The sequence below is a fragment of the Carettochelys insculpta genome, chromosome 12 (genome assembly GCF_033958435.1).
Source record: "Carettochelys insculpta isolate YL-2023 chromosome 12, ASM3395843v1, whole genome shotgun sequence".
In the NCBI taxonomy this organism is placed as follows: Eukaryota; Metazoa; Chordata; order Testudines; family Carettochelyidae; genus Carettochelys; species Carettochelys insculpta.
Window position 1 is genome coordinate 27,139,904 of NC_134148.1, and position 58,150 is coordinate 27,198,053.

At 42.8% G+C, this 58,150-nt stretch overlaps 2 protein-coding genes across 8 annotated transcripts; one reads left to right on the forward strand and one right to left on the reverse strand.

Annotated features, from left to right (window-relative positions):
- Nucleotides 1-3,390: 3,390 nt before the first annotated feature.
- Nucleotides 3,391-20,241, reverse strand: BTBD1 (BTB domain containing 1). 4 transcript variants are annotated; one of them, XM_075006574.1, is made up of 8 exons: nucleotides 19,757-20,241; nucleotides 14,697-14,791; nucleotides 13,000-13,105; nucleotides 8,200-8,397; nucleotides 7,725-7,917; nucleotides 7,101-7,188; nucleotides 4,756-4,902; nucleotides 3,391-4,133 (listed from the first exon to the last, which is right to left on the reverse strand). In XM_075006574.1, exons 1-8 carry the CDS (start codon nucleotides 20,214-20,216, stop codon nucleotides 3,975-3,977), a joined length of 1,446 nt encoding a protein of 481 aa, XP_074862675.1. In that variant the 5' UTR covers nucleotides 20,217-20,241; the 3' UTR covers nucleotides 3,391-3,974. The 4 variants fall into 4 exon arrangements, with proteins under 4 accessions (XP_074862675.1, XP_074862674.1, XP_074862677.1 ...); XM_075006573.1 differs by having other exon boundaries at nucleotides 14,697-14,839; XM_075006576.1 differs by having other exon boundaries at nucleotides 14,697-14,853; nucleotides 19,757-20,220.
- A 5,277-nt stretch (nucleotides 20,242-25,518) lies between these two features.
- TM6SF1 (transmembrane 6 superfamily member 1) lies at nucleotides 25,519-55,901 on the forward strand. Of its 4 annotated transcripts, none has more exons than XM_075006590.1 (11): nucleotides 25,519-25,967; nucleotides 26,497-26,517; nucleotides 28,777-28,880; nucleotides 32,564-32,661; nucleotides 33,786-33,889; nucleotides 35,484-35,566; nucleotides 38,530-38,651; nucleotides 45,196-45,300; nucleotides 47,447-47,539; nucleotides 49,666-49,785; nucleotides 55,538-55,901. In XM_075006590.1, the coding sequence occupies exons 1-11, from the start codon at nucleotides 25,876-25,878 to the stop codon at nucleotides 55,727-55,729; spliced, it is 1,134 nt and encodes a 377-aa protein (XP_074862691.1). In that variant the 5' UTR covers nucleotides 25,519-25,875; the 3' UTR covers nucleotides 55,730-55,901. The 4 variants fall into 4 exon arrangements, with proteins under 4 accessions (XP_074862691.1, XP_074862692.1, XP_074862693.1 ...); XM_075006592.1 differs by lacking the exon at nucleotides 26,497-26,517 and adding an exon at nucleotides 26,779-26,990 and having other exon boundaries at nucleotides 25,526-25,967; XM_075006591.1 differs by lacking the exon at nucleotides 26,497-26,517 and having other exon boundaries at nucleotides 25,524-25,967.
- Nucleotides 55,902-58,150: the final 2,249 nt, after the last annotated feature.

Genomic DNA, 58,150 nt, shown 5'->3' on the forward strand with positions numbered 1-58,150 from the left:
AAATGGCCATGTTAAGGGCCAAGCTGGAGAATACTACTGAGGCGCTGAAATGAATATTCAGAGCCTTATGAGCATGCTGACAGCCACAGCACTTTGAAAGCACCGAGTTGCTAAAAGATCCTGCAAACGTTGAAATCCCCTTATTCCTATCAGCACTCTCAAACTGCTGCAGCCAGCAGCATGCTAATAAGGTGCTGAATATTCATTTCAGCACCTCATTAGTATTCTCCCTTTTGGGTATTAGCATGGCCATTTTGAAGTTTTCCCCTAGCATCGAACTAACCTAAAAGAGCTAAACTTAAGCAATTTATCATTTACCAGAAAGCTCAACTATTTCCAATATATTATCAGAGAAAGTCAATGCAAAATACATTTTAAGCAGTTACTAGCAGCATGATAGAAATAAATATGATTTCTTTGCACTTCTTAGTTTACGTACATATCTCACAGAGATAAAAGGGACCTCACCAGGTCACTGAGTCCAGTTCCCTGCTCTCGTCAGAACCAAGCACCATCCCCAAGGGAATTTTTTTAAATCTATTTACCCCAGAGCCCTAAATAGACCCCTCAAAGATTGAGCTCACAACCCTAGGTTATAGAATCAGGGCTAGAAGGGACCTCAGGAGGTCATCTAGTCCAGCCCGCCCCCTGCTTCAAGCAGGATCAACCCCCACTAAGTCATCCCAGCCAGGACCTTGTCAAGCTGGGACTTACACACCTCAAAGGAAGGAGAATCTACCACCTCTCTAGGCAAGGCATTCCAGTGCTTCACCACCCTCCTGGTGAAGTAGTTTTCCCAAATATCCAACCTACAACTCTCCCTCTAACTTCAGACCATTACTCCTTGTTCTGCCATCTGACACCACTGAGAAGTTTCTCACCCTCCCCTTCAGGAAGTAGAAGGTTGCTATTAAATCACCCCTCCATCTTCTCTTTGGTAAGCTAAGCAAGCCCACATCTCCCAGCTTCTCTTCATAGATCTTGTGCTCCAGCCCCTTGATCGTTTTTGTTGCCCTCCGCTGAACCTGCTCCAGCACATCGACACCCTTTTTATACTGGAAGGCCTAAAACTGGACACAGTGTTCCAGATGTGGCCTAACCAGTGCCGAATAGAGGGGAACAACCACTTCTCTAGATCGGCTCAAAATGCTCTTCCTAATGCACCCTAATATGCTGTTAACCTTCTTGGCTACAAGGGCACACTTTTTACTCATATCTAGCCTTGAATCCACCATAACTCCTAGGTCCCCTTCTGCTGCACAGCCAGTCGGTCCCCAGCCTATAACAATGCTTGGGATTCTTTCACCCCAGGTTTAGCAGGCCAATGCTCAAACCACTGATCTCTCAGTAGCTCATTACATTTCAAGGTATGCTCCTGCTGAATTTCAACATTAGCTCGTTTCTACCACAGATTTATCTCCTGTCCTGCAGCATACATACTAATCATTTTTCTTTGAAGTAATGAATGAATAAGGCACTGTCTACACTTGCATTTCTCTTTTGAAAGAGGCACCCAAATGAAGGATATAAAAATGCAAATGAGATGCAGATTTACATATCTGGTCCCCTCATTTGCATATTCTTTTGAAAGAGCTTCTTTCTAAAGAATAAAAGCAGTGGAGATGTGGCTCTTTCGAAAATAAACCCCATCTTCAAAAGGATCCTTAGTCCTATAAAAACAGGAAAAAAGGTTCCTTCAAAGATGGGGTTTCTTTTCAAAAGAGCTGCACCTACACTTTCTTCTTTCGAAAGAAGCTCTTTTGAAAGAATATGCAAATGAGGTACCAGATATGTAAATCTGCAACTTATTTGCATTTTAGATTTTCTTTATTTGCATGCCTCTTTCAAAAGAGGAATGCTAGTGTAGACCTAACCTGCGTGTAACAAGGAGGAAAAGCAATTTCCAACCTGATTACTAGGGTTCTGTGAGTTCTTCTCCACCAATCTAGATAGTGGTAACATTTTTCCCATACAGCAGTTGGAGGAAAAAAATTTCCCTGCCTCTACACAGCAGGCTAGCTGCTTGCACATTTCCAATTATATTGCCATTTGCTAAAATTAGTAAGATTTAAAGGGCAATTAAAAGGCTATCTTCTGGACCCAGTCCTCTACACCTGACACAGGAAGTCTGGAAGAAAATTTATGTGGTCCATTCTTATCATTCAGCTCCAAACTAAAGAACTATCAGGCCAACACCAGCTCCTGGGCTCAGCAGTAAGGATAAAGGACTGACTATAATAAGTCTCAACTCAGGTGTATTTATCAGTACACCAACTATTCTTTAAAAGATAGTACAGTTCAAATTCAAGAACTGTATGATGCTCTCCCTGACTGTAGCCTTCAGACCTGAAAGTACAGATTAAACCTAAGGAAAATTCAAGAGCATAAAGGTAATCAAAACCATGGTTTACATATCTAAGGTCATATTTCTCTTTTCACCTAATATACGCTGACATAAGGCAGCAACAACTATTTATTACTATATTGTATGTCACAGGGACTTCAATGACTTAAAATATCTGTATCTAGATATATGGCCCTAACAACAGCTATCTAAAAGAAATTCTTCTTTTAACTGATACCTATTTTCACTTTAACTACCAATAAGCTTATTTAAACTAAAGAATCACAAGGTTTTTGAAAAAAATTTTTCTTACATAGTTTGACGTCTTACATTGCTATTAATGTGACTGCAACTTTAATGCTGCTCTAATTCAACCTCAGCAGTTATTATATGTATGAAAAAAATTATAACGTATGAAAGCAAAAAATAGTATGGGATTTTATTACTCATTTTGAGTTCACTTTAAAATCTAATTATTTTTCATTTATCGGCTAACATTAGTGGCATTATAGATAAAGTCAAAAGGATCTGTACACAGTGCCATATGTATGCTGGTCATGTAGAACATCAGAGAAACAGTCAGTGCTTTCAGCTATATACTAGTTTCTTATGTTATGGTTTGTAGGAGTGTACAGGATCCTGTGGGGGGTGAATGGGAATTTTCACACTTTGATTGTTCAAACAACTGCAGAGAATGCTGCAGAGTACACTGACTGATCATCTACAGACACTCTGCACCTTTCAACAAGATGCACTGCCTCATACCATTTGTAGATATTCTCTGGAACTAAATGCACAAACAGATAAAGTTAAATCACATCAATATTTTAGTGTTAATTAATGCTTGGGCATCCAGATCCTACTATTAAACAGAAGTCTTGTATTCTCATATCTTCACTTTATACATTTTTGCAGACATATTTATAAACAAATCTTCTCCATATCAATGTACACACACACACACTCCAGTGCATTACTGTAAAATACACGTGTGAATGAAACCAAGACCACTGAAGTATTGTATTCTGCAGATCTCAGCTATAAGCCTGTGCTATGTTTCTTTAATACAATTCCAGGTACTGTTTACAGTTTCAATCCTTATATTTCTTCATGGCTCATTTAAAATACATAAACCCAGTTTTGTTGCTGTAATTTGAGTCCATAATAATCACTGCAGCAGTACTAGAGTGAAATTCAATTGGGGAAAATGTAATATAGCTGTTGCATTTTTGAAGACCGCTCCCACAATCCCCGCCAAAAAAAAAAAACAGGAAGAAATCCATAACAAACCTGGAGATCAAAGGACAATTTTGCCAAATTCTGAAGACACTGTAAAAGGATCAGGAAGGTAAATAAAATGTTTACAATATAGAGTAATTCTTATTTTCAAGACTTCGTAAAGGTAAAAGGAATTATGTCTGTTAGTTGACTGGCAATAATTATGCAGAAAGAAAAATAAATTTTCCTGATACTGCCTATAAAAAATGTTCTAGTTTCATATTACACATGGAGATTAAATATTTATGTAATTTCATAGAATTTTAATAATTGCCATCCATAGAAAGTACTTTATGCCAATGTAAATTTATACATTGCTACTTTATTATCTGAGATGAACAATCCTGTGTAATTATGTATAAAATATTATTTCTGGTATTTGTCCATCCTCTATCGATGTACCATTGTTGTTACCAGGTGAAAAAGAGAAGGAAAAGCAGGTTTTGCTAGCAGTGGGAGATTCATGGATTACTTTCTTCAATCCTTTTGTACCATAATGGGAATCAGGTCCCTAAAATAAACAACAGAAGAAGTTAGCTATATTGTCTCCAATTCAGTTATTTTGTGATGAGAAAGATTTAATTTTTATAAAACTATTTCCTAAAATATCTTGCATTACATACTATGCAAAGTTCTCTAGAGGTACCACACACGATAGGAGTGCTGAAGCTTGTGATAACCTTTGAATGAGAATTCAAAACATTACTTGTCTGCTCCTCCTCCAGCAACTGATATGCCAGAATGTTTTTATTGTGTGTATTCACTAGGTAAGACTGTACTAATCTTCAAAATGTTTGAAACTTCTGATCTGACATGGATGGGATGGGAGCAGTAAAGGAGTTGCAATGCACCTGTCTATAGGCAGCTGATGACAGTTACAATGGGATTTGCTCCAGTTCCTGGAACAACTCAGCACTCAAGAGGCATAAAGCCACATCAACTACACCCATCCCCTCTATCGCCTACTCAAACAGTCATTGTGTAGCATTGCTGATGTACTTTCAAAAAAAAAAAAAAGAGAGAGAGAGAGAGACTCGGAGGATGTTTCCCTACCAGATAACAGTTTAAAGCTGTGTAAAATATTGGTTCCAAACAACTTTCCATTACATTCATTTTACACTAAGTATGCTTACTTTGAGTGTTGCACATGCTGTGTAGGAAACTGTTGGCAAGATCTCTATAGGTTCTTTGAACATAACTCTGAATGTATTAGCAGTTCCATCACAACTAAATCCAGTATCATTTTGTCCCAGTGTCTGATTTTTTTCATATTCAATTATCTGCATTAAAATAAAAAGTAAAAGTGTGTCCTTATCACTGTTAACTAGTTTACAATTTTGAAGAAGAAAATTCTAGTCACAAAAAAAACTCAGTCCAGCATCAACATATATAAGTGTCTCATTCTGGGATACAATTCAAACCAGTAAGGGGTTTTGTTGCTGCCTGCCCTGTAACCCTGGATGACACTCAGGCTGTGTCTACACTACTACCTTCCTTAGAAGGAAGGATGGTAATTAGGGTGTTGGGAGTTTACTAATGAACCGCTGTCCTGCATAGGCAGCACTTCATTGAGCAAATTCCCCCCGCGGCAACTTCGAAGTTCCGGCATGCATCTAGCCGCAGCGCACTCGCCGGTACTGCGAAGTGCTGGGGCAACTTTGAAGTCCCCTTACTCACTTGAAAGTTGCCCTGGCACTTCGAAGTACTGGCAAGTGCACCACGGCTAGACGTGTGCTGCTACTTCAAAGTTTAAAACTTCAAAGTTGCCGCGGGGTGAATTTGCTTAATGAAGTGCTGCCTATGCAGGACAACACTTCATTAGTAAACTCCCAACACCCTAATTACCATCCTTCCTTCTAAGAAAGGTAGTAGTGTAGACAAGCCCTCAAAGTTTTACTGCTGTAGCTCCCAAACTGGACTGCTCATAGCCTACCAGCATAGAGGTGTAGCCAGACAAGAGGTCAAACCCTCAGTGTCCGTGTACAGCTGCACCAATGAAAAGCAGTTCTGACCTCAGCAAGTTTTACAGAACACTAGCCAGTGTCTGACTTCCACCAGCCTTGGTTACTACTGGCAGAATGACCCTTAACATACTCCCTCAAGACCCAGATTTCCCCCAAAATATGTATTCTAAACTGTCCAGCCTTCTGGATAGCTCCAACATTAAGATTTGTTGCTCCCCTAAGGAATTAATATTCAACCATTTTTTACTTTAACTGGAGTTATCACACAGTTTATTTTCAACACAGCCTTGGAATAAAATAGATAGGATTTTAAGTGATAAAAGTTAGAAATGGTTACAAGCAAATAAAAGTGAAAACCTGTCTAGAGGCTGAAAACAATGTAGAAAATTTTGGCTTAAGGGCTTTTTTCAACATGGTTGCAAGACTGAGGGACAAAAACAAGATGGTATGTGACCCTCTCCCTGGTCAGCTTTTTCCTACAGACCCACAGGTGAAGAGGGCCTTTGCTATTTAGATTAGAACCTGGGTTCTCTTTGCCTTTCTTTTATAGGCCAGTGAACCTTGGAAGTAGATTCTTCTGAAGGTTACCATTCAGAGAAAAATTTATCCAAGCAGTAAGGAAGGCAACATGGAGTCTGATGGTAAAGAAGGATCCATATGCTTTCTTCCTCCACTTGTTTTTGCTAAAATGCAAACTGTTGTTTCTTGCCACCTCCTTCCTCTGCTGTCTTGAGGACCCTGTTTGCTACCAGATTGAAGTAAATATACATTCCTTTCTTTAGCGTAGGCCTATTTAACAACCTCTGCTTTGGCAGGGTTGTCTTTTATCATCATCATACAGGGTGAATTCATAACTTTACATATACTGTTGCTACATATATTTCATCACTTTATTGACCAGTGTGTTATTACTTTTCACATAGTACCTTACAAAACACTTTATTCCTACACAATTCTGGTTTTTGTTTTATGTTCATTTTACAGATTATATTCTGACGACATTCTATCGATCTCACACAGTTATGTTAGTTTTAAGGGGAAAAATAGGAATAGCTTGCTAAAACTAAGGAAATAACACTCCTACATGATTCTTGCTTTCCTTGTTCATGGCAATTTCTGATCCATTTTAACTGGACAGTTCTTGCAGAATTTGGCCAGCCAGCAAAATATCAAAATATGCCTACCTCATTTTTAGCATACTAACAACCATATACCCCAGTCAGCCACAGCACCCCATTAAGTTAGATATTGCACAAATGAGAAAAATGAAAGAATTGCAATGAAAAGGTTTGCACAGACTAGGTCTTAAAAAGTTTTGTTTTCTTTCTCTATCAAACCCAAGGGACAAACAATAGAATTATACTGTTGAAGTCATTGCACGCTGTGTGTGTGTCATAATCTATCTGGACTGAATAACTGCAGCCTAAATCAAATTCATAGCAGGCCTTATTTAAGTATTGTTCCTTGTACAAAATTAGTTTCTACAAAGTGAAGCAGTGAAATACATACCATACCTGTATATTGACTTGATAATCTGTGGGTCCATGAATAGATCCATACAATCCAAATCCCACTATGGAAATTCTTCTATTAACTGTGAACCTGACACAAAACAAAGGTGATTTATAAATATCATATTTCAACAATAGTCACAGGAAAGACTCTCCTAGATTTAAAAGATGCTGGATCAGTCCCAGGATATGGTACTATATACAATCTAATAGAGCGAACCAGGATTACGGGAAAATGAAGTTATATTAAAGGAATGGCATCCTAAGACCTCAGTTTTACAACTAAAGACCCCAATATTCCATAAATGTCATTCTGAAGGACTCTGTATACTGAATCACAAAAATACCTGTATTTTAACAGTTGCTATTTTAGACATAGCAATACATGTTATCATTCACAAGATATACTCTAGAATCCAACCAGCCTATTCTTCCAGAATATCCTTTTATTCTAAATACTTAATCTACGCATGTGTGCACACAGTTTACTTTTTTAAAAAAAAAAAAAAAAAAAGAAAAGACAGTGCAAATAATGCATCATGCTGAACCATTATGTTATTTGTTTTCAGTCCTTGAAAGTGGTATTTCAGTCACGTTTTCTTCTCTTGGACAGCTCAGGGGAAATACCTGATTCGATCACTTGTTCCGCTATATCCCCAACGACTCTCCACTTGCTGAAACCTGTTTATGCTGCATTCTTTTCCTCTGAGGCAGCATCTCGGTCGATCAATATAATCAACTCTAGGTTTGGGATTGACCGTAAAATGCAAAAAGAGATTTACCACCTCCCGGTCTGATAAAATGCCAGACTGAGCAGGACCTAGGAAAAGAAGAATTATGTTTCTGAGACAAGGATAGACCTTAGAAGTTTAAATTCTGATTTGCTGCATAACTTTTTTTAAACAAACAGTGCACAGACCATCATGATTGTCTCAGACCATTGTTACTTTTGCAAGATGCACCGTTTTGATAAGACGGCATGAAATGCATTTGTTACTAACATGGTAGTTGTGAATACTTTGTAAAGTTAGTCCCTTGCTAGTAGATCATATTTCTGCAAATTACATTAACATATTAGAAAGATAAAATAACCCACAATTACCTGCTGCAAACTCTTCAATAGTCATTAGTGGAAAACGGATTAGAGAGAGAGCTTTTCCAAGCACCTTCTGTTTGTTTCCTGATGTTACAGGCAGCTGTTGTCTTTGACACTCTGCTTCTGCCCAGCGAACAACAGCTCCAAAGAGTCTATTTTCTCGAATACTAAGTGTGTCTCTTTCTAGTACTGCACATAGTGTGTCTAAAGAGAAAAAGTTACCTATAAATTTAGGTCAGTTTTCTTCTCTTATAGCAATTTGGTCTTTATATGTTAAGTCATCTGAAAATAGTTTTTTAAATTATACTTTAGGTAAGAATAAGCTATTTGATTTAAGAGCCAAAAGTACTTTAATATAATAGAAAACTGAATAAATACACATGTAAGAGATTCATTTAAAGAGTAAATAAATGTATTTCAAAAAAACACCACAGATAAGACTGTTTTGTCTTACGTGTAAATCAGTCTTCTGGAACAGTGTACAGCATCCAGTCCAACAGGTTTTGTCCTGCCCGCCTCCTGCTACAAAACTGCATATGAACTTTCTTCTTGATTCCTAAGACTAGGACTATATATCTAGTGCCAGCTCTCATTGTCCCAAAGAGTATTTCCAAAGCTAGAGCAAGATCAAAAAAAGGAAGTGATCGAGCAGATTGGTGAATGTACCACTATGGGAAAGCCAAATTACTTATAGTATAATGTCCTCATTTGAGTGTCCATCTGCCAATCTGGATCAGCTATTCAGATGCAACAACCAGCAGAACACATAAAAACGGGAAAGTGACACTGTAAGGATAAAGTAAAAGTAACCTTTAAACACACAGGCAAATAACATCTGAAAAATTAAAGGCTGAACATGGTGTTGCAGCTCTTTTTATATATACAATATCAGATTTTAGTGGGACCTTTTTAAGGCATGGTTTTGCAGACCTCTCCCCGTGGAAGTCTGTTGTCCTTCATACAAGACCTATTAAAATAGGCACAAATCTAAGTGAGAAATCCTGCTGATATTTCACTAATTGCCAGCTAACATGTGACCATAAATAATTTGCCCACCCCTTTTTTTTTTTTGGTAATCTCTGTAAATGTGACCTTATACAATTTCCTAAAGAAAAATCTTCCTGTGGAAAGGGGTAAGAACTTCCGGCATCCAGAGAATGTAGATGCATCTACTTAGACTAGGAAACATCCTGATTTAGGAGGAAAGGCAATTTACTTATTATTTATATCTCAGTAACATCTCCTAGCTCTGTTTATGGCCCAGGCCCCCACTGTGCTAGGCACTGTACAAATGCAGACTAGCTCTCTAGATAATTTCAAGAAATATCTTTTTGTAGTCTTGAGATGATCTAAGGTTTATATGAATCTAAGTCCACCAAAAACAACAGCAGTAGTTGACATATTGGAACCAAAAGACGACTAGAGGTGTTTCCAACTCAGATTCTTCTGAACTAGTCTCCCAAAGTAGGGATTTCAGGGATCCAAGCAGGAAAAGAGGATTACCCAGGGAAAGACGACTCCTTGCGTTCACAGGACAAGCCACAAAGACAGATAACTGGATAATATCTACACATCAGAAAAGGCACTGACTCTTACGTATGAACAATGTAGGCTCTCCCAAACAAAGCAAGAACAATTGAAAAAATTTGGTCTAGAGAAGGCAGACATGAGAGACAATGACATGAAAGCTAGTTCCTGGGTGAGAACATGCTGTAGCAAAACATGGGAGTTTTTCTTATAAAGTACTTTACACAATGAATGTTACAATTTAAAAAAGAACTTAAACAAATTTTTCTTCCTTGTTTAGTCAGCTTGGCACTTTACAAATACGACTAGTGATTTTTTTTTCTAATAAACTATTTGAAAAATGTACCCAGGCTCTATTCTCCTATCCATTTATCAGGACACACCGGATTTGTAAAAGTGATCTTTTAAACTAGATTTACTGGAGTTGTTTCTCTATATTTGGACTAGGAAGAAACATACTCAGATTGCAGATTATGCTCCTCCTTAAGGGCTGTTATTACAATACTGTCAATCATGGAGAAAATGTTGGTACAGATGGAGAGGAACTTGTACAGGAGGCAGTCCCTGTCCATGTAGAACTGAAGAAACTTGTGAAAAGTGAAGATGAGCACAGGCCAGCAGCTAAGCAAATCCAAACACAAGAAGTTTAAGGAGCAGGTGATGTGATTTTCTTGGTTTAAAATAGGTTCAGATTATCTATCCTCAATCTGAACTTTCTTCTTTACACTCTAGTTGATTTCTAAACAAGTCTGGACATTTTCCATCCTGACTGTCTCTCAAACTGGATTCTCACTACAATGACTCATCTCTGGCCTGATCATGCCTACAACTGGGAGACTGTAAGACACTGTGACTGGATCATACCTCATGTTTCCCTGCTGAACCCACGATAGAATCACCTGTTGTTCCAAGGACCTTGATCTGGAACCTGGTGGAGCAGAGTATGCTGGGTCTGTCTCACATGTAGGACTGGGCAACTGCTAACCCCTAGACTGAAGCGCCTGAGCCATTGCCTGTTTGTTTCTCAACCTATGCCCAGAAGGCCCGAGTCCTTGTCTATTTACCACTTTAACCCTCAGGCAGGAACTCCAAGCCAGAGACTTCTTTTTGGCCCTGCCCTCACTCAAAAGGCTTGAGCTACATCATACCAACAGGCTCAAATGCAAAGCAGAATGACAGGTTGCCCACTCCAGTATGATCACCAATTCCCCACCTCTGAAGGTGGTACCCTAGAAGAGACCAAGAAATCCATCAAACTCAACTGTCCAGGGAGCACGAAGTTAGTGAGCGTGATTGTGGAATATTTTCAGCAGACTCTCAAAACCCTAGTCCAGTGGGGCTGTGTACACAATGAAATGCAACAGGGCTTGTCCCAGTTTGACTTAGGCTCACACTCTCCAACCCTGGGGATGCAAGATCTTTAGTCAGAACCCTGAGTTAAGGTGGTTTGAGTGTAAATGGATGGAGTGTTAGGTTTGACCCTGAATATGAACACTGAACATACACTGGAACGTAGATGTATCCAAAAGGTAGGACGAAGAAAGAGGCATAGTAAGAAAGGAAACACAGTAGCTGAAAGTTAGTAGTCTTCTGAAGTAGTAAGTCAAGGTGTCAAAAAGCATGCAGCTTCAGTTGCTGCAAAGGATGGACTGTATTTATAAAGAACTTAAAGGCATGCTGAGTACTTTACAGACAGAAAAGAGGAAAAGTTCCTGTCCCAGAAAGCCTGCAGGCTACACTAGGAACAGCAGGATAAAAAGATGCAAATGAGTGTGTGAAGTTCTTAGCTCTCATTGTCTTGTTTAGAATTTATCCCTTAGTTTTATAAACAACCTCAATCAACCTGAACCTCATTTATTCACTGTTTAATTCTTTTTTGAATTCCAATTCATCCTCTATGTCCCCATTCCTACCCCACGACAAAAAACTAAGTTAATCTTAATATAGAATTCCACTTGTTTTTTCCTTCCCTGGCCTCCAGCAAAATAAGCTTTTGTCCCATCTTTTTCCTTGTATACTTTATACACCATGATGACTTCCTCCCCCTTACCTCTACAGAGACACTAACTCTTTGCTGAGGTTGGCTGTCGCCTGCTTCTCCTATTCCCTCCTGGAAGTCTAGGCTCACGTCCATTCATAGGCTGGAAGTTGCTGCCAGTCTGTGCTATTTACAGTAATAAATTTAATCAAGAAGAACATACATATGCTGCTTTCATAGCTGCAAGTTGGCAGGACCAGCCCAGTAGTTGAACTGGATTGACAAATGGACACTCAAAAAAGAGAAATTTAACCATAACGTTTCAAGTAAAACTGAACATGCAGCAAAGGTATTTACAAAACCAATTTCTTCTTCTTTTTTTTTTTTTTTTGCCATACTGGGAGCAATTTCATGGTAAATCCAATGACAGATAGTATTTAAGTCACAGTAGTGAACTAACGCAAAATTAGAGGCAGCATTATAAATACAGCATCTATAGTAAACAGGACCAAACCAGACAGAAATCTGGAGTGTTTTCAAGTCAGTAAGCACTCAGATTTTTTGAATATTTCATACAGATTTAAACAGACATCACACAAAGCATTATTGTAATAGAAATGTGTAGCTAACATTCAGGAAAAAAAATCTTTGAATATTCATGTGAAAGTAGTAACAGTCAGAATAAGGTAAAACTGAATACAAAATTTAAATGCATAAAAAAAATATCAAACTTCCTAATTTATAGCAAGTTCTATAAAATTTACTCACATTAGTATCACTTAATGTTTCTTCTGCACGGATAGAAAAATAAGTACACTACAATGGCCAAAAATAATAAATAATAATAATACTAATATAACAATAAAATGTGTACGCTAATCAGACAAAATAGACTAGCATATAAAAATCTTTCAAAACGATATTAAGGTAAAATCCTTGTACTTCATTAATTTCTAACTGGTGCTAATCAATGTGAGCACATACCAAGAATCTGATCCTAAACCCATCAGGCTAAAACACAAGTTTCGAAAGTCTGTGATACCTGTAAATCCACACGATGAGAGGGATTTTAGTGGTCAAGTTAAACAAGTCAGTTAGGACTAATCTGTTTGTTTAAATGGCTAAGCCTTTTGGCAGAATTCTCTAATGTGGTGGTTTTTAATACGAGATCTTTTAGAACCTCCATACTGTATATGTTTCAGTGCAGGCTTTGAACAAAACGTATAAAGTTTAACAGTGCAAATCAGTAGAGTTCTTTTATAAAGTTTAAATAAATCTTAATATAGTAAAGAGCAACTTACCTATGTCAATATCAGTGAAACCTTCTGCACTTATTGCATCCATTGTACTTTTGTCTATAGTATCAAGACAAAGACTAGCAAGCTGAGGTTCATCAAATAATCGAGCCTACGGAGATAATATATTGTTTGCAGATAAATGGTATGCATGTGGTGTTGCAGCCAACAGATTTATGAAATAACGCAAACAACCAAGTTTTTACTCCAGAATAATGTATACATTCTATACAGACAGCCTCAGTTTACCTTTCAGGTATTCCCTGAGTTTGCATTAAACAGCTCTTGAACAAAGTATTTCATATTGGCTGTGGCCACACTTGGCCAAAACTTCAAAATGGCCATGCTGATGGCCAAATTGGAGGATACTAACGAGGCACTGAAATGAATATTCAGTGCCTCATTAGTGCGCTGCCAGCCACGGCACTTCAAAACTGCTGCATTTCGCTCGTGCACAGCTCGGCTACCCCGCGAACTTCAAAATCTTCAGACTTCAAAATCGGCTGATAGGAATAAGGGACTTTGAAGTCTGCAGGGTCCTTTTGAAAAGGACCTCCGTGTAGCCGAGCCACGTGCAAGCAAAACGTGGCACTTTTGAAGTGCCGTGGCCAGCAACACACTAATAAGGTGCTGAATATTCATTTCAGTGCCTCATTAGTATTCTCCGATTTGGCCATTAGCATGGCCATTCTGAAGTTTTGGCCACATGCAGCCACAGCCTAAGAGTTTTTGTATCAGATTTCTCGAGTTCGCCTGCCTGATTATTATTATTACACAGCCAAAGACAAATCTCTATATTTGAAATTAACAAGTCAAAACTACAATATTGGATCAAAACAGACAAGGTTCTCAGAGAGCCTCCGATTTATTCATTACACTATTAATCTTAACTAGAGACCCCGCTGCAGCGCCGGCTGAAAGCAGAAGTTGGGCTGGAAGAAAGGTTTAGACAGAAAACTGTTGTAAAACACATCCAAAGTGTAAGGGCTAGGCCCCACACTGGCAGGGGGAAGGCTCTGCTGGGGGGTGGGTTGGGGCTGCGGCTGGCATGACCCAAGTGGAGCGAGGGAACTCTGTTAGGGGACTGAGTTGGGCCCTGTGCTGGCCAGGGGGAGAGGCTGCAGCTGGCAGGGTGCAAGGGGGAGAGGGTGCTCCATTTGGGGACTGACTTGGGCCCTGTGCTGGCTAGGGGTGGGGCTGAGGCTGGCAAGGTGTGGGGGGGGGGGGAGCTCCACTGCGAGGGCAGCTGGGCTGGGCTGGCATGCTGAGAGCGGGCCATCAGGGGGCTGGACCAGGCCCTGTGCTGCCGGGGGGAGGAGCTGGGGGAGGGGTTGGAGCCTGCACAGTTCGTGGATGGGGTGTGACATGGTAGAACCTTGCCCAGACAGACGGATGGCCACAGCAAAAATAATAGATATGATAAAGTACTGAAGAGAAAACAGGCCCCATGTTTATGATTTTCCAATAACTATATACAAATAAACTTATTTACATAGTCTTTTTCCTTTGTTATTTCCTACTCAAGGAGTTGAGCAACAAAGCTACAGTAAGATGCTTGCATAAAAGACAGATGATACACTGCATAGATATTTCTATGACAGGCTACAAAACCAAGACATATAGCACTATGTAAAATATTAGCCCTTCGGTGGTGATTTATTAAACAACATTCTCATAATAAACCAAATTTTTATTCAAGTTACCTGGGTCAGAAGCATAAAGGCATTATCTGCTCTAAGGTGTTTAGTGAGAAAATCCACACAATGTGCTTCCAGGGCTGGGACTGCATACTTCTTGGCTGTATAGAGAGTAGTCATAACTGTTTCAGGACCAATCTGCACTTCATCTGAATAAAGAAACCTGGAAATAGTATACAAATACCAAAGGATAAAAAGGGATATATCTGAGGGTGTGTGCAACAGACCAACTAAGTTTAAAAAAGGACTAAAAGCCTTTTTGTACTGACAAAATAAGTTAAAGAATTGCACTAAAAATTGTACTAGTTAAAAGTGACAACATGTGAACTAATGCCATTAGAGCTGTATACACAGTGTAACACTCCCTAAAACTAATCTCGCTGTACTGGTTTATTAGATATGTGCAGCTAGCGAACAGGAGCTGAAGCAGCAGAATTACTTTTAACCTGTTAAATAGTTCTTGCTATTGAACCAAATCATCTCCAATTTGAGCTGCTAGTCCTATACAATTGCTCTCAAGTGACAGAAACTGCTTGCTATCCATTCAGCCATTAGGGAACACAAATCAAGAATTTCCACAATTCCATGTCAGCATTTTCCCTCTGCAGGAAACTAATATTTCAACTAATTATTTTGAGCAGTGGTGTCCAACACAAATTTAATGAAGAGCGCCTTACAAAAAATAACACTGACAAACTCCTGTCTCATTAGGTACATAAGAATTATTTTTGAAGTTCTTTTTTGGAAATGCTACTTGTAATTTAAATATCATATATTTCCTTCACGATAGCAACAACAACAACAACCTAACTTCAACCTTAAAGTGGTAGCCTGAAGAAGCAGAGTTTAGACTGATTTGGGAACCTTGCATGAAAATCTTCTAAAGGCCTGGTATATGCCAGCAAAACTTTCCAAGCGTATTGTATGTCAGTTAGGCATCACTTCATTGGTTGGCAGGTCAGGGGTGGGGTTGGTGAACACAGCTATTTTGACAAACTCTCTTAATACAGATGCAGTCATATTAATAAAAGGACCGATCCTGTTCAACTTGTTCATCAATGATCTAGAAAATGAGGTAAGCAGTGAGGTGGCAAAGTTTGCAGATGACACCAAGTTGTTCAGGACAGTCAAAACCAAAAGAACTACAAAAAAGATCTTTTGTGAAGAACTACAAAAAAGATCTCAGCAAACTGAGTGATTGGGCAGCAAAATGGCAAATGAAATTTAATGTGGGTAAGTGTAAGGTAATGCACATTGGAAAAAATAACCCAAATTACACGTACAACATGATGGGGTCAAATTTAGCTACGACAGATCAGGAAAGGGATCTTGGAGTTATAGTGGATAGTTCTCTGAAGACATCCACACAGTGTGCAGCGGCAGTTAGTAAAGCAAATAGGATGTTAGGAATTATTAAAAAAGGGATAGATAATAAGACAAAAGATATCATACTTCCCCTATGTAAAACTATGGTACGCCCACATCTTGAGTACTGTGTGCAGATGTGGTCTCCTCACCTCAAAAAAGATATATTGGCATTAGAAAAGGTTCAGAAAAGAGCGACTAAGATGATTAGGGGTTTGGAATGGGTCCCATATGGGGAGAGGCTAGAGAGACTGGGAATTTTCAGTCTGGAAAAGAGGCGATTGAGGGGCGATATGATAGAGGTATATAAAATCATGAATGGTGTGGAGAAAGTGAATATAGAAAAATTATTTACCTTTTCCCATAATATAAGAACTAGGGGACACCAAATGAAATTGATGGGTAGTAGGTTCAAAACTAATAAAAGGAAATTTTTCTTCACACAGCGCACAGTCAACCTGTGGAACTCCTTGCCGGAGGGAGGCTGTGAAGGCCAGGACTCTATTAGGGTTTAAAAAAGAGCTCGATAAATTTTTGCAGGTTAGGTCCATAAATGGCTATTAGCCAGGGGTAAAGTATGGTGCCCTAGCCTTCAGTACAAGGGCAGGAGATGGATGGCAGGAGATAAATCACTTGATCATTGTTTTCTGTTCTCCTTCTCTGGGGCACCTGGCATTGGCCACTGTCGGCAGACGGGATACTGGACTGGATGGACCTTTGGTCTGACCCAGTATGGCCATTCTTATGTTCTTGCTGGTAACAGGTTATTTTACTTGGGGATCTGGTATAAGCTATACCACCAAAAGGACTTTGTTGGCTGGTGTAACTGCACCTACATTAAGCTTTGACTGTATACATCTACTAGTATAGCTTAACAGAGAGATTTTCCGAGGAACAAAAGTGCAGTTAGGTGCCCCTCATCAAATAATTAGGAAATTCTCACGTAGGGTCTCAACAACCATCTCTTCCTTACTTTTCAACTCATTTGCTATACATATACACTGATGATTACTACCTGTATCATCCCCTACCACTAAAGCCTCATTTTTTCCCACTTGGACATTTATTACAATGCCCGCTTGCAAAAGAACACTAATGTTTATAAATTTGCCAAGAATGTGACATAATATATATTCCTTGCATTCTCTTCCAGTATTACCAGGAAACAGAGATCAATCCTTTTAACTTTTGTATTCTCAGTCTTACTACTGAAGTTAATTGTCAAAAAATGTATAGTATGAAGGTAAAAAGTCAAATATTTGTTTGTATTGGTGTTTTCATTAGGACAGGTTTATTTTTTTAAGTCCACTGCAACTTACATTTTGCCCTTATGTTGGCATTATATAATTCAGACGCATTCTGATGGTGTAGATGTATATTTCCAGGTCAAATGGCACCCAACATATTGTAACCTTTAAATTATCAGCAAACTTAGTCTGTCAGTACTTATAATGGCTTCTACCCCATTCTAAGGCACCTATAACAGAATCATGTATCCTTCTTCCATTTTTATAATGTTCTAACTATAACCAGTTTAAACACCTATTGTTCTTTAATTTTCAAAATTTAATTTCTTAAATTATCATCTCAAGTCTTCAATCCTAGAGGTCACATTTACATAAAAAAGTCTAAGCATGGCTGTTGCTTGTGTAAAAAACCTTGTATATACAGTTTTTCATTTTAACATGAGAAACCAACATTTTGTCTACGACACACCTTTACCTACTTACTGTACACCTGCTTCTATGCATTTTTGCCATTCCTTCATGACTGAAATCTATGGTTATATACCCATGTCATTTGCAGAGCAGGAAGGACACGTTTTACTAATGTCCTCAAGCTGATGCAGACAGTAAAGGTCTGTTGCTCTTTTCCATTGCTCCTCCCAGGAGATGGGGCTTTTAAAAGTCCATGTCGGGCAGATGGAAGGGCCTGGCTAAGTGTATGTGCAGGAGGCTCACTCTCTTTACCACTAATTGCTTGTGCCTGTTGGTCCCTAGTGTAAAAGGCAGGATGTCCCCACTCTACAACATTTGTTCCACTGGACTGAAGAAGTCTGGGGGTTGGGGGGTGGTCCTAAAACAGTAACATTCTCTCCAAAACCTTGATTGTGAAAGAGGACCTACCTCTATCCTACCATTTATTGTATTACATTACATATACATTGAAACCAGTCTCCAAATATCAGGGTGTTACAAAATAACAGTAATTGTGCTCTTCAGGGCCATGAGAAATAATGGAATTCATCTGTAGCAAAGATCTTCCTATGATCGAACCTAAAACTGTCCAAACATAAGGACTGTTAAACTCTGGCATAAGCTTCCATGAGAGGTGTGAAATTTGCATCACTGGAGATTTTTAAAAACAAATTGGACAAAACCTATAAGGGATGGCGTTGATTTACTATGTCCTGCCACAGGATAAGAATCTGGATATGGAAGTCAAGACAGTATTTCCCAGCCCTATCTTTCAATGATTCTGTGCAGTTTGGAAATTTAATGAGTTTTTATATTTTATTAAAAAAAAAAGTTTAGCATTTTGAACTGACTGAGCAGAACTTCAAGGGTTACCTGCACTTTATTCAAATTATCAATTTTCTGTAATAACCTTGAATGTACCCTTTTTCCTCTCATAAATTGCCATTGACAATTGCCAAAAACATGATATGTAGAGCTAAAACTGGCAAGATTCATGGAGATTTGAAGCTGGTTAAACGAGCATCACCCCCTCCTCCCTTTTGAAATCTCTGCAATGGCCAGACATAGCTAGCATCTGGGTGAACAATCTCTGTATTAACAACAAAGTCAGGGGGGCCGCTGTGTTTAGTCTGTAGCTTCACAAATAATAAGCAGCCCTGTAAGCACCTTAAAGACTAACTAATTAGTATAAATATAAATGTTAGTTTTTAAGATGCTACAGGACTGCATGTTATCTGTGAATAGACAAGAATAGCAATTCACTGTCACCACTAAGAAAAATGACCTGACAACAGGAATCTTTTCTTTTTTTGCTTACTTGGCCCAAGAATCATAAAATCCATGAATCTAATCAATAAACAAGGGCAAAGTACAGAAGACTCGATCCTTCTTTGATGCGTTACTTGGAAATAAATAGTTGCAACACACACAGAAGAGAGATCTATTGTTATACTACATCCCCTACCGCATCACTTCAAAGGCAAATCCCTTTCCAAGGACATATAACTGCCCCAAAGCATTTTCTTCAGGGGTGAGGAAGAGGAAGGTATAAGAATAATCTGCACAAAAGGAAATTTCAAACAAAGACGAAGGAGGGTCCAAAACCACAAAGTTTCTGTGCAGACAAGTGCCAGTTTGACCTTGATTGCCAAACCACAAGGTGGCTGGTTTCTATGTGTTTTGTGCCAGGAACACACAGAGCGGGAACACACCCAGCAAGCTGAATCTGTGCAAGAGCCACAAAAGCGTGGGAGAGCTGGGGCGGGCGAAGAAAAATGCTGGGGCAAGCAAACACAGGGGCCGGACGGGAGATGGCAAGAGAGCCAGGCACCCGCAGCCATGCGGGGCTATAATTAGGGCGCCTGAGGCCGGCTGGCTGACAAGCGCTGTCACTCACTCACTCACACACACACACACACCACCCCCGCCGCAGAAGACGAGGACCCAAGCCCAGCACATAAGCCCCCTCCCTCCCAGCTGGGCGTCTCTCCGCCCGGCCCTGACCTGAGCAGCGCCAGGAAGGCGGCGGGCTCGACGTCGGGCAGCTCGATCTCGGCCGAGGTGGTGGCCATGCCGCCGTTGAACATGGCGTCGAAGACGGCGCTGCCGGCGGCCAGCAAGAAGCGGTGGGCGGGGATGCGCTGCTGGCCGGGCCCCCCGCCGCCGCCGGGCTGCCGCGGGCCGCCCTTGCCCACCACGAAGCGCACGTCGCTGAGCAGCTCGTTGGTGAACAGGAAGGCGAAGCGCTCCTGCAGCGAGCCCTTGGTGGCCTGCCAGTTGTACACCGGCTCCCGCTGCAGCGCCGCTGGGGCCGCCTCCGGGGGGCTGCCCGAGCCCGCCGCCGCCGCCATCGCAGCCCCGCGCGCGGCTCACTCCGCCCGAGGCAGGCGCATCCCGCCGCGGGGGCCTCGGACCCTCGGTCAGGGTCCCAAACGATCTGCCGTGAACGAACGCCGCTGCGCATGCGGGTCCGGTTAGCTGCGCATGCGCCGTGCGAGCGGCTGACGACCTTGCCCTCACGTTGCCCTTCCTTGCTGTCACTCCCTGCTTCGGGAGAGGCGGGGGGCGGCGGAGGGGGTGGAACGACGGGCAGGAGAGCTAGAGGCAGAGCGGGTACCGGTGTCGGCACGTGCGGAGCGGTCGCGTCCCTCCCGGCGCGCTGCAGGACTTCAGTGCAGCCGGAGCTTGGCCCGAGCGGAGCTCCGGCAGATTGTTTTGCACGCGCCTTGGGGGCGGGGGGGGGGGGGGGTTGGTGCATGTTGCAGCGCTGACTTTTGAGCCCCAGATCTCAGCATTCCCCCCGCCCAACGCCTCCGTCCAGCCGTATGTTAGACACCCCCCACCCGTGCCCCGTGTAGTCCAAAGCGGCGTTTTTAACTTTTTTGAGACCACGGAGCACCAAACAATATATTTTCAATGAGTAACACCTACGAAAAATGTTCTTCTAAAAATTGCCAGCCCAAAATGAAATAAATAAACTAATAAAGAAGCCAAAGCAACATATATAGCAAAAACAAAATGAAGTAATTTAATCGGGTATTATAGTAATGAACATTGTATATGGTTTTAATAACAGAAGATACAGACCATGGGTGTATTTTTCCAAACGCCTGTGGCACACCTGTGATTTGTTCACGACACACCATTGTTCTGTACAGAACATAGTTTAAGGCACACTGGTCTAAAGCAACTGTGAGCAAACTTCTTATGTCAGGCCCCACTTTTTTGTCCCTGCAATTAGCTGTCCCACTGTCCTGTCTAATGTAATCCTAACCAACAGAAATTTAATTTATGTTCATTTAAAAAAAAAACTCATTTGACACATGTAGGAAAATAAGTAGAATGTAAAAACTATTAATCACTCTATAAATGTGAATACACATACATAAAAACGTGACATATTTCAACATTTTTAATGAGATGGATGAGCGTGAGACCCGGAAGCTGATTGTGCTGCACCCCACACTTACAAAATTTTATGCCCTTGAATTGGTCCCCCACAATTTGTGCACCCCCAGTCTAAAGCACATCTAAGGCTGCCCATCTCTATGTCCTGGTGTAGGGGAGATGTTGGAGGGGATGATGGTAATAGAAGGGAAAAAAGAACACAAACACAGTAAACTGATAAAATGTAAAAATGACTTTCTAGATTAAGAACAAATATCTTGATCTCTTAACGAAGATTTGGTAGATAAACTGTGTAAACTGGTGGATAAACTGGGTGATACCATGCTTGTGGTATCAGGCTTGTGGTAATACCATGGCACGAATAAATACTTCACACGCATCTGGTAGAGCCATAATGTGATTAAAGATTATAGCTCTCTAGAAAGTGAAATTCACTCCAGCCAGTGTTCAGTAAAATAATATTATTTCATAGGCAGTGTCTACACGTGTCCCAAACTTCGAAATGGCCACGCAAATGGCCATTTCGAAGTTTACTAATGAAGCTCTGAAATGCATATTCAGCGCTTCATTAGCATGCGGGCGGCCGCGGCACTTCGAAATTGACGTGCCTCGTCCAGACGGGGCTCCTTTTCGAAAGGACCCCGCCTACTTCGAAGTCCCCTTACATGGGAATAAGGGGACTTTGAAGTAGGCGGGGTCCTTTTGAAAAGGAGCCCCGTCTGGACGAGCCGCGCGGCGGCGAGGCGCGTCAATTTCGAAGTGCTGCGGCCGCCCTCATGCTAATGAAGCGCTGAATATGCATTTCAGCGCTTCATTAGTAAACTTCAAAATGGCCATTTGCGTGGCCATTTCGAAGTTTGGGACACGTGTAGACGTAGCCACACTCATATATGATTTAAGTTAAATAGTATTTTGAATAAGAAATGAAAATGACACCTTCCTACTTTTCTAAGGTAGTGTGTCGCTCCTGCAATTGGACATACATGTCCAGTCTTCCAGAACAAGACAAGCAAAATATCACCTGACATAATATGAAAAAAGTACAACTGCACTAAACTGTACAGAGTTGTGCTAGTTACAGAAATTTATATTGTAATACACATAGCACTGAACAACTCAAATTTATACTTTAACAAATTTAAAATAACTATTTTTCAGTTTCTTCAAATTCTGCCTTTGAAGTATGCATACCACATTTATATTTTAATGGATTTGTGACCAAAACCACAAAACTTTAATAATTACTTTAATTAAAATATATTGCATACATACATTTTCTAAATATTGAAATAGAAATTATTAACCACTTTTTAAACTAAAATCCAGTGGATACCTCTGAGGCTTGCAAATTTTGGCACAGACACTTCATCTGACAGGATTGGCAACAGCCTACCTGAGGGATGTGGAAAGATGAGGTGCAGGAACTACAAAGATCACATCCTTTTTAATTAAGCCTGTGAAAAGGGGAATGCGAAAAATGGTATGCTCAGTATCAATTTCTGAGGGGAAGCCATTTCTGACACATCCCGTGTTCATTGTACTCTAGTGCAGCTGCACTCCACATGAGATGCCTCAATGCAACTGTGATGGACAGGAAGACAAGGGGTAATTGTATACTGCCTACATACCATTCCTCACATAAATTTGATTAGATAAAATGTATTTTACAGCATAACCAACTGGAAAATGTATAGCAATAAGAATATAGAATAAATTGTTTGGAAGAAGCTATCTTAAATCAAGATCATACCACAATAGTCTGGCACAGATGTATCAGGTATAAATAATCTGGATCCTTTTGCCATCTGCTGGAGTTTTTCTGTAAGTACAACAGCAATCTTAAATTACTTGATGCCATGTATCATCTCTCATGGCTTGTCAGGCTTTGTGAAAGCATGTGCCTATCAGAGGAAAATAATATGTCACCACCCCATGTGCAGGTTTATAATTAGGACAAAACTAAGACAGAATAAGAATGGACTGTTCCACTGAACAGAAGACTCTGAAAGAGGCAGAGGCAATTCAGTGTGATAGAATAAAGCAGGAAAGAACACAAGGAGAAGAAACAGCATAGCCACCACTGGCCAGAAGTAACTCCAGACAGATGATGAAAATGCATTTGGTTTACTCACCTAAGAGAATGCAGCTAGAAAAATCATCACCACTCTGTTTCTCCTGCTCTGTGGTGCAGCTGGAAGGTGCATGGATCCCTGGCTTCACTCAGAGTAGCAGTAGGGCTGTAAATACAGCTTTTTAACAGCAATATGCCTAAAGTGACCATCTGTCCCATTTTGAGCAGGACAGCCCCATATTTTGGGTGTCATTTTGGCATCCGGATTTATTTTGCCAAAGGGGGCTAATTGCCCTGTATTCCACTTTTTTAGTAGCTCTTACCTGACTTCCCCTGCCTGGGGGGAGCAGTGAACTGGTCCCACATGGCGTATGGCTGCTGCCTGACTTTTCCGAGCTGTGGGGAGTTGGGAGCTTCACTGGCAGGGCAGCAGCTGAGTTCCCAGTGCCCCAAGAAATGGGGCAGCCGTGAGCAGCAGCTGCCTCCCCACCCCCAACCCCCTCCAGCAAGGTGGCAGCCTCCACAGGGCAGCCACCACTTGACTCCCAGGTAGGTTGACCATCCATCCTGTTTTGGACAGTGTGGTGTCATTCTCCTATGTCCCATAATTGGCCAGGGGAGATATTGATCACCCTAAGTATGCCCCCAAAGATCCTGAGGGTAAGGATCCACCCTACCCCACTCCTTCTCACCATAACCAATCCAGTGGACCTGAAAAGGTACCAACAGTAGCAGTGGTAAGCCTCTTCCATTCCTAGGTCGTGGAGCATAGGCTATTGACAAACAATACTGTGCCCTTATTTGTGGGAGTCTAGAGACAGATTTAGAGGGGAAAGGAAAGACAGTTGCCGTGAAGAAATAGGACAAACCATGGAGAGAAAGAAGGAAGACGTAAATTAGAGAACTATGAGGATATGCAGGAGACCATCCTTCACTTGGTAGAGATGCTTTTTCAAATCAACAGGTGATCTCAGCATCACTGTGGGGAGGGGTTAGAATACTCCTTTTATCAGTTTTAAATGTGCTGCCTTTCAATATAATTGTCCAGTACCTAGCACTCTGTGTGCTTCACTTAACTTGCTGGAATCAAATAAGCAAGTGGTTTTCACTTTGGTTTCTAGTGCAGAGAGCTTCCTTGTAAATTTCATGTCCTGCAAGAACACTGCAAAAGGCCAGGTCAGAGTGTGGTTTTACCCACATTTTTGTCTGAAAAAAAAAATTGAAAAAATTTTCTCTACTGTTAAATAAGGCACATTGTTAAAACGGCCACATCTACATTAGAAGTTCTTTTGAAATATCACGCAGAACATCTACACACAAAAAGCATTCTTTTGAAATTAAATTGAAAGAACTCAGCGCTCCTTTTGAAAGCACTCGTCCATTCCTGTTTCAGGAAGAATACCTTCTTTCAAAAGCTTCTTTCAAGAGAAACAATGTGTAGATACCCCATAGGCCCTTTTTCCAAAATAGCAGTCCTCAGGGCACCTGATTATTTTGATCCCTGTCCTGTTCTTTTGAAAAAGCAGGGGCTGTGTGGATGCTCTTTTTCCAAAGAGCAGATTGCTCTTTTGATCTCTATTTTTGTGTGACTAGGTCTACACTTGCATTTCTCTTTCAAAAGAGGAATGCAAATAAGGGAAATAAAAATGCAAATGAGGCACTGAATTACATATCTCATGTTTCATTTGTATAATCTCTTTTCAGAAGAGATTCTCTCCAAAGAAAAAAGCAGTGTAGACAGGGCTCTTTCAGAAATAATCCTCATCTTCGAAAGACCCCTTCTGCCTATTTTGTTTCAGGAAGAAGTGTTCTGTGAAGATGGGGTTTATTTACAAAAGAGCCCCCATCTACACTGCTTTCTTTCTTTCAAAAGACTCTTTTCCGAAAAGAGATTATGCAAATGAAGCATAAAGTATGTAAATCAGTGCCTCATTTGCATTTTCAATTTCCCTCATTTGCATTCCTCTTCGGAAAGAGGAAGGCAAGCCTAGACTGGCCTGTGCGGACACACTTTTTGAAAAGACGTTTCCTTTCTTTCTGCGGGATAGAGCCTAACAGGGCTACCCCGCCCCCATGCCTGCCCTACACGTAGCCAGCGCAGCTGTGTAACCACCACAGCGGGACCATCCGCCTTGCACACTCACCACCCCCAGGGGTCTCCTGGCTCCAGGCCACTGAGCTGTTCGCCCCCTGCAGGAGCTCCGGGGTTCCCAGCCAGCTGCCAGCTTGCCTGGGACAATGCAACCCCCCTCCCCCCCGCCCGGCCTCCCGCCCGCGGGCGCCTGTGCAGCGGGGGGGTGAAAGGCTTTTGGCTCGCTCGGGCCGGCCAGGTCACAATAGACCCCGCGCCGCTGGCCCCGGCCGCAGGGCGCGCCCCGGGCGGGGAATGCCGCGAGGCCGCCGCAGTTGTCAGTCCCGTCAGCGCCGCTGGCCGAACAACGGGGGCTCCGGTTTCTGCCGCCGCGGCGGCAACCTCTGGGGCTCGCCCGCCCCCAGGCAGCCCGCCATGAGCGGGGCCGCGGCGGCCGCGGGGGGCAGGTCTCAGGGCGGCGCCGCGCTCGGGCGGGGACCGCGGGGCGGCCGGGCAGAGCCATTGGCCCCGGCCATGCGGAGCGCCCCGTGAGCCGCTGCGGCCGCCGCGGGGATGAGCGCCTCGGCCGCCACCGGCGTCTTCGTCCTGTCCCTCACCGCCATCCCCGCCACCTACCTCGCCAACTGCTTCGCCGCCAGCGGCAGGTGGGCCGGGCCGGGCCGGGCCGGACTGGACGCGGGGGGCCGGGGAGGGGCAGGTCCTGGGCCGGGGAGGGGCAGGTCCCGAGCTGGACACGGGGAGCCTGCAGGGGGTTGATCCCGGGCCGGGCACAGGGAGCTGGGGAGGGGCTGAGCCCGGGTTGGAGCCCGGGCCGGGGCGGACACAGGGAGCCGAGGTGGGGGTCGATCCCGGGCCGGGCACAGGGAGCCGAGGTGGGGGTCGATCCCGGGCTGGGCGCGCTCCCAGGGTACTCGCTGGCGGAGTATTTTTAGCAGGCGGACAAACGAGGACCTGCGGAGGTACAACAATAGCCGGCGGGCGGGAAGGGGCGGGCAGCCCCAGGGGCTCGGGCGGGGCAGGGACAGGGGCTGGGGGAGTCAGGCTGGGAGCAGGACAAGTGGCTTGGGCAGGACGGGGCTGCAGAAGCCGGGTTGAGCTGAGCGCTGGGTCCCGGGGCTGCCCGGGGCTGGGGCTGGGGCTGGAGCTGGAGCAAGAGGCTGCCCCTCGTTGCAGCAAAACAACCACGCCAAATCGGTGAGTTTAACCAGTGGCACGAAAGGGGAGAGCGCCGGTATCTCACCTGCGGCGGCGCCGCCTCGGGCTGCTGCTGTGCAAGCCGGCTGGGCAGAGCTCTTCGGTGGCTTTCCCTTGGAAACTGCAGCGCCCAACGCCAGCCCCCAGACGGTACCTGGGCCCTGCTACAGACATCCCTGAGGGGCTCCTGTCTCAGTCCTCTGGAAGTCACCGCCCCCCTCCCTCAGCTCCAGAGTCATCAGAGCTTACGGTCATCCTCAGGCTGCCCTGGACGTCAGTTAAAGGGTTTCCTGCTGGCCTCAGTGGGTGAAGAATCAGATGCTAATTCTTATTGAACTGGAGTAGTTTCAGTTTTTCTGCCTGCCACCATCCAAGGGAGAGTTTCCTCAACTGTGCTCATGAAAGGACCCTGAAGACTTCCCAGAGTTGTACAAAGTTCCACAAACGCTTGAGATAAACGTTTGACTTCAAAGGTAGAAAAGAAAAAAAATCTCAAGAGCCTGTCTCCCAAGACACTGCAGGATTAGAGAAGCACAGGGACCCAGTTAACATCAGACAAGGCAGTATACCCCACTGCCAAAAAGTTTTTCAAAAAGTTAGTGCTTGTAAATAGACTGTGTAGTTGGTTTGGGGTAGAAAGGTGGGGTTATGTCAGCAATTTTTTGTAAAATTGCGCAGATTTCTAAAAGTTTGGAAATGTTTGATTAATTGCCAATATTTCTTCCTGGTAGGCACACACCACCACACTTTTTATACAGCTGAAGTACTCAGACCTTCAAGCTTTACTCAATAGACAGATCAAATGCAAAATCCACAAAGGCTAACTAGCAGGATTAAGAGTGAGGGGTCAAGTCTGAAATGTAAAACTGAATTCTTAACTTCTTGTCAGTTTTTATATTATTTAAATGTAAAAATCTAATTTCTTTTCCTTGAGGAGAATAATGATGCTCGTAACCAGTACGTCTTCTGAAACCATATCGTGATGTTTCTAAAATTCTAAATACATTTTTGAAAAATCTTATGGTTTAGCTAATTCTTGCTATATTATTTTGTATATAAGCAGAGAGGGAATGGTTTGATCTCCAGAATCTGTCCCAAAGAGGATTTAGTGCAATTTGCTGCTCTAGGTTTTAAAAGAATTCCGTTGCTTTTTTTGCTCACCAGAAAACTGTTTTCCTTTTTTCTCTCTCTGTGCCTCAAAGATTTCCCACCAACACTTTACACACACCCCCGACATGGAATCTCCAGCCTTTATATTATGTCCTTCATCCTTATGGAAAAGGAGGTCCTCCCATGCAGAACCCATCAGTTCTATTTGCAAAGCATTCACCATGAGTCACACGTACCATGCCTCATTAGCGCCTGAGAATACTTCTGTCACATTTGCTTCCCCTTGGCACTCTAGGGCCTAGGAGAGTGACTCCAGAAATTGAACCCAGAGTTATTGTAGGGTACTGCACTAGTTCACCAGGCTGACCAATTTGTTTTTTTGGAATTATTAATTATTACTTATTATTATTTTGCAAACTTGTTCTTTCACAGATAGGTACTTTACTGTAGCAGTTCACTCAGTGTTCATAATACAGGTTGAACCTCTCTAGTCCAGCACCCTCAGGACCTGATTGGTGCCGAAGAAGAGAATTTGTCAAGGCACAGGAGATCAATAGTGTCTAGCAGCATTACCAACACTTCCACTACTTACTGGGCTCATAAAACACTTTGAGGGGTAAATTACAGCTAAATGGCAGCACAGAACACTGAAAGCCAAGACTGGTGGCTGTAAACAAACTTTCTGGGACCACGGGAAACTTGGCCATGCCCATCCTCTGGCTAACTAAAATTATGCCAGATTACGGATGTTGCCGGCCGAGAGAGTGCCAGACTAAAGAGGTTCAGCCTGTAGCCGTTTATGACCTCAAAATCTATGCATATAACTTTTATGGCCTATTTTTTCCAATGTCAGCATGGAAGCTGAATTTAGTCAGGCAATCTAGCTTTCTGGCGTAGTTATTTGTCAAGCTGTTTTAGTATTTTCTTTTTATAGATGATTATTAAGCAGGCATGGAAGTTCTTCAAAACAGTAACAATTTTCCAGTAATTCCTGATTTCATTAGTAATTGCATTTAATTTAAGGAAGAGTGTACACTGTTGCTTTTGAAAAGTGATTTTTTTTTGAGCTTAGCTGATAAGAAAAATTGAAGAATTGAAGGTGTCATGTGGGCGCATGTTTTTAATTCTGTTTTTTTAAAATAATTTCAGTTCCTGGGCAATTGTAGCAGTTGGATCCCTGATTCTGATTTTTGTTGCTCTAGTAGCTCGTACTCTGGTCAAAAGAAAAACTCCAAAAGACCCACTGTTTTATGGTATGTATTAGTATAATAAAATGTAATTAAGATTTGTTGTTTGGTTTGAAAGCTACGTCTCACATGGACATCGTTTATGGCTATTACCATTTATGTCTGTAGGGTAACATGCCTTTTGCCTGATTGCAACCTTTTCATAATTTAGGGCCCAATGCTGTAGGATAAGTGGGCCTCAACTTCCAGTGGAAGTTGAAGGAACTCCACAGGGGTTGAAATATGAAGGGAAAATGGGCTGCTTTGCGATTTGTGTCCATGCAGCTCCACGCCATTGGGTTCCACAGGATTGGCTGCCCCGAATGTACAGCTTGCCATAGAATCATAGAATACTAGGACTGGAAGGGACCTTGAGAGGTCATCGAATCCAGCCCCCTGCCCTCATGGTAGGACCAAGTACTGTCTAGACCATCCCTGATAGACATTTATCTAACTTGTTCTTAAATATCTCCAGAGATGGAAATTCCACAACCTCCCTAGGCAATTTATTCCAGGGTTTGACCACCCTGACAGTTAGGAACTTTTTCCTGATGCCTAATCTAAACCTTCCTTGCTGCAGTTTAAGCCCATTGCTCCTTGTCCTATCCTCAGAGGCCAAGAAGAACAAGTTTTCACTCTCCTCCTTATGACACCCTTTTAGATACCTGAAAACCGCTATCATGTTCCCCCCCGCCCCCCACACCTGCAATCTTCTTTTTTCCAAACTAAACAAGCCCAATTCTTTCAGCCTTTTTTCATAGGTCATGTTCTCCAGACCTTTGATCATTCTTGTTGCTCTTTTCTGGACCCTTTCCAGTTTCTCCACATCTTTCTTGAAATGCGGTGTCCAGAACTGGACACAATACTCCAACTGAGGCCTAACCAGCACAGCCATAATCTGATCATCTCTCTTCATTCTTACACAAGAAATATTCCACTAACAATATCTACTGGCCATTGTTAGGCTTCAGTGTTAACACCAAAGTGTGGTGAATGGTGTCTTTCTCACCTCTCAGTGCTACCATTTTAGGTTCCCCAGAGACTCAGGCAAAGATCTTGGCCTCAAAGCACTCTTTCCATAATTGAAGGTTATTGTCACAACCATAAGGCTGGGGAGATGTAATTGTTTCTTAAGTGAAAGCTTAGATTCTGGGGCAACGTTTGGAAATGCACAAGAAAAATTACGGGCTCATTTAGCTGCCGCAAACTCCACCCCTTGACTCCTTTGCACCTTGCAGGACAGAGCCCAGAGCCCACAGGCCATACATGCAGTGTTGAATGAATTCCTGTAAATGGTTAAATCCAGAGGTAAGGTGTATGTGTCTCTGTGGGGGACAGCCAGGTAAGCTAATGGGAGAAGAGAGGGATTTTTGAATTGAAGCAGTGACCTGCCAAGAGAAAGTGTCTTTCGTGTGTATGCTGGGCTGGAGTTGAAAGACCCAGACAAGCTGCTTAAACATTAAGCTTTTTCACTTTGTGGTGGTGGTGGCACTACCTTCCACGGTCAGGGAATCTGTGACATTGGGAAACCTTTTTTTTTATAATAGCAGCGCCTATGGAGGCAAGGTATTTTTAAAGGTTTTGCAGGCCCCCATTTTCTGCACTCAGAGGCTATGTCTACACTACACAGATCTTTCAAAAGAAGCCCTTCTGGAAGATCTCTTCCAAAGCAACTTTTTTGAAAGACTTCATCCACACACAAAAAAGTGGATCAAAAGAATGATCTGCTCTTTTGAAAGAGAGTATCCACACAGTTGCCGCTCCTTCTAAAGAATGGGCCAAGGATCAAAAAATTAGGTGCCACGAGGCCTGCTCTTTTGAAAGAAGGGCCCTGAGGAGCATCTGAACACATTTTCTTTTGAAAGAAGCTTTCAAAAGAAGGCATTCTTCCTGAAATGGGAGTGGAAGAGCGATTTTGAAAGGAGTGACATATTGGCTGTGTCTACACTAGCCCCAAACTTCGAAATGGCCATGCAAATGGCCATTTTGAAGTTTACTAATGAAGCGCTGAAATGCATATTCAGCGCCTCATTAGCATGCGGGCGGCCGCGGCACTTCGAAATTGACGCGGCTCGCCGCCGCGCGGCTCATTCAGACGGGGCTCCTTTTCGAAAGGACCCCGCCTACTTCGAAGTCCCCTTATTCCATAGGAATATTCCATAGGAATATTCCATAGGAATAAGGGGACTTCAAAGTAGGCAGGGTCCTTTCGAAAAGGAGCCCCGTCTGAATGAGCCGCGCGGCGGCGAGCCGCGTCAATTTCGAAGTGCCGCGGCCGCCCGCATGCTAATGAGGCGCTGAATATGCATTTCAGCGCTTCATTAGTAAACTTCAAAATGGCCATTTGCATGGCCATTTCGAAGTTTGGGGCTAGGTAGACATGGCCATTGTTTCAATTTACTTTGGAAAGAACACTTTTTGTTTATAGACACTCTGCAGGATATTTTGAAAAAGCCGCCCAACCCCCATCTTTGAAAAATCTTTCCAAAGAACTTGGTAGTATAGACACAGCCAGAGTCATTCAGCATCATGGGCAGCGGGAATAAGAGGCAAAAGGAGGCAATGCCTCCACTGAGTCTTAGCACTCAATTTCTCCCCTCTTCCTGTCCCTATTCTAACAGTTCCTGAGGCTCCCCCAGCAGGCTGTTGAAGCTTGCAAACTGGTGACTCTTCCCCCAAAGTGTCTCTGTTAATTTAAAAGTAAAAAGTCTTTCAGCTTGCCAGACCTATTAGCATAAGACCGAGCCTGTGAAAGACCCATTTTACTCAGGTCATGTGCTGACCCTATTTACTGACAAAACCAGATGTGCGTTACTATGTCTATAGAACCGTTGTTTAAAATTTGCTTTCAAATATTTCATTAGTTTGTGGCTGGAGATTATAAAATCACATCTCTAAAAAAAAATCTTTGCATAGATACTTAGATGCACAATCTGAGTATTCAACTTTATGCCTATATGCTTGAATCTTCAGCCATAGTTTTTTAATATAAATTCTTCGAAAGCAGGCAGAAATGGGAGACATTGGAAAGGGTGTGGGATAGCCGGGCGATCTGGGAGAAGCAGGGGTGGAGCATGTGTGTGGCTACAGGCTGGGGTGCTTGCCTTCCCAAGCAGCAGCTTCACCCTCTGCCCATGCTCAGCACCTTGCAGAATAGGTCTTCTACATGGTCATGGCTCATATTGGTAAAGCAAGTTCACCCGGCTCCACTACAGAGTGGGCAAGTCACATTTTCCTTCTGTTTTGTGCCAGCCCTCCCACTCCCATTTTTTCTCAGGTATATCTGGAATGTTCAGTTTACCCGCAAGAAGATTAGATGTTTGCAGCTGAGGCTGGCTATGTTCTATGATAGTTTCTGAGGGCTACCCAGTCCTCATCCTGTGATGCCAGTCACCCACTGAGGTCACTGGAAGCTGGGCATGTGGCTATACAGAGGTACATATCATTAAGTGTAGCTGTTTTGAAAGGTATACACTCTCTGGCAAAATATTGCTATCTTAAAATATTTAAAGTATGTACTGGTAGGTAGCAAGTTACACTGTCCATTAGATATGTGTCTGGATGTTTTGGTGGCAAAACTTAAATCTCCCCTCCCCAGTTAGATGCTAATTCCTTAACAGTTTAATATTTCAGACTATATATTGACAGCCTGGGATTTGAAAGCCTTTTAAAATAAAGTAATTTCTCCTTTTCTTTTTGTATTACTACAGTTTATGCTGTATTTGCTTTTACCAGTGTAGTGAATCTTATAATTGGACTTGAACAGGATGGAATTATTGATGGATTTATGACATACTACTTGAAAGAGGTAAACAATACTTTAGCTTATGAATTTAAATAAAAGCTTGAGGACAATGATTGGATAAAATCTTTCTTACAAAAAAGCCCATGGCAGAAAAAAGCCATAGAAGGTTAACATTATATAAAGTTCAGTGTAATTTATTTCATGTTTTGGACCTTGAAGATGATACTGTAATTTATTTGTTTTCATATCGGCTTTGAAATATATTACGACTGCAATTTGGCTCTTCTCCTAACAAAATAAGTAACAGTATTTATGTGTCCAAAACAATCTTCTTTGGTTTGGCTCTATTTTCATTAAAGTCACTGACAAAAATTTCATTGACTAAAACTCCAGCATTATTATGTCATGTAGATGCAATAATAGTGTTCATAGTGGATGTCTATGGCATTGAGTGTAATTGATGCATGCGTTTCTGCATAACTCAATAAAAATTCAGCAGTCATTAATGAAGAGTTAAAGTGAAGTATTACAAAATCTATAAGCTTCACCTAGAAGAAAAATGATGTTTGTGTTTTTGTTAATCCCTTTAGTAAAAGAAACCAAAGTGGAGTGAAAAACATGAGGATGCCAGATATCAAGTTAGCAGAATCTGTCTTCTGCTGAATCTCTACGGTGTCCACCAAAAATTGCACAAGAGCCCCATGAGCTTAAACATTGCTGTTGTTAATGTGCTCAGCAATAGTGATGGGTCTCTGGATCGTTAAATATATCATTGCTGAATTAAGTCAATCAGTCTTTAAATTTCATCACAGATATATGTGTCATTTTAAGATTTTTGAATTTTTATTTCAGAAACAAAATTTCCCATAATGTTGCAGGCCAGCGTTTCAGTAGCTTGCTCCCAAATAGTGAGGAGCACGGCAGAACCCCCTCCTAACCAGAGTGCACCCAGTTTCGCAATACAATAGTCTAAAGGGTGTGTCTGTTTGGAATTTATTTTGTGCTAGCTCTTAGATGATAGGGATGCCTGGAAACATGAGAGTTGGCAGCCAGGAAAAAATGGGTCCCTAGACTGAGTGAACACTTCTCACTTTACTCCAGCTTGTTGACCTGCTATTCTTAATACATGTTCAAGGTTCATTGAATCTCCTTTGCCATTGCACTGTTTTAAAATCCTTTTTCTTTAGGGGGAGCCTCATCTGAACACTGCACATGGCCACGTGATCTGCTATTGGGATGGCTCTGTGCATTATCTGATGTATCTCTTAATGGTGGCAGCTATTGCATGGGAGTAAGTCAGTCTGATGTTTATGTACGATTGGTTTAGCTTTGAACATCCCTGTAGAAGTTGCAAAGGAAATTCGTGTCCTGTAGCTATGCAATGTTTAAATTTTTGAGGGTTTTTTAAAATATTTTTTTGGTGCTGTGTAAATTCCTTGGGCGAAAATAAGCCCTACTGAAATTTCATGGCTCTGCAGAGTTAGATCACTCTTTTGGTGGCCTCTTGTTTCAGTTGCATAAGAGAGAGCAAATAAATCAACTTGTGTTCTCCTGCCTTTGCAGAATAATTCAAAATGCATGCAGTTAATTAGATTGGTTAGTGAATGTTTTGATGGTAGTGCTGGTTTTATTATTCTTGTTGAAAAAATTGAAGAAATAATTATTTAAATGCACACTGGAAGGGAAAATATTTCAAAATATCCTGTTTTGAAACAGGAACCTTTTGGGAACACAAAATGCAAAGCAATTTATTTTCTAGCCTATGCAACAGGTACCCAGTCATCTTTTGTGTGAGTAAACCTCCGACAAAACAGGCAATTAAACATATGATCCCATATTGCTTATATAATTATCTGGTTTATACACAAAAATGCAAAGTGTCCCCCCAACCCCGTAGGTTTGTTTCTACCACTCCCCTGTGTCCACCATTCACAACCGCATTAGGCCCAGATGGTCAAATGGTGCTAGAAGCTTAACTACCTTTGAGGCTCTCTCTTCTTCTCTCTGAGGCTATGGTTACACTACAGTGATCTGTCAACAGAAGTCACTGTCGGAAGAGATTTCCCGACAAAACTTCTGTTGACAGAGTGTGGCCACACACAAAAGCCAACTGGAAGATTGCTCCACTCTGTCGACAGAGTGCCTGGACTGCCCAGCCCCTCTCACAACAAAACAGGCACCTGGAAGCACAGCAGACAGGGCCGCCCATGGTTCTGGATGCCCTGTCTGTCAAGAGAAGACCCCCCCCCGGGTCCCTTAGAGCACCCACACAGCATTTTTGTCCACAGAATCTACTGACTTCAAAAGCCCCTTCTTCCTATTTGGTTTTGGAAAGAAGGGACTTTCAAAGACTGGGAGGTCCTTTCGAAAGGCCCCTGTCTACATGGGCAGCATGTGTTTCAAAAGCAGTACTTTCGAATTGTGCACGGCCACCATTATGCTACTGAGGCACTGCATATTCATGCTAGCACCTCATTAGCATCTGATGAAATCCCTCATTACCATGCCCCTTCCAAAAGGAGGGGGCTAGTGTAGACATGGCCACAGCTAATAGCACCTATTTTGAAATAAGCCACAGTGCATCCAATGGCTCTATTTTGAAGTGGGCTCTATGTGTGTAGACACTTTATTTCGAAAGAGCTAAGCACCATTTTGAAATGCATTTTGTGTGTAGCAGCAATATTTCAAAATAAACTCTTCTGGAATAATTTATTTTGGAATAATGCCACTGTGTAAACATACTTTAGAGACCCTTTTCTCTAGAGGTCTCTTAAGAGACCTTCTCTCTTACGATGCATCCAGCAGAAATCAGTATAACCTCTGAGAACAGTTTTTGATGGTAACATTCTTTTGATGGCTCATTAAACAAATTATTTCTGTTTCAGAGAAAGTTACAGAAACATTGGCCTGTACTGGTTGGGATCCATTGGCATGAGCATTATTGTCTTTCTGCCTGGAACTATTGTGGGTAAGGTGATAACTCTGATAACCAACTTTTCCATTTGAAGCATGAAAATGGTTTTGATTTCTCTTGCCTATATTGGCTTAATAAAAAAATCAGGCTACATAATCTCATAACCAAAATACAGTTAAGTTGCAACAGTTGTGAGGGTTCGATGTTCAGAACCCTCGCGAATGTTGATTTTCACAAATGGTGGGGGCTTGGAGCCCCAGGGAAGTGGTGGCTACCAGCACTCCTCCTCCCCACCCCCCCGCAAGCCTTGAGGAAGCTGCGGTAGCCGCCGGTGCTCCCAGCCCTGGAGCCTCAGGGAAGCCACAGCATCTCCAGTGCTCCCAACCATGGAGCCTCCGGGAAGCCATGGCAGCCTCCGGCGCTCCCAGCCGCAAAGCCCCGGGAAGCAGCAGCTGTCAGCGCTCCTGCCTGGGGCCCCAGGTAAGCAGCGGCTACTGGCACTCCTGCCCGGGGCCCTGGGAAGCGGCACGGGTGCTCCCCACCCTGGAGCCACTCACGAATAATTGAGTTCACAAACATTAAGTTCACGAATGTGGGGACCTTACAGTATACCGTATTGCTCTTTAATATAACATTGGAGGGACTTTAGGAATATGAACAGAACAGTTAACAAGGATGTTTTTTTACTTTGGGAAGTATGTGGATTTACTGTGCCATGCTGCCAAAAAAAAAAAAAAGTGTATTGTCTTATCTTGCCATTGGCAATAAGGCCCTGATCCAAAGCACACAAGTCAATAGAAAGATTCTCATTGACTTAATGGCCGTGTCGACACTAGCCTAAATGGCCATTTCCAAGATTACTCATGAGGTGTTGAAATACATATTCGGTGCCTCATTAGTATGCCGGTGGCCGCGGCTCTTCGAAATTACTGCTTTTTGCTGCCGCGCAGCTCATCCGCACCGGGGTCCTTTTCGAAAGGGCCCCTCAAACTTCAAAATCCCCTTAACCCTATCTGCTCATAGGAATAAAGGGATTTCGAAGTTGGAGGGCTCCTTTCAAAAAGGACTCCCTTCTGGACGAGACGTGCGGCAGTGAATAGCGGCAATTTTGAAGAGCCATAGCCGCCAGCATGCTAATGAGGCACTGAATATGTATTTCAACGCCTCATTAGTAATCTTTGAAATGGCCATTTCCATGGCCATCTTGAAGATTTGGGCTAGTGTAGACGTAGCCAACGTGTTTTAGTTTGGAACAGGAGAACATAATTGTGTCTGTTATTAGTATTTAAAAATTGTTTCATCAATAGATTAGCATACAAAAGCACTTGCTGGTTTAAAGTTAGGTAGCAGGGCAAAAGGGCCCCCAAAGGGCACTTTTATAGATGTGTTCTGGAATGTATTCACTGCTCAAAAGAAACTTTGATTTCCTGGAACTTTGGACGGACAAGTTCACAGCTGTTGGGCCTTGAGAAGCTGTTCTTAAATTATGTTTGAAGCTTACAAATATTGACTTGAAATGCTTTAAACTTTTTACATAAATTATTTCCCTCTTGCAAAAAACCTAAAATTAAGATTTTTTTAAAGACGACTGAGCGGAGAGGTAGGTTAGACACACTACTGTCCAAAATGAATGTTAATGTGTTTACAGCCACTGGCTGGCTTTGAAAATCTCAGCCCAGGTATTGATAGCTGGGATGGAGCACTTGCGGTTCAGCCCGATCAGTCAGTCCTCTCTCTCTCACTCACACTTACACATGGACATTTTAGATTTTTACTATGCTCCACATGCTCTTCACCTCTCAAGATTTCTGATTTTCAGGGAGTCCTCTCTGTCACAGATTTTGACATAGGCTACATCTACAGGAAAAACCACACATCTACATGCAAAATGCACATCTACCGGCAGCATTATACCTCTCCCCATTCAGGTATAACACCTCTCTTGACAGTGTTCTGTCGACAAAACAGCCGTGTAGATGCTCCAGGGCCCTTTTGTTGACAGACAGGGCTTCCAGTTTACCGGGCAGCACTGTTTGCAGAGCTTCTGGTCAGCTGGGCTGCTCTCTGTCAACAGAATGGATTGTGTAGACTCAATTTGTCTACAGAAGTTTTGTCAGGAAATCCCTTCCAACAGTGACTTCTGTTGACAGCGACTTCTCACGTAGACGTAGCCATACAGATTGATTTACAGCCGCTGGGGATCTGGCCCAGAATTTTTGTTTTTAGTGACCCTTCTCCCAACCATTGTCACTGTTCCACCTCAGAAACCAAGATGTAACAAACAGAATAACAACAGACTTAAAGGTGTCAGCTTTTTGTTTGTTTTGTGTTTTTGGGGTAAAGATGACTTTATCTAGAGCAGACTGTGTAACAACTTTTTGATTTCTGATACTTCTGAGAATATGTACAAAACAAGTCAGTGGCTGAGGCAGTTGGCTGTCACAAAGAAAATCTCATCTTTGCAACAACATAGTGTATTTAGTTGCTACTGGTTGAACCTCTCTAGTCTGGCACTCTCTGATCTGGCAACATCCATGGTCTGGCATGATTTAAGTTAGCCTGATGTCCACTTATCACGAGCGTGGCCGAGTTTCCCATGTTCCCGTAAAGTTTGTTCACAGCCACTAGTCCTGGCTGTCAGGGTTCTGTGCTCTTATTTAGCTCTAATTTACCCCTAAATGTCTTGTAAGAGCCCAGCAAGCAGTGGAAGTGTTGATAATGCTGATAGACAATATTGACCTCTGGTGGGCTGGCAAATTCTCTGGTTTGACAATGGTCGGGTCTCCCGGGTGCTGGACAGAGAGGTTCAACATATACTTGCTTGCATGTAGCTTTTCCATTTGCCAGTACAGGCTTTTCCCACCAGATTTGTATGCTGGGTGGCAAACATTTAAATAGCTTTTCACATCCAGTATTTTCATAGCTGTTTGATGTGGATGCTCCATGTGATATACTATAATTTTCTCCCTTCACAATTATACAACTTCTTCATGTTTCATGATTGTTTCTTTTAATAGGTAAATATGGAGCAAGATTGTGTCCTGCTTCTTTCTTAAATGTACCATACATTTGTCTTCCTATATGGGCTGGGCTCAGAATCTATAATCATCCTTCAGTGACTTACAATCTTCCTATAAAGGTACTCTTACTGTATTAAATGTAAACTACAGTACTAATAGTACTAAGAAACCCACAGAACTTGCTCATTACTCCTGCAGTCTTTGAGTGTAATTCTTGTGTTTGTACAGGTTGAACCTCTCTAATCCAGAACTCTCTTGTCCGGCAATGTCCGTAATCTGGCATGTTTTTAGTTAGCCAAATAAGCACTTATCGTGGATGTGGCCAAGCTTCCCATGATCCCGTAAAGTTTGTTTCCAGCAGCTAGTCCTGGATCTCGGTGTTCTATGCTATTATTTAGCTCTAATTGACCCCCTAAATGTCTTCTAAGAGCCCAGTAACCAGTGGAAGTTTTGGTAATGCTTCTAGACAATATTGACCTCCTGTGACTCAGCAAATTTTCTCATCCGGCACTGGTTAGGTCCCCAGGGTGCCAGATTATAGAGAGGTTCAACCTCAGTAGTATTTGATGGAGGATCATGCATCCATGGTGAAAACATGCCAGCTGCATTCTCCATAGAGTATTTTAGTTAGTTTTATTGTGGAGTGTGAAGGGAAGCAAGGCAATTAGGTGGTTAGAGTAAAGGACGAGGGATGAGGATATGTATATTCTGTGCCTGACTACCTTTTACTCAGGGCAGATTTGCACTGCAGTGCTTCTGTTGAGATGCAACCTCTCTGATGAAAGAGTTTCTCCTGTTGATATATTTTATCCACTTCAGCAAGAGGCTGTAGCTGTGTTAATAGGAGAGGCCCTCCTGCTGACAAAGTGCTGTCCACACCAGGGTTTAGATCAGTATAATTACGTCACTCAGGACTGTGGATTTTTTCCCCACATAATTATGTTAACATAACTTGGTAACGTAGACTTGGCCTGAGAGAGTGACCTTTACCATCCCTGTGTCTCAATTTCCCCATCTGTAAGATGGAAATAGTAATAGTTCCCCAGATTTGTAAAGCTGCTTAAGATACTTAGATAAAGGTGCTATATAATGGCAAGAAGGGTGTTACAGAGATTACTGTGAGATTGCCTATAATTGAACACCTGCTAGCTTTTTTAAAATGTTAGCATTGCCTGCTATTGGATTTTACAGCTGAGTTCTATTATCATGCTAGATTGTAAGGAAGTGATTTCACATTGCCATCCATAGCTCACTTTTACAATCATGTTTGTCTGCAAGGATGGTGGCTACTTAAAAACTCACTAGACCTTTTCCCTAGACAATAGTTGGGCAACAATAGGATGCATTGGGCAGCCACAATATGCAACATTTGTTTATGCAGTTTCACTCATGGTGGGGGTGGGGAAGGTTACTTGAAGAGTAGAACAAAGAATGACATGATGTTATCTGTGGCTAGAGGCAGCCAGGCTTACAGCCAGATCACATTCTAAACCCATTTTGAGCATCAACATACCACATATTAATAGCATTACCAAAGCACCCAGAGGCCCCAGACAGGTTCATTTTGTGATAGGCACTATAATAGGCGAGAGATACTACCCCAGGACATTTAGAAATCTAAAAGTCTCTCAATGTGCAGGTGACTTTGCAGGGCACAGCAGATGTAGCAGATACACTGGAAGATCTCTAAGACGCTTGAGAAAGACACATCGATAATGATTGTATTGCAGTAAAGAATTTTGGGGGTAGTGAGTGGGTACAACCAGCAGGGCCAAAGGCCTCACAGAACCACTTGGCAAGGTGGGGAGGGGCAGAGCCTTTGGTGGAAAGGGGGGGATTTGGACTAGGCAGATCTCATCGCTGTCTGGAGAACACTGCATCCTCCGTCCCTTCCCGGCAGCACTCAGTGCTGCCCAGAGTGCACCAGGCGTTGCTCCAGCTGTAATTTAAAGGGCCTTGGGCTCCAGCCTCCACCACCACAGAAATAGCAGTAGTGTTGGCTGGGAACTCTGGGCCCTTTTGTATCACTAGACCCTGGGCACTTGCCCCTTGAACTCCTCTCCCTGCCATTGGTGGGTCTGGGTACAACTCCTAAGTCAGAATCACATGAGGCCCTTCTGAATAGCTTTTGCTTTATAAATTAGGATTCATTTCCATGGAGGCCAGACAGGGGAAAGCTCAGTGAGGATTTGAGAGGATCTGAGTACTGCATAAACAGAACCCTCAGAAATCTCATGATGGGAATGAAAATGGGTTAGAGTCAGTCTGTCTGGGCCAAAGCGCAGCATGGTCATGTTGATAGTTGCTTCCAATACAACAACATGTCTTATTGAAGTGAATATGGTTATTGTGTAGGGGTGGGTAGTTTGACTTTGTTCTCCTAGCCCCAAGAACAGCACAGAAGCTGCTGCCTATAGCTAAAACATGGCAGCTTGTCTGGCTGCAGAACCATACACAAGCTTGTTACATCAAAACAAAAAGCAGTCAAGTAGCACTTTAAAGACTAGCTAAATAGTTTATTAGGTGAGGGTCTGTCCCACGAAAGCTCACCTAATAAACTATTTTGCTAGTCTTAAAAGTGCTACTTGACTGCTTTTTGTTTTGATAGTGTATAGACTAGCACGGCTTACTCTCTGTTACTATTCAAGCTTGTTACATTTATGAGACTGGTAATTACTGCTACTTTGTTAACCCCATTTTATGTGTCACCTTGATGTATATTTCAATCAAGCTTAACTTTTAAAAATTGTGTTTAAAAATTGTGTTTCAAAAAGGCAAATGCATAGAAAGCAGGTGTTCTGAACATGTTTTAAAATTTCAGGTTTTACTGAACAGTGCTTTTGTATGTAAAAATGGAAGCCTTTTAGTTTCTGTTCTCTGAAGGTCATAGTAAAGTCCTCAGTGTAATTCTAAATATAGAATCTTTTCATCCAGGCTTAGATTTTTTTTCATGAAATTGTTTTTCCTGTGGGAAAACAAAACTACACCTTCACAACTAACATATGATGTGTACAAAACAAGACTAGCTGAGTACCTAGCACGCATTCTAAAGTTTAGTAACTGTACAACTCTGAATATTTGAATATTTTAGGCAATTGTAAATGAAATCTAGTTTCAGAAAATAGTTGTGTGTTATTAATATTGATTTGTTTAGTTAACAATTAACCATACTAAATCTTACAAGGATTTGGCCCCTTTTCAGCAGATTGTTTAATTGTTTATGATCAACTTGAAAATCCAATCGTAATTTTTGAACTAGCATTGTTAAGAGACAATAATGAGGGATTTAGGAAACAAATGGCATGACAGTTCTTTAAAATGTATAAATATATACAAAGTACTAATATATACTAGTACTAGTATTAGAACATTCTATAGTGTTGCATAAGCCATTCATAGTTATAGACTTACAATAAACCACGTAAATACATACACTTGGATAACAGCCAATAGTCTGTGGTTTTCAAAGCACAGGTAGAGGCACAGGGAGTTGTGCTGGTATTTAGACTCAAATTGAACTGTAATATGGTACTTACAGGGCTTGGTGGACAGATCTGTAAATATAGCAGTATCTCAGGGAACAGTTGCAAGTAATTTAATGTCAGGAAAAGTTAATGAGAGGGAGAGGAAAGCATAAATTCAGCTTTGACCATGAGTGCTGGTGGGACTGGTTTTGTTGCATTCAACACATTGCATTTTGTTGACACTAGTTGGCTGTTCTGTGCACTTAGAGCCTGAACCTGTGAGGGGCCCCAAATGAGGATAGGGAAATGGGAGAACATTCTCACTCTGCCTGCAGACTTCCTTCCAACGTACAAAACAACACCATTAGCCAAGACCTGAGAGGAGTCAGCCAAAAGGAAGGCAGCAGTGGGTCAATTTTGACCTGACAGGAGCAGTTGTTGCATTTAATTCATGCCAGGTTATGACTTTGCTATATTAAAAAGAAGAAAGAGAGAAGCACAATAACTTAGTAGACAAAGTATTTTAGTCCAGCACTAAGCCTTTGCACAATGTGTTGCCTTTCAAATTGTTGGCCTGTCTTTTTACTTTATTTATTGCTTTACATTGCCTTTATGTACATAAGTATATACACTTGAGCTGTGTCTACACTTGCATTCCTCTTTCAAAAGAGGCACACAAATGAGGCACTGGTTTACATATCGGATACCTCATTTGCACATTCTCCTTTCAAAAGAGCTGCTTTCGAAAGACAAAAAGCTGTGTAGATGGGGCTCTTTGGAAAGTAAACCCCTTCTTCCTGAAACAAAATAGGAAGAAGGGTTCTTTCAAAGATGGGGTTTACTTTTGAAAGAGCCCCATCTACACTGCTTTTCTTCTTTTGAAAGAATATGCAAGTGAAGTGTCTGAGATGTAAGTCTGCACCTCATTTGCATTTTTGATTTCCCTCATGTGCATGCCTCTTTCAAAAGAGGAAAGCAAGTATACATACTGCCATAGAAAAGAAAAGACAGGCGTTTTCTTTACCCCCAAGACAGACAAATTCTATTGGATAGGTTTGTCCTCACTGTCACCTTGACTAATCATTCTAAGTGCTCTCTACATAACACTCGGCTGTGTGTCACTCATAAATATGTATGTTGTGTTACTGCCTTCCTCAGAGAAAAAGCTGTTATATATACAGTTAAAGTTCAGCTTTCACGCACAAGTTACATGGAAACAGTTCATTGATTGTGCAATTATTCTTTGGCAGTTCCATCTTAAAAGTGTTTGTAACACTTCTCCCTTATAAAAACCTCTTGTTTTTCCTATTAATACTATTGAATTAAACACATACTTTGCCAATGACTTTGTGAACACTGCTACAGCAGCAAGCTTTGACACCTTAAATATTATAGAAAAATACAAGTTTAAATCCTACTGGCCTTACTCACACAAGCTTACCTACTGATCTAGCATGAGGAATCAAGAAGATACAGCAGAACCTGTTCAGTGGTCTGTTTCTGAAACTTCACCCCCTATTTTAACAATTTTCTGAAATGGAAGTGTTTTGTTTTTTAGTTAAACTATGAGCCAAATTCTGCAGTCCTCCTTTAGAAGTTTTGCCTGAAAAATATTTTCTTCTGTTCTGTAATTTGAACATGAATGTTTATAATTAGGTAATTGTACAACATATTTTGAGACATCAGTGTAGTATGTAACCATAAGGAAATCTCTTTTGTGGGAAGTCTTTTTGTTGCGAGTATACTACTGCATGGACTATTGTTCAAAAGGGAAGTGGCCATGAATGTGTCATATAAATGGCTAACTCTTAAATGAGGAAGATGGCTTGTTCCCTCAACTGCCAGGAGATTGCAGTCCAGTACAGGCATCTGTTTGTTGGGCAAAACTGCAAAATGCTGAAAAAAATACGCATCCTGGAATGAAGGTTAGAGTGAAAACTCTGCAGCAAGTGAGCTCTCTTGATTGTCCCAAACTATTTTTTTAATCTGAGGTACTTAATACAGCTCCTATTACATCAGCGTGCCTCACATATTTGCCCTCTGAGGAAGGGAATCATCTCAGTTTTAAAGCACGGGAAGAGAGGCTTCTGCCAACTAAGCAACAAGCCCAACATCTCACAGGAAGTCTGTGTCGAAATAGGGAAATAAACCTGCGCCTCTGCTGTCCCAAGTTACCACTTTAGCCATGAGGTCATCCTTCCTTCCCTGGTCAGCCACTAAATAAGTAAATACTATGTTTGATTACATCATATATTTTCTTATGGACCCACGTACATGGATAGGAACTGTTGTTTTTTAGAAATAAAGTGGGCATACACAGAACACTCAGGCTGTGTCTAGACTCGCCCCCATTTCGAAGGGGGCACGGTAATTAGGTGTTGGGAGATTACTAATGAAGTGCTGTGATGCATGTGCAGCACTTCATTAGGCTAGATCTCCTCCGCGGCAACTTCGAAGTGTGAAACTTTGAAGCGCCAGCTTCCATCTCGCCGTGGGTCACCCGCATGTCCTTTGAAGTGCCTGCGCTCCTTCAAAGGCCCTTGACCCTTCAAACGTAAAGGGACTTTGAAGGAGCACAGGCGCTTTGAAGTACCCACGGCTGTCCCGCGGCTACACACAAGCTGGCACTTCGAAGTTGTCGTGGGGGAGATTTAGCGTAACGATGTGCTACATATGCACCACAGCACTCCATTAGTAATCTCCCGACACCTAATTACCACACCCCCTTCGAAGTTGGGGGCTAGTCCAGACACAACCTGAGTGGAGCCACGAGAGTGTTTGTTTGCAAAAGCCATTTTATTATTTTTCTGTCAATTACTATGTGAAGTGTCACTGACTGAGGAAAGGTAAAACAGTCAACATGTAAATCAACACTGATCCTTCCTTGGGTAGATCATTAGAGAATATTCATGAAGTGTGAGCTGGCTTTAATGTTGAGTGGTGTGGGCCTGATTCTGCTTTCCATTATATCATTGCTCTGGGTTACATCAGTACACACAGAAATGTTGCCCCCACCCCCTTAGGCACTCAAATCAGTGGAGTAACTCTGCATATACGCTGAAGTAGCTGAAGCAGATGTTCTTCCTTTGGCTCTTGTCAGGGTGTTCCACCATTTTAACTCTCTTTAGGAAGAGATTTTAAATTAAGTACATTTACTGTAGTATTTGTGATCTGTTCTTAACCCTATATTGTTTTGCAGACAATTCAGAAAGTCCAGAAGAAAGGACTACTGAGAAGACCATTAGATCTAATGTTGGCTGTATATCTCATCCTAGCCATTGGGTTTGGCATATTTAGAGGCATGGTAAGTGTACTGAGCAGTAATGGACTGGGATCTCCATGGTTTATTCCCAAAGCTGTTACATCTGTTTGCTTTTCCAAAGGAAGAATTTCTGTGTGTGAACGTGTGTGTGCTGTGTGCAAACCACCAGTCAGCTCCCAAGTGAGTAAATAGAAAACTTCTCACTAAGACCAGGACTGGGTTCTAAGAATACAAAAGAAGAAATGAAGTGTCTCTGGCATTCTTAGAGAGACCAGTGGGTGAGGTAATATCTTATTGGACCAACTTCTGTTGGTGAGCACGAGACGGAGGCTGCTGAGCTCAGATGGAGGTCTTCTGTAATTTTCCCTGTCTCACCAACAGAAATGAGTCCAATTAAAGATATTTAAGGATACTTCACCCACATCATCTCTCTGATATCCTAGGACCGACCTGACTAAAACTAGAGCTGTCCTGTCCATAGGATGAGGTGGGTGGCCAACCCAGACACTGTGCTTTTGGGGGCCCTGCAGTAGCCGCCCCAGGAATCCTATGCATAGGAGGAGGGAGCATTACCTAGGACAGGACATGGGTGGCAGGGGCAGGCGGTGGCAGCAGCAATTTGTTCTACTGAGCGCATGTCTCTCTTTTCTAGTTCTGCTGGCTGGCATTACTGCTCTATATTGCTCTCTGATGTTTCTGAGAAAAATTTGCCCACTTTAATCTTCTAATTTTTGTTTACTTCTATCTTGTTACCGGCATCATCGTTTGTTCCACCCCAGGGTACTCCCCTAGTACTGTCGGTGCTGACTGAATAAACCACTGGCAACATAATGCGGAAATGAGAAATTCATTTTTCACAGTGCCATCTCTTATCCAAGCACCCAACCACAAACAGCCAGGCCATTCCTTCATTGTTTCTAAGCTTTTTTTGTCCAGTTTCATTACCCAGTTCCTCTCCCATCATTGGGGCTGATTCAATGACATCATTTTCTCGGCCATCGATGACGTGAACAGCTACCTGTAAGGCTCCACTAACTGCAGCTATATGGCCTGGCCAATAAGCTGTGGTTCCTTAATACAGACATACACCTGTTTTTCATATTCCATGCGTATCCCTCTCCAAGATGTGCTTGTGGCATGTACAAATGGGAGTTGTCATATTTTTCACAAATGTAGACTTACAAATGTTAGTGCAGCAGGCTGCTGCAATACACCCAGTTGGGCTTTGTCAATAATTTAGACACCAACAATGTCTCATGGGAAACCTCTTATTAAACTGCTGTCAAAACTGATGCATCGTTTTAGAAAAGTATTGTATATTTTGTAATCATTGCTTGTTAGCATGAATTCAATTTTTTAACATTAGAAGTTGGGTTACTATGGAGCATTTATTGTCAAGTTTGTTCTTTACAGTTAGATGAAATCCAACAATCTCTTTCTTTTTCCCCCATTACATTTTTTACAGTAGCTGATTTTGGAATTAGCATTACTCTCCCTGTTACAGTGCATCTGTTGTTTAGATCCATATTTAAGCTCACCTTACCTTAAAAATATGTTTACCTGAATTTCATACTATTGGGTGAATTTCCAGTGGGATTTATGGATTCAGTCAAGCCATAGTTGTCAGGACAAATTAAAGGGTGTTCTATGTTTATCACAGTATGAACCACACATACCCAGTATACTAGCTAACTTACTCTCCAGTGAACAAGTAAGGCTGTTGTTGGCCTACTAGTTAGCATAATGACCTAAAATATGAAAGGCTAATGCTCTAGTCTAGTGTCTACCATTAATGTGCTGGATGACCTTGGGTAAATCATTTCTCCGCCTGTCTCAGTTTTCTCACCTGTAAGATGGGGATAATGATGCCCCCCACTTTATAAAGTGCCTTTGAGTGCTACTGATGAAAAATTATTTTTTCAGTGTTAGATATTCAAAATTTGCTCTATGAACCATTGAAAGGGCATAGTAGGCAGGCAAAGGGAAGACTACATTCCAGCAGTGATGCCAGCTCATTTCTGTTGTGGTGACCAAGTGGATCTTCTTGACCAAAGACCCAGTCCCTTCCGGTGTGTAAGCAAGCCATCTGTGGGGCAACAGCGAGCACAGTTGTAAAGCACACAAGACTCAAAATAGTGTGTTTTAGGGTGACTTCTTTGATCACATGTAATTTCTAACATTCCCGTAGATTGCTTTGGATTGTCCTGCTGAACTCTGCCGGTTATATAGTCAGCTTCATGAACCCTACATCAAGGATCCTGCTGCTTATCCTAAACTTCAGGTAAAGAATTAATGGCTCACAGTGGGATGCTGTAGAGTGATGGGTAAACAGGCATAACTAGGAAGCTGTAGGTTTCACTGGGCCAAGGGCTGGCAACCAAAATAGCAAAAAAGAGCCATTTTTTGCAAATTTGGTAAACTCAGTAGTTCAAGAACTACAATGCATGTGAGTACAAGACAGTCCTTAATAAATAATGTCAAACCACACATTTTGTAACCCCTATTTTAAGAACAGCACACACACAATAATTTGATACATGTTTACTGCAGGACACAAACTTTTTTACATATTCTATTTCCTCACACTTTACATGTGTGTTTGCACCACTATCTTCCTAACTTTCACTCCTGAGTCTACTTTACTTGTGCCAGTTTTAGTTCACATTTAATTTCATTTTTCTTCCTTAAAATGCATGTTGCCTGTCACAGCAGGAAAGCCGCAATCTTCCTTTTCCTTTTCAAAAAATCAAGGGTTTATTGGCAACACAATCAAAATACAGAAACAGGATCATATCCCACAATGCACTGCACCTATTAAGTGGGGGCGTTATCCAATATTTTGAGATCACATATCACTATGTAGCTATGAGTTATTCATCGTTGGGCTTTTAGATGTTCACCATTTATTGAAAATAATCAAGAAAGATTTGGGTTTTGTTCTGGTTTTTTGGTTTTTTTTTAACTTCACAATTATAGTGTTGGGAGCCACAAAGAAATCCTTAAAGAGCCGAAGCTTGCAGAACCCTGCACTGGGCTTACCAATGCAGGGGCTAATTGTGATGTGGCATCTAGCCACCGGGAGTGAGACTGAGACCACGGTGTATTTCACACAGGCCTCTGAACAGCCGCGACAAGATACCATTTATCAGTCATTGAGCTGGGTTACCAGACTGGGGACCTAGCAAGGATGGTTACATGTCCTATCACTTGACCATCCAGCTTCCTTTTCATATATTCCCCAGATCAGATCTTCAGCCTCTCGTTAAGCCCCTTTGTGTTGCACTGGATTTACAACGCAGACTTAAAAGTTGCCTGTAAGGCATTAGATGAGGATTCCCTGAGTGTAACACCAGGCTTAAACAGTGCAAAAATGGTATAGATAGTAGAACTGCTGACCTCCTATTTGCCCCAAAATTTAACTTCTTTGCCCTGATGCTGCCCCACCCCTTCATCTGAAGCCTTGCCCAGGCCCCAACCCCTTCTCTCATGCTCTGCCACTGCACTGATCCTTCTCTGAGGCTCCATCCTTCCAGTGCTTGCTCTGCCCACGCACACTTGCTCATTTTCACCAGGCTAGCTTGGGGGCTGGGGTGTGGAAGGGACGAGGGCTACTGTGGGGATACAAGTTCTAGGGTGGAGCCAAAGTTGAGGTGTTTGTGGTGTGGGAGGAGGCTCGCAGCTGGGGGGGTGGGTGGAGCCAAGAGTTTTGGAGTACGGGAGGGGACTTTGGGCTGAGGTAGGGGTATGGCATATGGGAGGAGGTATGGGCTCTGCAGGGGGTGCAGGCTCTGGGGTGGGGCCAGAAATGAGGAGTTCAGAGAGCTGAAGGGGGCTCTAGGGTGGGACAGGGGGTTGGAGTGTGGGGGTACATGGGCTCTGGTTAGGGATGCAAGCTCTGGGGTAGGGTGGGGATGAGGGGTTTGGAGGTGGGAAGAGGCTCTGGGCTGTGACAGAGGAGTTTATGAGAGGATCAGGGTTGGGGCAGAGGGCCTAGGAGGCAGTCAGGGGTGCAGGCTCCAGGCAGTGTTTACCTCAAGCAACTCCTAGGAGCAGCAGTATGTTCCTAACCTCTTCCTACACGGAGACAGGCGGCTTTGTGGGTGTTCTGTCCATCTGAACTCACTGTCCCCACACTCCATTGGCTGTGATTCCGGGCCAATGGGAGCTGTAGGGTTGTGCTAGGGGCAGCGCGGGGAGCCCGCTGGCTGCCCCTATGAATAGGAGCGAGAGAGGAGACATGCCAGCTGATTCCTGTGAGTCATGCATGCATATCTTTCCTCACTGGCAAACATCCCTGAGTGAACATAATCTTGGAATATTCCAGCTTCTCAGTCAGCAATTGGCTGATTCCTAAAGAGACCTCTCTCAGAAAAGCCAAAACAGCTAACGTTTCTGTTTAAAATGCAGATGCTGACATACATGTTCTACTCCGTGCCTTGTTATATGATCGCACTGTATGGCCTGCTGGTGCCTGGGTGTACTTGGATGCCTGACTTAACTCTTATACATGCTGGAGGACTAGCCCAGGTATTACATATATGTCTTTGTAAAGATATTCCCAGGTGAGTTTCAAGTTGATAATACTATAACCAGAGAAATGGCAAGATCTGTAAATGGAAAGAACCAGAGAGCCAAAAGAGAACATAAATGATGTTGCATGTTTGAGCTGGCACAGTGTTTGTATGAGGCCCAAATGTATTAAAAACCACCAGCAAGCTGACATAGGCAAGCCAGCATCAATACACTCAGCAAAAGCATATCAGTGACCTGCATCTTTTAACAGACTACTCACGTTTCAGCCATTCGTGGAGAAGAAACTTCTTCAACCCTTATTTAACAAGAGGAAAAGCAAATCAAAAGTCAAAATACATGTTGGGTTTCACTATCACGGCAGTGTAAACTTCAGCATCTGCAGGCATGAAGACTGAAAACTTTTCTCACCATAGCTTTCTTTCAGCAAATATTCATAACTTGTGTATATATCAGCGTTTTTTTAAGACATGTTCAACATTTCTTTGCTGAAGTCTGTAAAACACTGGCCCATGTGAAGTGCTCCCTCTAATTTTTCCCACCCATGGGCAGAATAAATGTTGCTTTGTGCGCTAGGGTATTGCAGATGTACACCACCAGCACAAATACATGCCACCTATTGTGGGTGGCTGTGGGCGCTCTGCTAATCAGCTGGGCAGCACCTGAATCTCTCCTGAGCAGCTGCCCAAGCACTCAGATTAGAGGGAACACTGCTCACTTGTGGTGTGGCAGAAGGACACTGTTGATTTTATAAATGGAGGAAAAAGAGAGAATGCCTCCGGCCACCCAGAACCGAGTCTTACCGATTTTCTGTTTTGTCTTTTAAGCAAATCTGGGACCTAAGCATCAGGGAAACCATCTGTCAAAAGCAGTACATCTTTTAGCATAGTTACCAGACTCTTCCCTTCTCTACCTAAGAAGGAGAACACATGTACTACTAGCTTGCTCAGAATACAAGTACTTCGCCATTGGCAATCTGCAAAGGCATTTCTTCCCAGTGGTTTAGTGCACTGCAGAATGAATGCAAAAATCATTTTCCAATTAACAGCAATTACATTGATTTGGTCTCGTGCCCATACCTGTTAAGTACTGAGAAAGAAAACGAGGGTGGGAGGGTGTTTGAAAGGAAGCTGGGGCTGGGGGCAGCAAGGGGTGTCATTTTCACGTTTGGGGGGGCTTTTTAATGCAAGTGACACGATTTCAAAATTTGCATTTGCTAAAGTTTTAACACTTGTAGTTACTAGTTAAACTGGGTGGGTTTGTGTTCTGTTGTAGACAAAGAGCCAAGCCCTCCCCACCAACAGGAAAGTAGAAAATGGAAGATAAGTTCAAGTACTGTATCCAGTCAGACTCTGCCAGTGAGAGCCGCATCAGTGGGAGACTTTTTTATTTCTGCCTTTTGCAGTTTCTGTATTTGCAAATGTCAGTCCCTGAATAGGGTCACCTGCACTGAACAAAGGAACAAAATTCTGAAAGTGCCTAGTTATTAGCATAGAGAGAGAGAGCGACCCCTCTCCCAGAACCCTTCTGTTTGAGTCACTGAGACTCCAAAGGTGGGTTCTGACCTTCGGGGGTGGCGGGTCACTCATCCTGTGGCACTGCTCTTAAAGTTTACAAGAGTAGCACATTAGGAGCCTTGATTTTACAAAGACTAGTTCTCCTCTACGGTCCTACTAAAACCCACAGTTACCTATAGGAGACACTGAAGACAGGACTTACACATGACGTGACAAAGGGTTCACCTCAGTGCTGCAGCAGAAGTTCCCTTGTCTGGCCCATACAGCCACAGCCCAAAGAATTCTCCCTTCCCACAGCTGAGCTGTAGGAAGTTTCTCAACAGTTGCTAACCAGGCCCAGCTGAGGAATCTTGAAGCCAGACCACAGCCTCCTTCCTCCCACAGCCTATGTAGCTCACAGAGACATGGGGAACCTCTCCCCCAACACCTCTGACTACTTTAGTGGCTAGTCTATAGAGCTCCTGATACCTAAAGGGAGCTCGGAAGGGTTCACTTGGTTGCCACATGTCCCAGTTTTTCCCTGCTGAATTCCCTGGCCTCACTGAGCTCAAAAAACCTGATACAAACCTCTTGGAAGCTTAGGTGACTCATGGTAGCACTTGGGAGGTACACCCTCCCCCCATTGCCCATGCCACAGTTTAAATTGCTAAATGGGGTCCCCCTTCTGCCCCCCTTGGGATTTCCCCCCCCCCAGCTTTCCCCTCCCCCACAGACACCAGGCACCTATGCTTGGAAATCAGTGACAATGTTATTAGTTGTCAATTGACTTTGGAACAGGCCCAGGAGAGAGGGAAACCTGCTCCTTCCCCTTCTCTTGTCCAGCTCAGCCCTCTTTTCCTCTGGCTCAGTGTGGTTTTTGGGCTGGACAATACAAACATGGTGATGCCCTCTGAGCAGCAGGCATAAGCCGCCTGCAGCCAAAATGTGCTTGAAAAAAACATTTTCTGTAAGTGAGATGCTTTGTGAATGACACCTGCAAACAGCAAGGGATTTTCAGCCAGGACAATGCCATCCCTGGCATTTAGCAGCTTAGACGCTGCTGGGAGCATCAATGAGCAGCAGTAAAGACTGAGGTTAGCATTTCAATGATCCATAGGGTGACTGGCTGGCTTGATTTTATGAGGACAATTTCAATAGTTGGGGCTTTTTCTTACATAGCTGCCCTCTATAATACCCTCCATCCCCTTCCTGATTTATCACGTTTCAGTCACCCTAATGTTCCAGCCTGGACTTAGCTCTAAAGGGTTCTCCATGGCAAACTCCTACATTCCCCATTCTAAAGGATCAGTATTAGAGGATACCTAGGAAAGGCTTATTCCCTCATGCTATATGCTTTTAGAAATCATACTCAGCAAGATCTTGCTCTCAGTTCTAGGAGTGTCAGTTCATTGCTCACATGTGTGTATCTGCTGGATGTCCCAGCTAAGGCACTGCATAGAAAAAGGTGAGAGCTAAATTTTCATCATATCTATTCAGAATGCATCTTCCCTCTAATATTTTCCATTTGGGATGGACTAAATTTTGTTACACGCACCAAAGCAGGTAGAGATGTGCACCACCAGTATAAACATATGCTGCCAGCTGTGGGTGCTCTGCTACTCAGCTGGGTGGCACCTGAAACGTCGCCTCATGTATCAACAATTTGCCAGCATGAGATGAAAATCTTTAGCCATAAAAGGAAATCGCGCCCAAGCAGCTCTAGCCTTTCCTGCCTGTTTGGTGCTAACGCAGTTATCAATGCAGAATTCTACCCCTTCCTGTGGCTCTCTTTTTAGTTAGAGAACATGGGTGAATTCTGGATGCCAATGGAGTGAAATCTCCTTTCCTGGAGACTGGGCTTCTGCAAAAATGGAAACGGTACTCAGGGCTGACACATTCCTGGCCAGCTGAGCAAAGATGTGGCTCCCAACTGAAATCAGTGGGCTACTGTCCATTGGCTGTAAAGGCTGCTAGATCAGGCTCGTGGTGACTGATAGGCAGACAGAGCCATTTGATTTTTTTTTTTCCCGAGGAGAATTCCATTATCTGAACTGATAGCAGAAATAGAAGAGGCCCAGAGCAGAGCAATGCAAATGATTAGAGAAATGAGCCAGCTTGCAGCTGAAGAGAGAATAGAAGGGCTCCGAAAAAAATGAGTAAGAAGTGACAAGGAGGGGGCATGTGGCATAACAAATAAGGAGAGTGGGTCTGTCGGGTGTGACTGTTGATCCTCTCTCATATAAGAAACAGAAGAACCACAGTGAAATTGAAAGACAACAAAGCGGCGACTGATAGGAATAATTCATTTTACAAGATGCATAATTAGTCAGTGAAACTCAGTCCACAGAGGTAGACATGAAGCCAAAAATAGCATCCAAATTCTATTTTTGGGAATAATAAAAATAGCCAAACTTTCATTAGTTTGGATAAAATATGTGGAAGGGTTATAATCTCTCATATGTTAAGCGCTCACTGCCTGAGATGATGGACAGTCTTCCAGAGAGGTGAGTGCATAGCTGTTCATTATAGGGCCCTATACCGTGAAGCATTCAGTATCGACATTGTCAGCGGTTACCGGATTGGTGTGCCCATTGGGCCAGTCTCACTTGGCAATTTATAGATACCCTTTCCACCTCTAGTGTTCTCTAGACCTTAGATATTTTGGGGTGGCCACACCATTGGACAAACCCACTGTAGCCCAGCAAAGAGCCTTCTGCCCCTTATCTCTGCTGTTGTATTCTCAGCATAAGATGCTTTGGGTTCCATGCCTGGAGGTCCTCATCCTTGGCTTTTAATGGCTCTCTGAGCTGCCTGGCCCAGTGTAGTTCCCAGTGTGAAGCAAGGAGTCTGCGGGGGGTGGGGTCAAGTCAGGTTCCCAGCACTAGTGAGCTGCAAGGGATGGGAGCTAGCAGTATGGAGGAGAAGGACAGTTGCTTATCTGTTAAATAAAAAGGAATTTATGGCATGCCCCTGAGCTTTGGCTTTCTGGGTGACATATATTTAGGGCCACACCAAGTGTCACTCAGGCCATACGGGCTTCCCTTCATTCCTCTGCTGCCAGACTAGGGCTTTCTCGAGCAGCGTCCCCCCGTCAGCTCAGGTGGTTTCAGCTATTGAAACTACTAGTTCCTTTTCCGTTTTAATGCACAATCTCTAGGTAACCTCTTTGCAGCAGGTGGTGTAGCAGTACAAGCACATAGGCAGTATTGCTCTCGTGCCCTTCTGCTGTGCTAGCCCTAGGGCAAAGTTCCTCCACTTTGGAACCCTGGGTAACTCCTCCTGAAGTCAGCAGAGAGCAGGGTTTTACCCATCATCTAATCCCTGCATTATTCAGTTCCGGCGTCCCCTGTCAAAATCAAGCAAGCTGATGTTTATCTTCCACAGTTCTGCTGCCAAATCATCAATTTGGGCAGATGATAGTTAATGTAAATGAGCTGTTGCTTGACACACCAGATAACAGATGGAGACAAAACACAGCAGCTATCCCAAGTGCTTCTCTATTGCTGCCATCTATAAATGTTTATGCTAAAAATATGCTTCAACTTGGTGAGCTCTCCTCTGCATATGAGCTTAGCTGTGCATTTAACCTATGCTCCAACACCCAGCCCAGTAGCGCTCCCAGGCCTGATCTTGCAGAATGCCTACAGAAGTCACTGAGAGTTTCACCAAAGACCAGGCTACAGAATTGAGCCAGGGTTGAGGGAAGACTTAACTAGCTCTGTCATGTTCTGTTTCTAACATTTTAATACAAACTAAGGGTCAGATTCTGCACACATTGGTGTCAACAGTAACATTACTATTGAGTCCTATGGGCATGAGGCTAAATCTATATCGGGGTGGGCAATATTTTTGATGGGGGGGAGCCACTCCAAGAATTTGGAAAGTGAGCAGATAGGAATAAGGGGACTTCGAAGTAGGTGGGGTCCTTTCGAAAAGGAGCCCCGTCTGGATGAGCCGCACTGCGGCGAGCCGCGTCAATTTCGAAGTGCTGCAGCCGCCTGCATGCTAATGAGGCGCTGAATATTTATTTCAGCACTTCATTAGTAAACTTCAAAATGGCCATGCAAATGGCCATTTCGAAGTTTTTGGCTGGTGTAGACATAGCCCTAAAGAACAATGGAGAAGTGTGATTCAGGCATAAAGTGGGTAGCTTGAAAAATGTTATTGGTAATGTCTGTATATGAACATAGCAATGTCATTCCACAATAGAGCTCATGCTTACCCATTCTTTTATATGTATACATCTGCCACAGGCTCAGTTTTCCCATATTGGTGCTTCTCTTCATGCTCGGACACCTTACATCTACAGAGTCCCCGAAGAGGCAAAATTCTATTTTCTAGTACTGAACATAGTGTATGGAATCCTTCCCCAACTGCTGGCTTACAGGTGTGTCAATAAACCGGAGTTTTTTATGAAAGCAAAAGAAGAAGAAAAAACTCAATAGAAAGTTTGCTTTCACTTTTTCTCTTTTGCTGTGTATATAAATGTTTTTGATGTAACTGGACTCTCTCGCAGAAGCTAAATAATATGTGGTTTATCAAAAAAATGTGTAAGCTACCACAGTTTGCTTTGTGCATCTTTCTGTAAGGAGAGAAAATAAAGGCAACTGCCTTCAGTTCACATGTCTCAACATTTTGCTTTTACTCTGCCATGGAGTAAATTCTAAAGCTCTTCTTGGGAAAGGAAGCGGATTTGAGCTTTTTTATTGAAAACACATGGCGTTAAGTAACAATTATTACAACGGTCTGCCTGCACAGACTACTCCTGGGAAAATTCTGCACCACTGTGCAATGCAGAATTTTGCAGAAATTAATGCTGCATGTGCAGAATTTCCTCCCCTCCACTCCCCTCATCAGAAATGGGCTGCACAACAGTTGGCCATCATTAGGGTCACTGGACTCAGCAAAGTCCAGCTTGCAAATAGAATACAAGGGTGAGGAAGGAAGAGGAGGAAGGAACTGGATGCTTCTCAGCAGCTGAATGGCCTGAAGGAAGAAGGCAGCAGCATGCAGGAAATTCTGTGCAAGCCTGGGAGTTGGGACCCAGCATCAGGTGGTTTCTCCCTCTGGATGCCTAAGCTGTGGGGATGAAGGGGTGAGTGTCTGGGCTGGGGGTGCCCTGAAGCTGGGCTCTGGATGGAGGAGAGGGAGTGAGTGTCTGGGCTGGGGTCAGCAGGGCTGGGCTCAGGTTGTGTGTGTGAGGATGCAAAACAGGCCCCTGCCGTTAGTTGGTCTCTGGAGGGGTTGTAGGAGCAGGGAAACAGGAACTGAGTTGTCCTAAGTTTCTTTAACTCTTCTTGCTTGTTACAGACATATTTTCCAATAGGTATTTTGAAATAAATTACCAAAATAATTGCAACTGGCCTGATTATATGGTGTCATCTGAACAAAGAAAATGTGCTGACTTTTTCAGAATTTTAATTTTTTGGCACAGAGTTCCCCCAGGACTGAACCATTTCAGCATTACCAACTCTCGTAAAACGACAGTGGATTGTTTTGGCTAATACTTGGACATGTAAACAATTTATATACGTAACATGGTTATGTACACACATTTGTGAATCAAAAAACTATTTCAGGCAGGTCAGCCCCGCTAAAAATCCCGAGAAATCTTGTGGACAACCCTCTACGTGTGAAAAGCAAATCTATAGGTGATTATGGAAATGCTGTTGAAGCATTTAGTTCTGAGCACTCCTGGTCTCATCCAGTATAGCATGGAAGCACATGCTTAATCACTGAAACTGACAGGGCTGTTCACATGCTTAACTTTAAGCACATGTTTAACTGCATTGCTGGAGGGTGTCAGAGTGCTCAACATGCAGGAGACTCCAGGCCTTAAGTATTTCCAGGTGTTGTCAGAAAGGAGTTTTTCCACCGTCGTTCTCAACAGAGCTGCTTTTGCTACTGATCGTTTGCTACAAACAAGCAGCAGCTAATATAGAATTTAATAAGGCCTTGAGTGGTGGGGCTTACATTTCTATGTGCAGTTAGAAGTATTTCTGTTGCATCTGAGTGTCTTTATTCTAAAAATAGTACACTTCTCTCTCTTTTATGGGTGAAAATAGAGTGTAAACTTAACTGGAAACATTTCATGCTTGTGTGTTTTAGAAGTTCTGCATTGGAGGGTTCTTTTTTCATTTTTATACTCTAAATACAGGGTTATTTTGTATACGCGCATGCTGGCCCACTGCTGGAGTGAGGGGGAGGAGGCAAAGGAGGCAGTTACCCTGGGACCTGGCAATTCAAAGGGGCCAGGGGCTCCCAGCCACTGCTGCCACTACTGCTCCAGCTGCACTGGCTGGAAACCCAAGCCCTTGAAAGGAGTGAATGGAATCCAAGAATATTAGATAATCTTTATGCAGCTCTAAGTGCTGCGGGGAGAGAAGAGCATTGTTCTGGGTGCAGAGGGCTAGCTGTCCAGCCCTGACCCTTCCACCTAAGGCCCCCCACTTCTGGGAGCCACTCCCTCACCTTGGTCACAGGCCTATGGAAGCTGTCGGCTCCCCTGTTTGCACATTTCGACCTATATGGGGGGACTTTCAGAAGAGGAAGAGGTTCATAATTTAACTAGAGAATGTCAAACCCCAACGTGGTCAGAAGAGGCTATCTACGCTTTACTGCTCTAGCCAACGGGGCAGGATGCAAGACTAGCAGAGCACATGTTGGTGGCAGTGTTATAGCTGTGTTGGTCCCAGGGTCTGAGAAAGACAAGCTGGGGTTGGGCAACATCACTTATTGGATGGGGAGCTCTGTAAAGCTTCAAAGCTTTCTCTTACATCAACAGAAATTGGTTCAATAAAAGATTACCCCACCCAGCTTGTCTCTACAATAACACGTCAGGCCATGTTTGACTGGGAGAAAGGAGC

Excerpts from the sequence above, each read along its gene's own strand:
- TM6SF1 (XM_075006590.1), top strand. The coding sequence starts at position 25,876 with ATGAGCGCCTCGGCCGCCACCGGCGTCTTCGTCCTGTCCCTCACCGCC. Across the intron at positions 26,518-28,776 it reads AAAACAACCACGCCAAATCG|TTCCTGGGCAATTGTAGCAG; the intron begins GTGAGTTTAACC and ends AAATAATTTCAG. Across the intron at positions 47,540-49,665 it reads CTGCTTATCCTAAACTTCAG|ATGCTGACATACATGTTCTA; the intron begins GTAAAGAATTAA and ends TTTAAAATGCAG.
- BTBD1 (XM_075006573.1), bottom strand. The coding sequence starts at position 20,216 with ATGCGCAGCGGCGTTCGTTCACGGCAGATCGTTTGGGACCCTGACCGA. Across the intron at positions 13,106-14,696 it reads CCTTTATGCTTCTGACCCAG|GCTCGATTATTTGATGAACC; the intron begins GTAACTTGAATA and ends TTATCTCCGTAG. Across the intron at positions 4,134-4,755 it reads CAGCATGTGCAACACTCAAA|GGACCTGATTCCCATTATGG; the intron begins GTAAGCATACTT and ends TGTTTATTTTAG.